We start from the raw sequence: 72089 nt of genomic DNA on the forward strand, positions 1-72089 counted from the left end.
CGCTTTTTTGCAGCCTAGGTGGGCAAAGGGGCCCATATTCCAAAGAGCACCTTTCGGATTTCACCGGTCATTTTTTACAGAATTTGATTTCAAACTCCTTACCACACATTTGGGCCCCTAGAATGCCAGGGTAGTATAACTACCCCACAAGTGACCCCATTTTGGAAAGAAGACACCCCAAGGTATTCTCTGATGGGCATAGTGAGTTCATGGAAGTTTTTATTTTTTGTCACAAGTTAGTGGAATATGAGACTTTGTAAGAAAAAAAAAAAAAAAAATCATCATTTTCCACTAACTTGTGACAAAAAATAAAAAATTCGAGGAACTCGCCATGCCCCTCACAGAATACCTTGGGGTGTCTTCTTTCCAAAAAGGGGTCACTTGTGGGGTAGTTATACTGCCCTGGCATTCTAGGGGCCCAAATGTGTGGTAAGTAGGTAAATGACCTGTGAAATCCGAAAGGTGCTCTTTGGAATGTGGGCCCCTTTGCCCACCTAGGCTGCAAAAAAGTGTCACACATGTGGTATCTTCGTATTCAGAAGAAGTTGGGGAATGTGTTTTGGGGTGTCATTTTACATATACCCATGCTGGGTGAGAGAAATATCTTGGCAAAAGACAACTTTTCCCATTTTTTTATACAAAGTTGGCATTTGACCAAGATATTTATCTCACCCAGCATGGGTATATGTAAAATGACACCCCAAAACACATTGCCCAACTTCTCCTGAATACGGAGATACCACATGTTTGACACTTTTTTGCAGCCTAGGTGGGCAAAGGGGCCCATATTCCTTTTAGGAGGGCATTTTTAGACATTTGGATACCAGACTTCTTCTCACGCTTTGGGGCCCCTAAAATGCCAGGGCAGTATAAATACCCCACATGTGACCCCATTTTGGAAAGAAGACACCCCAAGGTATTCAATGAGGGGCATGGCGAGTTCATAGAAAAAAAAAAATTTTGGCACAAGTTAGCGGAAATTGATTTTTTTTATTTTTTTCTCACAAAGTCTCCCTTTCCGCTAACTTGGGACAAAAATTTCAATCTTTCATGGACTCAATATGCCCCTCAGCGAATACCTTGGGGTGTCTTCTTTCCAAAATGGTGTTATTTGTGGGGTGTTTGTACTGCCCTGGCATTTGAGGGTCTCCACAATCATTACATGTATGCCCAGCATTAGGAGTTTCTGCTATTCTCCTTATATTGAGCATACGGGTAATGAGATTTTTTTTTTCCGTTCAGCCTCTGGGCTGAAAGAAAAAAATGAACGGCACAGATTTCTTCATTCGCATCGATCAATGTGGATGAAAAAATCTCTCCCAAAAAAAGAAAAAGGAGGGGAAAGGCGTCTGCCCGGACATAGGAGCTCCGCCCAACATCCATACCCACTTAGCTCGTATGCCCTGGCAAACCAGATTTCTCCATTCACATCAATCGATGTGGATAAATAAATCATTGCCGGGATTTTTTTTTTTATATATACAGTACAGACCAAAAGTTTGGACACACCTTCTCATTCAAAGGGTTTTCTTTATTTTCATGACTATGACAATTGTAGATTCACACTGAAGGCATCAAAACTATGAATTAACACATGTGGAATTATATACATAACAAACAAGTGTGAAACTACTGAAAATATGACATATTCTAGGTTCTTCAAAGTAGACACCTTTTGCTTTGATTACTGCTTTGCACACTCTTGGCATTCTCTTGATGAGCTTCAAGAGGTAGTCCCCTGAAATGGTTTTCACTTCACAGGTGTGCCCTGTCAGGTTTAATAAGTGGGATTTCTTGCCTTATAAATGGGGTTGGGACCGTCAGTGGCGTTGAGGAGAAGTCAGGTGGATACACAGCTGATAGTCCTACTGAATAGACTGTTAGAATTTGTATTATGACAAGAAAAAAGCAGCTAAGTAAAGAAAAACGAGTGGCCATCATTACTTTAAGAAATTAAGGTCAGTCAGTCAGCCGAAAAATTGTGAAAACTTTGAAAGTAAGGGCTATTTGACCATGAAGGAGAGTGATGGGGTGCTGCGCCAGATGACCTGCCCTCCACAGTCACCGGACCTGAACCCAATCGAGATGGTTTGGGGTGAGCTGGACCGCAGAGTGAAGGCAAAAGGGCCAACAAGTGCTAAGCATCTCTGGGAACTCCTTCAAGACTGTTGGAAGACCATTTCAGGGGACTACCTCTTGAAGCTCATCAAGAGAATGCCAAGAGTGTGCAAAGCAGTAATCAAAGCAAAAGGTGGCTACTTTGAAGAACCTAGAATATGACATATTTTCAGTTGTTTCACACTTGTTTGTTATGAATATAATTCCACATGTGTTAATTCATAGTTTTGATGCCTTCATAGTCATGAAAATAAAGAAAACTCTTTGAATCAGAAGGTGTGTCCAAACATTTGGTCTGTACTGTATATACAAAGTGTTTGCCAAAGTATATGAACACAGCCACCTCCTCAGCTCATATGCCTCGGCAAACGTATCTTTTACTGCAGAGGAGAAATCTTGTCTTGCAGCGCCGCATACACCGACTTGCGTGTAATCTGACAGCAGCGCAATGCTTCTGTCAGAATGCACATCAGTGCTGCAGCTAGTCGATCGGTTGGTCCACCTGGAAGGTAAAAAAAACAAAACAAAAAAGAAAAAACCAGGCCGCAACGCAATAAATTTATTAACTTTTGAACAGAACATATTAACTTTTTTAAACTTTTTTAACTGAACGTTAACTTTTTTACTTACCGGTAATTTTTTTTTGGTTTAGTTTTTTTTACCTTTATAGAACAAACCTCTCCTTCCCCATGGGACAATGTGCAAAGCGCAAATCGCCCAAAGATGTGGCGAAGTACGTTATGCACTTTATCCCAGGTGAAAGGAGAGGTTTGCAGCAGCTGTGAGTAAAAGGGCCCTAATAGCCCTGTGTGCCTGTCCTGTGAGATGCAATCCCTATGCTAGGTGTACCTGTGTGTGGTACTTCCGGAAACACTCTCCTAAGCATAGGGCAGGGTGGCCAGGACAGTCAGGACAGAAATAGCGGGTGTCACGCCTTATTCCACTCCTGCTACAGACACAACATTTTTTTCGGGGTGGCGGTTGGGTTGAGGTACCAGCAACGACACTGGGGAAATGTCGCTCGTGTAGACGGCTAACTACACTGGTGGATGGGGCCACGGAACCTTCTGGATACAGGAGGTTCTCGATGATCTCTTCCTGGAATTTGAGGAAGGATCGTGTTCTCCCAGCCTTACTGTAGAGAACAAACTATTATACAGAGCCAATTGAATTAAATATACAGACACCTTCTTATACCAGCGTCTGGTGCGTCGGGAAACTAAATAGGGAGCCAACATCTGGTCATTGAAGTCCACCCCTCCCATGAGCGCATTATTGTCGTGGACTGAGAGGGGCTTTTCAATGACACGGGTTGCCCTTTCAATTTGGATTGTCATGTCTGCGTGAATGGAGGAGAGCATGTAAACGTCACGCTTGTCTCTCCATTTCACCGCGAGCAGTTCTTCATTACACAAGGCAGCCCTCTCCCCCCTTGCAAGATGGGTGGTAACGAGCCGTTGGGGGAAGCCCACGCGACTAGTTCGCGCGGTGCCACAGGCGCAAATCCGTTCTAGAAACAAATGCCTAAAGAGGGCCACACTTGTGTAAAAATTGTCCACATAAAGATGGTACCCCTTGCCGAATAAGGGTGACACCAAGTCCCAGACTGTCTTCCCACTGCTCCCCAGGTAGTCAGGGCAATTGACCGGCTCCAGGGTCTGATCTTTTCCCTCATAGATCCGAAATTTGTGGGTATAGCCTGTGGCCCTTTCACAGAGCTTATACAATTTGACCCCATATCGGGCACGCTTGCTTGGGATGTATTGTTTGAAGCCAAGGCGCCCGGTAAAATGTATTAGGGACTCGTCTACGCAGATGTTTTGCTCAGGGGTATACAAATCTGCAAATGTCTGGTTGAAATGGTCTATGAGGGGCCGAATTTTGTGGAGCCGGTCAAAAGCTGGGTGGCCTCTGGGACGGGAGGTGGTGTTGTCGCTAAAATGCAGAAAACGCAGGATGGTCTCAAATCGTGTCCTGGACATATTAGCAGAGAACATGGACATGTGATGAATTGGGTTCGTGGACCAATATGACCGCAATTCATGCTTTTTAGTTAGACCCATGTTGAGGAGAAGGCCCAGAAAAATTTTAAGTTCGGAAACTTGGACTGGTTTCCACCGGAAAGGCTGGGCATAATAGCTTCCCGGGTTTGCGGTTATAAATTGTGTGGCATACCGGTTTGTCTCTGCCACGACTAAGTCCAAGAGCTCCGCAGTCAAGAACAGCTCAAAAAATCCCAGGGCCGAACCGATCTGAGCTGTCTCAACCCAAACTCCAGACTGAGCGGTGAAAGGGGGAACTACTGGTGCGGCTGAAGTTGGTGACTGCCAATCAGGGTTTGCCAGCACCTCAGGGACTCTAGGGGCTCTACGGGCCTGTCTGTGCGGTGGCTGCGACGGGGTAACTACTGCACGTGCCACCGTACCAGCTTCAACTGCCCTTCTGGTGCTCGCTACTTCACCATGTTGTACGGCAGTGCTGGTACTAGGTCCAGGAAGGGCTGCGCTGCTGGTGTATGCCTCACCACGTGATCCGGCAGCGACAGCCCCACTCTGCTGCTCTTGAAGCGGATCCTGCGCAACCTGTGGTCTAGCGACACGGGGCCGGGTACGCCTGGTTCTATCAGGGACCTCCACCTCCTCGTCCGAACTTTGGGTCAGAGAGCCACTGCTTTCTACAGGTTCATATTCTGACCCGCTAGATTCGTCAGATGAGGGTTCCCATTCCTCATCCGACTGGGTCAGAATCCTGTAGACCTCTTCAGAAGAATACCCCCTGTTTGACATTTTGGACTACTAAATTTAGGGGTATTCCCTGAGACTACCCAAGAAAAAAAGCAAGCCTGTCTTACAAAGGGGAGGCTAGCGAAGTACCGGAGGCCGCTGCGGTTGATAAAAAATATCAAAACTGATTTTTTTATCGCCCAGTGCGTGTAAAGTGAATGTGCAGTGATCAAAAAAAATAAATTTTTTGTCACTGCGGTGGGGCGGGCGTGGGTGAACGCACGTGTGGGCGACCGATCAGGCCTGATCGGGCAAACACTGCGTTTTGGGTGGAGGGCGAGCTAAGGTGACACTAATACAATTATAGATCTGACCGTGATCAGTTTTGATCACTTACAGATACTATAAAAGTACAAATGCTGATTAGCGATACGCTAATCAGCGAATAAAAGTGACTGCGGTGCGGTGGGCTGGGCGCTAACTGACGCTAAACTACCTAACCAAGGGGCCTAAACTAATCCTAAAACCTAACAGCCAATACTAGTGAAAAAAAAAGTGACAGTTTACACTGATTACTTTTTGTCTTTTACTAAGTGATTGACAGGGGGCGATCAAGGGGTTAATTTGGATGATGGGGGTGATGGAAGGTGATCTGGGGCTAAGGACAGTGTTTGGTGGGTACTCACAGTGAAGTCTGCTCCTCTGCTGGATCCAACCGATGAAAAGGACCAGCAGAGGAGCAGAGAAGCCATATAACAGATCATATTTACTAATATGATCTGTTATATGGCTTGTGATTCGATTTTTAAAAAATCAGCAACCTGCCAGCGACGATCATTGGCTGGCAGGTTGCTGATGCAATTCTCCTCGAACTTTTGCCGGCCCGCGATGCGCCTGCGCGGGCCGGCTGTGACCGAAATCTCGCGTCTCGCGAGAGGACGCGCCGGCGCGTCCAGGCGGAATGAATCAACCACCTCCAGGACGCGTCGCTGCGTTCGGCGTTCCGGAGGTGGTTAACTCTTGTGGAACACCTAAAGGGTTAACAAAGTTTGTAAACCCAGTTTTGAATACCTTGAGGGGTGTACTTTCTTAGATGGAGTCACTTTTTTGAAATTTCTATTCTAGGGGTGCAACAGGGGGCTTCAAATGGGACATGGTATAAACAAAACCAGTCCTGCAAAATCTGCCTTCCAAAACCCATATGGTGTTCCCCTCCTTCTATGTGCTCCCGTTTGGCCAAACAGTAGTTTACGACCACATATGGGGTGTTTTCGCAAACTACAGAATCAGGGCAACCCATTTTGAGTTTTGTTTGGCAGTTAACCCTTGTTTTACTATTGGAAAAAAATGTATTATATTGGAAAATTTTCCAAAAAATATTAATTTCTAAATTGTTTCTCAATCTGCCATTAACTCTTGTGGAAGACCTAAAGGGTTAATAAAGTTTGAAAAAACTGTTTTGAATACCTTGAGGGGTGTAGTTTCTAGAATGGGGTCATTTTTGGGAGGTTTCTATTATCTAAGCCTCACAATATGACTTCAAACCTGAACTGGTCCATAAAAAGTGGGATTTTGAAGATTTCTGAAAAATTTCAAAATTTGCTTCTAAACTTCTAAGCCTTGTAACATCCCCAAAAAATAAAATATCATTCCCAAAATGCTACAAACATGAAGTAGACATATGGGAAATGTAAAGTCATAACAATTTTGGGGTGTATTACTGTGTATTACAGAAGTAGAGAAACTGAAACTTTGAAATTTGCTAATTTTTCAAAATATTTGGTAAAAATTGTATTTTTTTATGAAAATTTTTTACTTTTTTGACCCAATTTTAGCAGTGTCATGAAGTACAATATGTGACGAAAAAACTGAACGGCCTGGGTAAGTCAAAGCGTTTTAAAGTTATGAGCACTTAAAGTGACACTGGTCAGATTTGCAAAAAATGGCCAAGTCCTTAACCCCTTAAGGACACATGACGTACCGGTACGGCATGTTTCCCGAGTCCTTAAGGACACATGACGTACCGGTACGTCATGTGTTGTTCCGATCACTGCCGCCCGGCCGGCTGTGATCGGAACAAGGTGCCTGCTCAAATCATTGAGCAGGCACCTCGGCTAAATGCGCGGGGGGGTCCCGTGACCCCCCCATGTCCGCGATCACAACAAACCGCAGGTCAATTCAGACCTGCGGTTTGTTGCGATTTCTGCAGTTTCTGATCCCCGCGGTCCCTGACCGCGGCGATCAGAAACTTTAGTGTGGCGAAAATATATATTTATCACCCCCCTGCACGTCTGAATGATTTTAGCCCGGTGGGAGGTGCAGGGGGGGGTTGCGGGCGGTGCGGGCGGCGGGCGGTGCGCGATCCCCCGCCCGCCTCCCATTGAATAATCGTTGGCGTCTAGTGGGTATACCAGGGTGCCAGCACATTGCTGACACCCTGGTATAAACTGCTGACATAGGTGATGCGATGTCAGCCGTTTAACCCTTTCCATACAGCGGTCCGTACGGACCGCTGTATGGAAAAGGTTAACAGCTCAGGGAGCTCCCTCCCTCTCCGATCGGGGGGCTGCTGTGCCTTTGCAGCCCCCCGATGGGAGAGGGAGAGAGCTCCCAGACAGCCCCCCGCCAGCCCCGTCCTCACCCTTCCCCGTCTGCGAAGTTGTGGCAGACAGGGAAGGTTCCCATGGCAACAGGACGCCTTCTCAGGCGTCCTGCTGTCCATGGTGCTGAACAGATCTGTGCTGAAGGCATAGATCTGTTCAGTGTAAGTAAAATACAGTGCAGTACCCTATATAGAATACTGTACTGTATTATACAGACATCAGACCCACTGGATCTTCAAGAACTAAGTGGGTCTGGGTAAAAAAAAAGTAAACAAAAGTGAAAAAATGTAAAAATCAAAAAACACATTTATCACTGATTAAAAATGAAAAAAATAAAATTCCCTACACATGTTTGGTATCGCCGCGTCCATAACAACCTGATCTATAAAACGGTCATGTTACTTTACCCGAACGGTGAACGCCATAAAAATAAAAAACTATGATGAAATTGAAATTTTGCCCACCTTACTTCCCAAAAAAAGGTAATAAAAGTGATCAAAAAAGTCGCATGTACGCCAAAATTGTAACAGTCAAACCGTCATCTCATCCCGCAAAGAATGAGACCCTACTTAAGATAATCGCCCAAAAACAGAAAAAACTATGGCTCTTAGACTATGGAAACACTAAAACATCTTTTTTTTTGTTTCAAAAATGAAATCATTGTGTAAAACTTGCATAAATTAAAAAAAGTATACATATCAGGTATCACCGCGTCCGTATCGACTGACTCTATAAAAATATCACATGACCTAACCCCTCAGATGACCACCGTAAAAAAATAGAAATAAAAACGGTGTAAAAAAAGCCATTTTTTGTCATCTTACATCACAAAAAGTGTAATAGCAAGTGATCAAAAAGTCATATGCACCCCAAAATAGTGCAAATCAAACCATCATCTCATCCCTCAAAAAATGAGACCCTACTTAATATAATCGCCCAAAAACTGAAAAAACTATGGCTCTTAGACTATGGAGACACAAAAACTTTTTTTTTGTTTTAAAAATGAAATCATTGGGTAAAACTTACATAAATTAAAAAAAATTGTATACATATTAGGTATCTCCGCGTCCGTGACAACCTGCTCTATGAAATTACCACATGATCTAACCTGTCAGATGAATGTTGTGAATAACAAAAAAAATAACGGTGCCAAAAAAGCTATTTCTTGTTACCTTGCCGCATAAAAAGTGTTATATAGAGCAACCAAAAATCATATGTACCCTAAACTAGTACCAACAAAACTGCCCCCCTATCCCGTAGTTTCTAAAATGGGGTCACTTTTCTGGAGTTTCTACTCTAGGGGTGCATCAGGGGGGCTTCAAATGGGTCATGATGTCAAAAAAACCAGTCCAGCAAAATCTGCCTTCCAAAAACCGTATGGCATTCCTTTCCTTCTGCACCCTGCCGTGTGCCCGTACAGCGGTTTACGACCACATATGGGGTGTTTCTGTAAACTACATAATCAGGGCCATAAATATTGAGTTTTGTTTGGCTGTTAACCCTTGCTTTGTAACTGGAAAAAAAATATTAAAATGGAAAATCTGCCAAAAAAGTGAAATTTTGATATTGTATCTCTATTTTCCATTAAATCTTGTGCAACACCTAAAGGGTTAACGACGTTTGTAAAATCAGTTTTGAATACCTTGAGGGGTGTAGTTTCTTAGATGGGGTCACTTTTATGGAGTTTCTACTCTAGGGGTGCATCAGGGGCTTCAAATGGGACATGGTGTCAAAAAAACAGTCCATAAAAATCAGCCTTCCAAAAACCAAACGGCGCACCTTTTACTCTATGCCCCGCTGTGTGGCCACATATTGGGTGTTTCTGTAAACGTCAGAGTCAGGGCAATAAAGATACAGTCTTGTTTGGCTGTTAACCCTTGCTTTGTTAGTGGAAAAAATGGGTTAAAATGAAAAATTTGACAAAAAAATGAAATTCTCAAATTTCCTCCGCATTTGCCAATAACTCTTGTTCAACACCTAAAGGGTTAACAACGTATGCAAAATCAGTTTTGAATACCTTGAGGGGTGTAGTTTCTTAGATGGGGTCATTTTTTGGTGGTTTCTATTATGTAAGCCTCCCAAAGTGACTTCAGACCTGAACTGGTCCCTAAAAAATGAGTTTTTGTAAATTTCTGAAAAATTTCAAGATTTGCTTCTAAACTTCTAAGCCTTGTAACATCCCCAAAAAATAAAATATCATTCCCAAAATAATTCAAACATGAAGTAGACATATGGGGAATGTAAAGTCATCACAATTTTTGGGGGTATTACTATGTATTACAGAAGTAGAGAAACTGAAACTTTGCAAATTTTTCCAAATTTTTGTTAAATTAAGTATTTTTTTGTGCAAAAAAATAATAATTTTTTGACTTCGTTTTACCAGTGTCATGAAGTACAATATGTGACGAAAAAACAATATCCGAATGGCCTGGATAAGTCAAAGCGTTTTAAAGTTATTAGCACTTAAAGTGACAATGGTCAGATTTGCAAAAAATGGCCTGGTCCTAAGGTGAAAAAAGGCTGTGTCCTTAAGGGGTTAAGTTGAAATAGGGCTGAGTCCTTAAGGGGTTAAAAGGACTTTTGGTTCTTTGAAGCGTTTTAAAATTGAATAAATTACACAAACTCCCTACACTATTTGTCCTCTCCTAAGTGCAGCTCTCCCTGACTCGCAATGAGCCAAACCCGCGTCATCGGGTGCTGATGCGTTCCGGCCAGCCAATCACTGTAATGCCAGCAGCCAACATGGCTACTGGCATTACAGTGATGGCAGTAATTACCTGCACATTTATTGGCTGCTTAACAGCCGCAAAACGCGTGGGAAGGAGACTCGAGCATGCCGCTTGAACACATATGGTACTTGAACAAATGGTACGATGCATGCTCACTTGCTTGCGTAGTGACAGCCGAATTGTTTCCATTTGGCAGAGGGATGACTTCTGTCTCTCCACCTTGTTGGACCCTCGCTACCGGTCTAGAATGGGGGCCTTTTTTTACACCCACCGAGAGGGTGAACAAACTGAACTACTACAGAGACATGCTATGTAGTCAGTTGGCCACTGCCTATCTGCACCATCGTCCACCCTCTCGCAGGTCTGACGGGGGGGGGGGCCCTCTGGACTCACGTTTCACTGCCATGGCTGCTGGGGAGGGGTGGGGTGGCAGGAGTCTAAAGTCGCTGATGAGCAGCTTTTTTCACTCACATAGTGAAGAAACTACTCACCAGCAGCAGCAGGTAGACCTGGAGCAAGACCTGAACCAACAGGTGGTGGCATACTTGGACATCAACCTGCCACCCCACATTGAAGGTCCGCTGGACTACTGGGTAGTCAAACTGGATTTGTGGCCTCAACTAGCAGAGTTTGCCCTGGAAAAGTTGTCCTGCCCGGCCAGTAGTGTGGCATCAGAGCGGGTGTTTAGTGTGGCGGGGGCCATAGTTACCCCAAGGAGAACTCACCTGTCACCAAAATGTGGAGAGGCTGACCTTTGTCAAGATGAATCAGGCGTGGATCAGCCAGGATTTCCAACCACCAATTTCTGATGCATCAGACTAGATCATCCATGGTGCCACACCAACACTTTAATAAAAGAGACTGGTTTCTTTTGACTACCTGCCTCATCTACTACTCTGTATGCTCCAACCCGCCTGATGCCACACATCTGATTTCAAGTGCTCTTTCTTGCACCTACCTTTGTCAGTGGCTACTGGTATTGCCACCCACCGCCCCACTCTGTTACCGGGTCACTTTGTGGTCCCCTGATGCAGCTGCTGCTGCCATCTCCAAACTATGTCAGCTTGCCACTCTGTGGTCCCCTGATGCTGCTGCTGCTGTTACTGCCATCTACACATTATGTCACCTTGCCACTCTGCAGTCTCCTTATGGTGCTGTCATCTCCACACTATGTCACCTTGCCACTCTGTGGTATCCTGCTGCTGTAGCCATATCCACACTATGTCACCTTGCCACGCTGTGGTCTCCTTATGCTGCTGCCATCTCCACACTTTGTCACCTTGCCACTCTGTTGTCTCCTCATGCTGCTGCCATCTCCACACTTTGTCACCTTGACACTCTGTTGTCTCCTCATGCTGCTGCCATCTCCACACTTTGTCACCTTGCCACTCTGTGGTATCCTGCTGCTGCTGCTATATCCACATTATGTCACCTTGCCACTCTGTGGTATCCTGCTGCTGTTGCCATATCCACACTATGTCACCTTGCCACGCTGTGGTCTCCTTATGCTGCTGCCATCTCCACATTATGTCACCTTGCCACGCTGTGGTCTCCTTATGCTCCTGCCATCTCCACATTATGTCACCTTGCCACTAGTGTTGGGCGCGAATATTCGTATCACAAATTTTAATCGTGAATATTGCCACTTCGAGAATTCTCAAAGATTTAGAACATAGTGCCATATATTCGTATTTGTGAATATTCTACATTTTATTTTCATGTGAACCCATGATCCCTTCCTGCTTCTTGCTTGTGGGCCAATGAAAAGCTGCAATGTCTTTGTCTGAGCTCAGCAACATCCCTAGCAACCAATAGGAAAGTTCCCTACCCCTTACTATATAAGAACCTCCCCAGCAGCCATTTTCTGCAGTTCTGAGAGAGACAGCAGTGTCATTGCTGTGCTCTGTGCTTTGCTGTGTCATTACATTAGATAGTTAGTTAGTTTGTTAGCGTATATATATAATACAGATAGTTAGTGGGAGATAGTCAGTGTAGGTTAAATCGTGATATAGTGTAGCTGATGTCCATACATATTGTACATGCTACAGACATAGTGCTCTGATGTCACAAGTTCACAACAATACTTAGTGCACCAATCAGTAATATGTAGTCAGACCTTCTAAAATGTGAAGTTGCACGTATTGCGCCAAAATATGCGCATCATTAATTGCCGATTTGCGCAATTGCGAATATATTAGAGCTCTCTATCTGCATATAAAGCTATTGTAATGTTCTGCTGTGCCAACCATTTTTTCCAGTCTCAGGAAACTTCTGGCAGCTAGAAAAATGTAGCAAAAGTGACCCATGCCTTTATTGCACACGCAATATGCGCATATTACATTGCCGATTTTCGCAATCAAGAAAATAATCACAAATTCGAGAATTCGCAAAATTATGACGAATATTCGCCCAAATATTTGCGAAATATCGCAAATGTGAATATTGCCCCAGCTGCTCATCACTACTTGCCACTCTGTGGTCTCCTCATGCTGCTGCCATCTCCACACTGTCACCTTGCCACTCTGTGCCTCCTGTTGCTGCCATCTCCACATTATGTCACCTTGCCACTCTGTTGTCTCCTCATGCTGCTGCCATCTCCACACTTTGTCACCTTGACACTCTGTTGTCTCCTCATGCTGCTGCCATCTCCACACTTTGTCACCTTGCCACTCTGTGGTATCCTGCTGCTGCTATATCCACATTATGTCACCTTGCCACTCTGTGGCCTCCTGATGCTGCCGCCACCTCAAAACTATGTCTCCTTGCCACTCTGTGGCCTCCTCATGCTGCTGCAATCTCCACACTATGTCACCTTGCCACTCTGTGCTCTCCGTATGCTACCGCAACCTTCAAACTATGTCACCTTGCCAATCTGTGGCCTCATCATACTGCTTACTTCTACAGGCTCTGTCATTGGGCCACTCTTTCAAAGTGTTTCTTTTCGGTAAAAATGATGGGTGACTGAATAACTTCATCTGCTGTACGGACCGAATGAGGTCGTGTGAGGTCGTGTGACATCTGAAAGTCTAAGGAAAATATATATTACTAGCTGATGACCTGGCATTGCTTGGGTATTTATTTATTGCAATTTTATATTAACCTCTTAAGGACACAGGTACGCCCTGATGTCCTGGTACTTAAGGACACAGGGCGTACCTGTATGTCCTGTGTATTTCCGATCATCGCCGCGCGGTGGGCGGTGATTGGAACAAGGTGCCTGCTTAAATCATTGAGCAGGCAACCTTGGGTCAATGCGTGGGGGGTCCCGTAACCCCCCCGTGTTGGCTATCGCCACAAACCGCAGGTCAATTTAGACCTGTGGTTTGCGGCTTTTACAGGTGGTTGCCACGGGCGGGCGCGCTGCCATCGGGTACCCGTGCGGCTGTAAGGGGGACCCGATGGCATGGAAGGCAGCGGGATGCCTTCCTTAGGCATCGGCGCTGCCTTCCCGGAGGCTTCGGTGGAATGCATAGTAAAGGGGAACAGACCCCAAAAGTTGGGACAAAATATAAAGTGCAAAAAAAGTTTAAAAAAGAAAGTTTTCCCCCCAAAAATGTAAAGTTTCAAGTAAAAAAAAAACTACATATTGGGTATCGCCGCATCCGTAATAACCTGCTCTATAAAAGTATAACATCACCTAACTCCTCAGGTGAACACCGAAAAAAATAAAAAATAAAAACTGTGTAAAAAAAGCAATTTTTTGTCACCTTACATCACAAAAAGTGTAATAGCAAGCGATCAAAAAGTCATATGCACCCCAAAATAGTGCCAATCAAACTGTCATCTCATCCCGCAAAAATAATACCCTACCCAAGATAATTGCCCAAAAATTGAAAAAACTATGGCTCTCAGACTATGGAAACACTAAAACATGATTTTTTTTTGTTTAAAAAATGAAATCATTGTGTAAAACTTACATAAATAAAAACAAATTATATATATTAGGTATCACCGCATCCGTAATAACATGCTCTATAAAAATATTACATGACCTAACCCCTCAGGTGGATAACGTAAAAAAAAAAAAAAACGGTGTAAAAAAAAGCTTTTTTTTGTCACCTTACATCACAAAAAGTGTAATAACAAGCGATCAAAAAGTCATACGCACCCCAAAACAGTGCCAATCAAACCGTAATCTCATCCCGCAAAAATCACAACCTACCCAAGATAATCACCCAAAAACTGAAAAAACTATCTCTCTCAGACTATGGGGACACTAAAACATGATTTTTTTTTTCAAAAATGAAATCATTGTTTAAAACTTACATAAATAAAAAAAATGGTATGCATATTAGGTATTGCCGCGTCCGTGACAACCTGCTCTATAAAAATACCACATGATCTAACCTGTCAGATAATTGTTGTAAATAACAGAAAAACGGTGCCAAAACAGCTATTTCTTGTTACCTTGCCTCACAAAAAGTGTAATATAGAGCAACCAAAAATCATATGTACCCTAAACTAGTACCAAAAAAACTGCCACCCTATCCCGTAGTTTCTAAAATGGGGTCACTTTTTTGGAGTTTCTCTAGGGGTGCATCAGGGGGGAAATGGTGTCAAAAAAACAGTCCAGCAAAATCTTCCTTCCAAAAACCGTATGGCATTCCTTTCCTTCTGCGCCCTGCCATGCGCCCGTACAGCAGTTTACGACCACATATGGGGTGTTTCTGTAAATTACAGAATCAGGGCCATAAATATTGAGTTTGTTTGGCTGTTAATCCTTGCTTTATAACTGGAAAGAAATTATTAAATTGGAAAATCTGCCAAAAAAGTGAAATTTTTAAATTGTATCTCTATTTTTCCATTGATTCTTGTGGAACACCTAAAGGGTTAACAAAGTTAGTAAAATCGGTTTTGAATACCTTAAGGGGTGTACAGTAGTTTCTAAAATGGGGTCACTTTTTTGGAGCTTCTGCTCTAGGGGTGCATCAGGGGGGCTTCAAATGGGACATGGGGTCAAAAGACCAGTCCAGCAAAATCTGCCTTCCAAAAACCGTATGGCATTCCTTTTCTTCTGTGCCCTGCCGTGTGCCCGTACAGCAGTTTACAACCACATATGGGGTGTTTCTGTAAACTACAGAATCAGGGCCATAAGTATTGAGTTTTGTTTGGCTGTTAACCCTTGCTTTATAACTGGAAAAAAATTATTAAAATGGAAAATCAGCCAAAAAAGTGAAATTTTGAAATTGTATTTCTATTTTCCATTAATTCTTGTGGAACACCTAAAGGGTTAACAAAGTTTGTAAAATCAGTTTTGAATACCTTGAGTGGTGTAGTTTCTATAATGGGGTCCTTTTTGGGTGGTTTCTATTATTTAAGCCTCACAAAGTGACTTCAGACCTGAACTGGTCCTTAAAAAGTGGTTTTTTGAAAATTTCAGAAAAATTTCAAGATTTGGTTCAAAACTTCTAAGCCTTGTAACATCCCCAAAAAATTAAATATTATTCCCAAAATGAACCAAATGACGAAAAAACTATCTCAGAATGGCCTGGATAAGTCAAATCGTTTTAGAGTTATCACCACATAAAGTGACACTGGTCAGATTTGCAAAAAATGGCCCGCTTCTTAAGGTGAAAATTAACCCGGTCCCTAAGGGGTTAAATAACAGTGACATTCACAATGGCCACCCCATTAACGGTGACCGCCCTTTTAACAGTGACTTTCACAGTGACCGCCTCTTTAGCAGTGACTTTCGCAGTGACCGCCCCTTTAACAGTGACTTTCACCGTGACCGCCCCTTTAACAGTAAAACTCTACTGCCAACTCTAGACTGTCATTGTGCCACTCTGTGGCCTTCTCATGATGCTGCTGCTGCCTCCGCCACCTCCAGACTCTGTTATTGTGCCACTCTTTCAAAGTGTTTTTTTTGTAATGTTGATGGGTGACTGCAAAACTTCTTTTGCTGTATGAACCGAATGACGTCGTTGTGAAATTTTTTCTTTCAAATTAGTTTTTTTCGGTAAAAATAATGGGTGACTGAAAAACTCCTTTTGGTGTACGGACCGAATGACGTCGTATGAGTTGTGGGACGTCTGAAAGTGTGAAGAAAATATATGTTATAAAAACAATAAATATACAAAAAGTACATGAAAACAATGATGTTACATTCGGATCGAAGCAAATTTTTCTATTGTTCTATGCTTGAATCTAGTTTTGTATCTATTGTAAGGGATCGTCTCTTTTCAGGGGGTCACACTCACAGATATCTTCGCAGACACGATTATAATGTCCAAACTCTTGCTTTATTTCAGACACTTTAGCAAAGCACAGGTTAAGAAGTCGCAGCTTCAACTTATCACGTGTGACATCCACACAAAATAACAAACCCTTGCCCGGCTAGGCTCTAACTAAACACATAAGCGTATCCCTGACTCACCTAGAGAGCCCTGTTCACACATGGAACACAAATGCGGCTTTCCTCAGCCATTCAGTCCAGCAACCTCCAGGCTGTGACACTTCAATACCTTTTGGGGGATTGTGGCCCAGTAGTCCTCCCGACTCTGGCCTCGTGATGCTTGTTTCACAGGCGTCACCGCGTCCCCCAAAGTTCAGGCTATCGCCTAGCCTCGTGGCCCCTCAGCCCACCCGGCTGAGACCACTCACACAGAGCCTCACCAGGACTCTGCTTCACAAAACACTTCAGAGTGAGACACACCCAAGATCCAGTAGCAGGATTAAAAATGATCCCTGGACATAAGCATGCCTCAAGTCCCGGACTGGAACCTGGGGAAACAACACCTCATTGTTCACATTGCCACACTATATAGCAAGCTTGGTTTTCTTACCTTATCTAGCCTCGGTTGTATGTGTATTCAGTAAGGTCACCTACACACTAAGTTAAACCCAGTTTTCCAAGTGATATCCAGAAAACGAGCACATCTCACTTTATCCCCTATGCCTGTCATCCCATGATGCACTGCCTTATTAATGGGCCTGTGCAAGATTATGAACAAAACCTATGGACAGATTATACGTGGCTGAAGATCAGATATAGACCAGACAATCAATATTCTCTGCATATCTTGCAATTTGCACAATACCAGATCTGACAGATTATCAGTTCGAGCTATCATACATAGAGTTGAGCGAACACCTGGATGTTCGGGTTCGAGAAGTTCGGCCGAACTTCCCGGAAATGTTCGGGTTCGGGATCCGAACACGACCCGAACTTCGTCCCGAACCCCATTGAAGTCAATGGGGACCTGAATTTTTTGGCACTAAAAAGGCTGTAAAACAGCCCAGGAAAGGGGTAGAGGGCTGCAAAAGGCAGCAAAATGTAATTAAATCCCCTGCAAACAAATGTGGATAGGGAAATGAATAAAAATAAAAATAAAATAAATAAAAATTAACCAATATCAATTGGAGAGAGGTCCCATAGCAGAGAATCTGGCTTCATGTCAGCAGAGAATCAGTCTTCATGTCATAGCAGAGAATCAGGCTTCACGTCACCCACCACTGTAACAGTCCATTGTCAGATATTTAGGCCCCGGCACCCAGACAGAGGAGAGAGGTCCCATAACATAGAATCTGGCTTCATGTCAGCAGAGAATCAGTCTTCATGTCATGTAAAATTAAGTAAGATGTCGCACTAAGAGCACTCAAACGACACCAGGTGCTCCTGTAAATTGAGGCCACTCACTCAATATAGAAAAGCATATACGTATATAGGTGAACAGGGCACTCAAGGATAGCTGCGACCGTGTATTTTAAGCAAAGATGAGCTTTATTGATAATATAAATATATTTGATGCATAAAACAATCAAGAATGCAGTAGAATAAATAGGTTAGTAACAAATAAATATAATGAATATTCGACAGAGCAAAGGCTATTATTCGATTAATCAACAAATATTCAATAGTCCAATATTGTAAATCTTGGATCCAATGATTGTGAACATCCAAAGACTTGTTTGCAATAAGTCTATTCGTTTTTTACTTTCATATTGAGACAACAGTCATATGCTTTGCAGTTATTCAAATAGTCGCGGCGGCGTCCCGCCAAAGCGACGTGAATGGCAGCAACTCACTGCTGAAAAGCTTGCAAGCGAATTAAGTCCATTACCTTTGTATCGACCAAGTGTTCGTCCGAAATGATCACAAGAGCCTTCAAGTGTACTTACTCCCAGGATCTGCCTTTAGATATTTGTAGCAGTATTCAATCAGGAGATTAAAGCCGGCTCTCTGTTCGGTTATGGTCAATTTAATGGTAAGGTAGGTTTTTCAGTACAAAGATGGGGTGTAGCACCAGACGCGTTTCGGGGTCCAACCCCTTCCTCAGTGGTATGCTTCACCCCATCCATAACTCCTCTTTTATACTGGATGTTACTTGTTTAACTTGGTCTCAATCCAATCTTCATTTCCTGTCTGTCGGTACTCAGGTGTTCCACATTGTATCACAATCACAAAAAGAGATGTCATATGTGGAAACTAAAAAATACTTTTGCTGACTTTTGCAATACATCATATTCCTGCAATTTCACCCAGTTATATACTTTGAATTTCTACATCCATTGATGCAAAAAACGCATCTGGACACCATGCGTTTTTGATGCGGTTTCCATGCGTTTTTCGCATTTTCACTTAAATAAAGGTACATATTGCCCATCAACAATATATATTAATTTTAAAACATTAAGAACAATATCAAATACCATTTCTGTCTGTGATACTCTGGTATTTCACATTATATCGCAATCACAAAAAGAAATGTCATATGTAGAAACTAAAAAATAAAATATCATATGTGGAAACTAAAAAATGCTTTTGCTGGCTTTTGCAATTCATCACATTTCTGCAATTTCACCCAGTTATATACTTTAAATTTCTGCATCTATTGATGCAAAAAACGCATATGGACACCATGCGTTTTTGATGCGGTTTCCATGCGTTTTTTTTTTTGCATTTTCACTTAAATAAAGGCACATATTGCCCATCCACAATATATATTAGTTTTAAAACATTAAGAACAATATCAAATACCACTAAAAGTCTCTATTGCAACTTTAAAAGGGAAATATAGACAGGATTATAATCTACCAAATGGCTCCTAAATAAATATGTTAAAATGCACAAATTCTATAAAACTGTCAATATAGACATAAAAGATATAAAAATGGTTCATGTTAATACGAGGGATACGCGCCCCCCATAATACATCCCTCGTATTAACATGAACCATTTTTATATCTTTTATGTCTATATTGACAGTTTTATAGAATTTGTGCATTTTAACATATTTATTTAGGAGTCATTTGGTAGATTATAATCCTGTCTATATTTCCCTTTTAAAGTTGCAATAGAGACTTTTAGTGGTATTTGATATTGTTCTTAATGTTTTAAAACTAATATATATTGTGGATGGGCAATATGTGCCTTTATTTAAGTGAAAATGCAAAAAAAAAACGCATGGAAACCGCATCAAAAACGCATGGTGTCCATATGCGTTTTTTGCATCAATAGATGCAGAAATTTAAAGTATATAACTGGGTGAAATTGCAGAAATGTGATGAATTGCAAAAGCCAGCAAAAGCATTTTTTAGTTTCCACATATGATATTTTATTTTTTAGTTTCTACATATGACATTTCTTTTTGTGATTGCGATATAATGTGAAATACCAGAGTATCACAGACAGAAATGGTATTTGATATTGTTCTTAATGTTTTAAAATTAATATATATTGTTGATGGGCAATATGTGCCTTTATTTAAGTGAAAATGCGAAAAACGCATGGAAACCGCATCAAAAACGCATGGTGTCCAGATGCGTTTTTTGCATCAATGGATGTAGAAATTCAAAGTATATAACTGGGTGAAATTGCAGGAATATGATGTATTGCAAAAGTCAGCAAAAGTATTTTTTAGTTTCCACATATGACATCTCTTTTTGTGATTGTGATACAATGTGGAACACCTGAGTACCGACAGACAGGAAATGAAGATTGGATTGAGACCAAGTTAAACAAGTAACATCCAGTATAAAAGAGGAGTTATGGATGGGGTGAAGCATACCACTGAGGAAGGGGTTGGACCCCGAAACGCGTCTGGTGCTACACCCCATCTTTGTACTGAAAAACCTACCTTACCATTAAATCGACCATAACCGAACAGAGAGCCGGCTTTAATCTCCTGATTGAATACTGCTACAAATATCTAAAGGCAGATCCTGGGAGTAAGTACACTTGAAGGCTCTTGTGATCATTTCGGACGAACACTTGGTCGATACAAAGGTAATGGACTTAATTCGCTTGCAAGCTTTTCAGCAGTGAGTTGCTGCCATTCACGTCGCTTTGGCGGGACGCCGCCACGACTATTTGAATAACTGCAAAGCATATGACTGTTGTCTCAATATGAAAGTAAAAAACGAATAGACTTATTGCAAACAAGTCTTTGGATGTTCACAATCATTGGATCCAAGATTTACAATATTGGACTATTGAATATTTGTTGATTAATCGAATAATAGCCTTTGCTCTGTCGAATATTCATTATATTTATTTGTTACTAACCTATTTATTCTACTGCATTCTTGATTGTTTTATGCATCAAATATATTTATATTATCAATAAAGCTCATCTTTGCTTAAAATACACGGTCGCAGCTATCCTTGAGTGCCCTGTTCACCTATATAGGTATAGTCTTCATGTCATAGCAGAGAATTAGGCTTCACGTCACCCAACACTGGAACAGTCCATTATCAGATATTTAGGCCCCGGCACCCAGGCAGAGGAGAGAGGTCCCATAACAGAGAATCTGGCTTCATGTCAGCAGAGAATCAGTCTTCATGTCATAGCAGAGAATCAGGCTTCATGTCACCCACCACTGGAACAGTCCATTGTCATATATTTAGGCCCCGGCACCCAGGCAGAGGAGAGAGGTCCCATAACAGAGATTCAGGCTTCATGTCAGCGACTCAGCAGAGAATCAGTCTTCATGTCATAGCAGAGAATCAGGCTTCATGTCACCCACCACTGGAACAGGCCACTGTCAGATATTTTTAGGCCCCGGCACCCAGACAGAGGAGAGGTTCATTCAACTTTGGGTTGCCCCGCAATATAATGGTAAAATGAAAATAAAAATAGGATTGCATGAGGAAGTGCCCTGAAATACAATAATATATGGTTAAGGGGAGGTAGTTAATGTCTAATCTGCACAAGGGATGGACAGGTCCTGTGGGATCCATGCCTGGTTCATTTTTATGAACGTCAGCTTGTCCACATTGGCTGTAGACAGGCGGCTGCGTTTGTCTGTAATGACGCCCCCTGCCGTGCTGAATACACGTTCAGACAAAATGCTGGCCGCCGGGCAGGCCAGCACCTCCAAGGCATAAAAGGCTAGCTCTGGCCACGTGGACAATTTGGAGACCCAGAAGTTGAATGGGGCCGAACCATCAGTCAGTACGTGGAGGGGTGTGCACAGGTACTGTTCCACCATGTTAGTGAAATGTTGCCTCCTGCTAACACGTTCCGTATCAGGTAGTGGTGCAGTTAGCTGTGGTGTGGTGACAAAACTTTTCCACATCTCTGCCATGCTAACCCTGCCCTCAGAGGAGCTGGCCGTGACACAGCTGCGTTGGCGACCTCTTGCTCCTACTCTGCCTTCGCCTTGGGCTTCCACTTGTTCCCCTGTGACATTTGGGAATGCTCTCAGTAGCGCGTCTACCAACGTGCGCTTGTACTCGCGCATCTTCCTATCACGCTCCAGTGCAGGAAGTTAGGTGGGCACATTGTCTTTGTACCGTGGATCCAGCAGGGTGGCAACCCAGTAGTCCGCACACGTTAAAATGTGGGCAACTCTGCTGTCGTTGCGCAGGCACTGCAGCATGTAGTCGCTCATGTGTGCCAGGCTGCCCAGAGGTAAGAAAGAGCTGTCCTCTGTGGGAGGCGTATCGTCATCGTCCTGCGTTTCCCCCCAGCCACGCACCAGTGATGGGCCCGAGCTGCGTTGGGTGCCACCCCACTGTGAACATGCTTCCTCCTCATCCTCCTCCACCTCCTCCTCCAGTAGTGGGCCCTGTCTGGCCACATTTGTACCTGGCCTCTGCTGTTGCAAAAATCCTCCCTCTGAGTCACCTCGAAGAGACTGGCATGAAAGTGCTTAAAATGACCCCTCTTCCTCCTCCTCCTCCTCCTCCTGGGCCACCTCTTCTTCCATCATCACCCTAAGTGTTTTCTCAAGGAGACATAGAAGTGGTATTGTAACGCTGATAACGGTGTCATCGCCACTGGCCATGTTGGTGGAGTACTCGAAACAGCGCAACAGGGCACACAGGTCTCGCATGGAGGCCCAGTCATTGGTGGTGAAGTGGTGCTGTTCCGCAGTGCGACTGACCCGTGCGTGCTGCAGCTGAAACTCCACTATGGCCTGCTGCTGCTCGCACAGTCTGTCCAGCATGTGCAAGGTGGAGTTCCACCTGGTGGGCACGTCGCATATGAGGCGGTGAGCTGGAAGGCCGAAGTTACGCTGTAGCGCAGACAGGCGAGCAGCGGCAGGATGTGAACGCCGGAAGCGCGAACAGACGGCCCGCACTTTATGCAGCAGCTCTGACATGTCGGGGTAGTTGTGAATGAACTTCTGCACCACCAAATTCAGCACATGCGCCAGGCAAGGGATGTGCGTCAAACCGGCTAGTCCCAGAGCTGCAACGAGATTTCGCCCATTATCGCACACCACCAGGCCGGGCTTGAGGCTCACCGGCAGCAACCACTCGTCGGTCTGTTGTTCTATACCCCGCCACAACTCCTGTGCGGTGTGGGGCCTGTCCCCCAAACATATGAGTTTCAGAATGGCCTGCTGACGTTTACCCCGGGCTGTGCTGAAGTTGGTGGTGAAGGTGTGTGGCTGACTGGATGAGCAGGTGGAAGAAGAGGAGGAGGAAGCTAAGTAGGAGGAGGAGGAGACGGGAGGCAAAGAATGTTGCCCTGCGATCCTTGGCGGCGGAAGGACGTGCGCCAAACCGCTCTCCGCCTGGGGCCCAGCCGCCACTACATTTATCCAGTGTGCAGTTAGGGAGATATAGCGTCCCTGGCCGTGCTTACTGGTCCACGTATCTGTGGTTAGGTGGACCTTGCCACAGATGGCGTTGCGCAGTGCACACTTGATTTTATCGGATACTTGGTTGTGCAGGGAAGGCACGGCTCTCTTGGAGAAGTAGTGGCGGCTGGGAACAACATACTGTGGGACAGCAAGCGACATGACCTGTTTGAAGCTGTCTGTGTCCACCAGCCTAAATGACAGCATTTTATAGGCCAGTAGTTTAGAAATGCTGGCATTCAGGGCCAGGGATCGAGGGTGGCTAGGTGGGAATTTACGCTTTGAGATCCACTGAGGAAGGGGTTGTCCCCGAAACGCGTATGGTCCCAGGAAGTGAGCGCTAATACCTAAGGAAATCCGACTAACACGACAGGCCTGTCTAAAGAAGCAAACCAAGCCCGATCTAAACCTCCGGCAAGTATACCCAGCTGACCAGCAGGGGGAGCTCCGTTACGTGATACGCCGTACCGACGCCAGCTTCGTCACCACGTGGGACAGTGCGTGAAGTGTGAGAAGCAGGGCAGCGGGGGACGCCGTGGAGCGGGAGGCCGGTAAGAGACGCCGAGAATCAGGCGGCGGGCGAGGAGGACATCTGAGAATCCGGTAAGCTAACTTATGTTTATCTCTGGATACAACTAGCGCACCTTACAGCCGGCTGGCAGATATACACAGCGCACCAGAGTCACGGATCCAGGGACTATTAAGGTCGATTTGACCTACAGTAATAGGACAACGGTATATATATTTTTGGACTGCTCAAACTGCATATTGTCATCAAGGAACGGCACGAGTGCATCATAATCTCTTCTTTGAAGATACTACAATTATATTATAACTAAGGACCCATTATCCCTGACAAGGAGATATATATATGGTGGACTATTTATCTATTACCTATTTCCTTCACATATATTGATTTTTAGGAATATATTTTACACTGATTGATGTGATTTTATTGTGTGTAATATTTTAACATTTTAAGGATTGCCCATTTTATTTTGCAGTGAAGATATCCAATTAAATTAATTTATCAATTGATAATCTATTCCACGATTCATGTGTGTTCCCTTCTGCAGAGAGTGCCCCTCTTAAATTTGTATATATAATTTACGCTTTCTCTCAAATGTTTGTGAGATGGAGAGCTGAACGCTGCCGTGTGACATGGTTGAGATGCTTGGTGACGCAGGTGGTGGTGTTGGTGGTACATCCCATGTTTGCTGGGCGGCAGGTGCCAACGTTCCTCCAGAGGCGGAGGAAGAGGCCGAGGCGGCAGCAGCAGAAGAGGTTGAGGCGGCAGCTGCAGCAGAGGTAGCAGGGGGAGCCTGAGTGACTTCCTTGTTTTTAAGGTGTTTACTCCACTGCAGTTCATGCTTTGCATGCAGGTGCCTGGTCATGCATGTTGTGCTAAGGTTCAGAACGTTAATGCCTCGCTTCAGGCTCTGATGGCACAGCGTGCAAACCACTCGGGTCTTGTCGTCAGCACATTGTTTGAAGAAGTGCCATGCCAGGGAACTCCTTGAAGCTGCCTTTGGGGTGCTCGGTCCCAGATGGCGGCGGGTAATCTGCTTTTGCCCACTGCTCCCTCTTCTGCTACGCTGTTGGCTCGGCCTCACCACTGCCTCTTCCTCCGAACTGTGAAAGTCAGTGGCACGACCTTCATTCCATGTGGGGTCTAGGACCTCATCGTCCCCTGCATCGTCTTCATCCCTGACCTCCTGTTCAGTCTGCACACTGCAGAAAGACGCAGCAGTTGGCACCTGTGTTTCGTCATCATCAGAGACGTGCTGAGGTGGTATTCCCATGTCCTCATCATCAGAAAACATAAGTGGTTGTGCGTTAGTGCATTCTATGTCTTCCACCGCTGGGGAAGGGCTAGGTGGATGCCCTTGGGAAACCCTGCCAGCAGAGTCTTCAAACAGCATAAGAGACTGTTACATAACTTGAGGCTCAGACAGTTTCCCTGGTATGCATGGGGGTGATGTGACAGACTGATGGGCTTGGTTTTCATGCGCCATCTGTGCGCTTTCTGCAGAAGACTGGGTCGGAGATAATGTGAACGTGCTGGATCCACTGTCGGCCACCCAATTGACTAATGCCTGTACCTGCTCAGGCTTTACCATCCTTAGAACGGCATTGGGCCCCACCAAATATCCCTGTAAATTCTAGCGGCTACTGGGACCTGAGGTAGTTGGTACACTAGGACGTGTGGCTGTGGCAGAACGGCCACATCCTCTCCCAGCACCAGAGGGTCCACTAACACCACCACGACCATGTCCGCGTCCGCGTCCCTTACTAGATGTTTTCCTCATTGTTACCGTTCACCACAATAAGAAAAGTATTATTAGGCCCAATGTATTGAATTCAAATTCAGGCCTTTTTTTACAGACACCTAACACTATCTGGCTATCTATTTAGGTACCGTATTACACTAATACAGGCACAGCAGTAATGACAGATTTAGCTGAATATAAATTCGAGGCCTATTATTTAGGCGCTGGGTGACAGGTATACGTTTACGGACAGAATTAGACTTGGATATGCACAGTAGAGTGTGTGTGAAGTTATTGAGAATGACCCTATCAGCACCTTGAATCTAATATACCCTTTTAGGGATAGATTTAAAGTAGGCCTGATACAGCAGAAACCACTAATTTAGGAAATTGCTAAGTTGGGAATTGTATTTCAACCCAGAACAAAAACTGTGCTTTGACGGACACAAAATAACTTGACCAGCTACAGCAATAACCACAGATTTAGCTGAATATAAATTTGAGGCCTATTATTTAGGCGCTGGGTGACAGGTATACGTTTACAGACAGAATTAGACTTGGAAATGCACAGTAGCGTGTGTGTGAAGTTATTGAGAATGACCCTATCAGCACCTTGAATCTAAAATACCCTTTTAATGAATAGATTTAAAGTAGCCCTGATACAGCAGAAACCACTAATTTAGGAAATTGCTAAGTTGGGAATTGTATTTCAACCCAGAACAAAAATATATCCTTTGCCAGACAGCAGACAGTATTACAATTGGCTGGCCACAGCTGAAACACCAGATTTAGGGTACTGCTATTTTGGCAATTGTATTTCACCCCTCAATAAAATAGCAAGCACAGCCAAGCCCCTGATGTAGGATATAGCCAAAAAATAACCACACTATTGATGGTTAAATGGACTTGGTGGCAGCTTGCCCCTGATGTAGGATATAGCCAAAAAATAACCACACTATTGATGGTTAAATGGACTTGGTGACAGCTTGCCCCCGATGTAGGATATAGCAAAAAAATAACCACACTATTGATGATTAAATGGACTTGGTGGCAGCTTGCCCCTGATGTAGGATATAGCAAAAAAATAACCACACTATTGATGGTTAAATGGACTTGGTGGCAGCTTGCCCCTGATGTAGGATATAGCAAAAAAATAACCACACTATTGATGGTTAAATGGACTTGGTGGCAGCTTGCCCCTGATGTAGGATATAGCCAAAAAATAACCACACTATTGATGGTTAAATGGACTTGGTGGCAGCTTGCCACTGATGTAGGATATAGCCAAAAAATAACCACACTATTGATGGTTAAATGGACTTGGTGACAGCTTGCCCCCGATGTAGGATATAGCAAAAAAAATAACCACACTATTGATGATTAAATGGACTTGGTGGCAGCTTGCCCCTGATGTAGGATATAGCAAAAAAATAACCACACTATTGATGGTTAAATGGACTTGGTGGCAGCTTGCCCCTGATGTAGGATATAGCCAAAAAATAACCACACTATTGATGGTTAAATGGACTTGGTGGCAGCTTGCCCCTGATGTAGGATATAGCCAAAAAATAACCACACTATTGATGTTTAAATGGACTTGGTGGCAGCTTGCCCCTGATGTAGGATATAGCAAAGAAATAACCACACTATTGATGGTTAAATGGACTTGGTGGCAGCTTGCCCCTGATGTAGGATATAGCAAAAAAATAACCACACTATTGATGGTTAAATGGACTTGGTGGCAGCTTGTGCTGGCGCACCACAAGCCGCAAAATGGCCGCCGATCACCCCAGAAATAAGTGACTGAAAAACGCTCTGGGGAGCCTAAAAACAGTGAGCAATTGAATAGCAGCAGTTCAATGATTCACAGCTGTAGATCGATCACTGACTTAAGTGTTTTGGAGGAGTTAATCACTGCCTAATCTCGCCCTAACGTCGCAGCTGCAACCTCTTCCTACACTAAGCACAGCAGAGTGACGTGCGGCGCTACGTGACTCCAGCTTAAATAGAGGCTGGGTCACATGCTGCACTGGCCAATCACAGCCATGCCAATAGTAGGCATGGCTGTGATGGCCTCGTGGGGCAAGTAGTATGACGCTTGTTGATTGGCTGCTTTGCAGCCTTTCAAAAAGCGCTAAGAAAACGACGAACACCGAACCCGAACTCGGACTTTTACGAAAATGTTCGGGTTCGGGTCCGTGTCACGGACACCCCAAAATTCGGTACGAACCCGAACTATACAGTTCGGGTTCGCTCATCCCTAATCATACACCTTAAAGGGATTTTCCTGCTCTAGGGAATTTCACGCCTAGTCTGCTGTTGAGAAAAAAACAAACTCACTTATTCCCTGTCACTCTCACTCTCTGGGTTCCTGTCTCCTCTTTGTGGTATTCTGGTCCCCATCCTGTGAACGAACGTCTGGATGGATGGATGGAGTCAAATGTGCTGCTGCAGCCAATGAGTGGCCTCAGAGGTGATGTGGTCCCCCAAGTCGCATATCATTGCTATAGCAGCGCATGAGACACCATACAACTAGTAGTTTACAGGATGGACCTGGGAAGACTGCAGATCCAAAAGAGCATGAACCATATAAAAGTGAGTTGTGCTTGCTTTATGTATATAATAAGAGATAGATATTTTTTTTTAATTATATTCTCTGTTAGTTCTCCAAGTTGGATATAATTTTGATTTTCTACAACTCTCAAATGTGTAGAGCAGCCTCCAAACCTCTGCACATACTGTAATTATTCAGTGCAAAAACATCTTTGCTATTTATGTTATCATTGATCAAAAAAGCGATCTTCAAGTTACAATTTTTTATTTGCTACTTCTGCAAAATTAGAGCCTGGAAGCTATGTCATTCCTGAAATTGTAATTTCATGAAAAGGCATGTCAAGCAAATGTAACTTGTAAATTGATCTCCTTACACTGATGTACACTGGACACAAGGTGTATATATATGAGGATTCTTCAGATCTTGAACACAGTGGTGTCCAGTCTCATCCACTCTTCTCATTTTTTCATTTTGGCCTCTTAATCTTCTTCCAAGCCATAATGAGCCAATACAAGCAATTCGGTGTTGGAGCCCAAAAGAAGGGCTTCAGCTCATTCTCTGTATCCAGAAGCAGTGGAGGTTTTGGAGCTGCTGGTGGATTTGGTGGAGCTTCCGAGGCTGGCGGTTCAGGCTTTGGTAGCAGAAGCCTATATAACGTAGGTGGTAGAAAGTCCATTTCCATCAGTACTGCCGGTGGCCAATCATTTGGAGCTGGAGCCGGGGGTTTTGGAGCAGGATCTGGAGTTGGTGGTGGCTTTGGCGGTGGAGCTGGAGGATTTGGTGCCTTTGGAGGCCCTGGATTTTCAGGAGGAGCCCAAGCTGGCATTCAGCAAGTTACAATCAACCAAAGTCTTCTTGCCCCACTAAATTTGGAGATTGACCCAAACATACAAAAAGTCAGAGTTCAAGAAAGAGAACAAATCAAAACATTGAACAACAAATTTGCTTCATTCATCGACAAGGTAATGTTCTGGTGTAAACATATGCCTATTTCAGTGAAATTTGTGTGCCAAGCTGCAACAAGTTAACAATATTTTAGAGACTGTTATGCATATCCATACTTGCGGTCCTTAGATATGAATATTAATCGATTTTACATGATTTTTTTTGACCTGTTATAAATCAAGTAATCATGATCATGAACTGTTTCTAAAAGGAAACCTCCATAGAAATTATGTACTTTGCAATTTTTACTTACAGAACACGTAAAATGTCTAAAGATCTCTGTAAAATGTGTAAGGTCTTTTTTATCTTATTCTTATATAGTTGAATATAGGCAATATGATTTCATTTTATATATTCTGACATCAGGTACGTTTCCTTGAGCAACAAAACAAGGTACTTGAGACAAAATGGACCCTTCTTCAAGAACAAGGTGGACAATTTAAAGGAGTAGGATCCCGAAAAGGAAATATTGAAGCTATTTTTGATGCATACATTACTAGCTTAAAAAGACAACTGGATGCTCTCCAAAATGATAAGTTCAGACTGGATGGAGAACTTAGAAATATGCAAGATTTGGTGGATGATTTCAAAAACAAGTAAGTACACTGATGAATACACTTTCAACATTGGTCGTATGCATCATCTTCTGGTTATCAGAACAATAATTTGTTTCATTGAAAGTAAAAATTTATTATACTAGTGCCTATCTATACTTTTGTATTGCAATGTGTTGGGGGTATCATTGGAGTCTGGCCCTCAAATATCTGTTCTAATGTGCACAAACAAGGATTGGGTGTAGCACTGAAAACTGAGTACACTTATTAATTTTTTGTACGGCATTCTAAAGAAAATAGGGTGTGGCAGTGATATGTGACAAACTCCAGCACATGTGCCTTTATTGTTAATGACAAAACATGAATACAAATTGTCCACTTGAAGATCTTTTTGTCTTAATTATTCAATCTTCTCATCTCTTTTTTTCTATGCAGATATGAAGATGAAATTAACAAGAGAACATCTGCAGAAAATGAGTTTGTTGTGCTCAAAAAAGTGAGTAAAGAAAAAAATAAAAGCAGAAGTAAGCAACATATTTAAAGTATAAGATAATAATAGTGATAGTGAATCCAATGGCAAGTGAATATACAAGATAGACACAAACTGATCATTCTTCTTTATTGGTTGCCATGGAGTCAAACTGATGATTGTCTGAGCACCATGGGTTGTGTTGGTATTGCAGTACTTGAATGAGGCTGAGCTGTAATGCCAGATACGGCCTATAGAAGAGTGTCACAGTATCTTAAGACAAAGACATCCTTTTAAAAAAAAAAATCCTGGATAACTTGTTTAATCTTAAACTTGTGTGTTCATGAAAACTGAAAGAGAGTAAAATATAATATTGCTTTTTTAAAACCCATTTTCAAAAGCAAAGTCTGAAATATTAAAATCTGAGACTTCATAAAATTTGGGGAAAATCTAATGAAGTCTCAGTGTATGTGTGTGTGTTTGTGTGTATGTCCGCTAAAGGAATCTGCACCGTCGCATTTACAATCACAAAATTTGACACACAGGTACATCAGGTGTCCGGGAAGGTTTTAGACCAGGTCTCAGCTCACTAGGACTTACCGTTCCTGAGATATTCCCAAAAAATGCATTAGCCAATAGAAGCTTGGTCACATGATCCTTATCAGCCAATAGAAGCTGGCAGGTCCTCCAGTCTCCACATACACAGTTTTACTCTCGGTTTCCATAACAACCCAGCCATTGTTCTTCACTGCTGTAGGAGAGCTTTAATGGAAATCTGTCACCAGGATAATTGCTATTGAAGTAAAGCTATGGACTAATAGCACTTAGTACCTTATTTCAAGATGTGCCTTTGTTCCAGCAATAGATTTTATCCTCTGAAAATCCAGTTTATTTGGTATGCAAATGATCCAGTAAGGTGCCCAGAGGGGCCTCACTCTTGCAGGAAGGAGCCCAGACGCGCCCTCTGCCATAATGTGTCCACCCTCAAAAGACTTAAAACTCCGCCCAGACCCCACTAAGCCACGCCCCTGATCTGGTTAGGCCACGCCCACTCCTGAGCCAATGGGGATTAAAAAAATTAAAATTAAGGTAAAAATCAACTTCTGTCAGCTGCAGGGGTGGGAGGGAGGGTAACTTTCTACCTGCAGCTTACACTCAGACAGCACAGTGCTGCTGTCTTAGAGTGAGCTGTTAAAAAGGACACGCCCCTGATCTAGTTAGACAATGCCCCCTCCCACTCCTCAGCTGACTGAGATTGAAAAAATTAAGTTAAAAATCAACTTCTAGGCCCCGCTAAGTCACGCCCAGATCTAGTTAGACCACACACCCTCCTACTCCTGAGCCGACGCGGATTGAAAAAATGAAGGTAAAAATCAACTTCTGTCAGCCTCAGGGGTGGGTGGGAGGGTGACTTTCTCCATGCAGCTTACACTCAAACAGCACAGTGATGCTGTCTTAGAGTGAGCTGTTTAAAAGGACACGCCCCTGATCTGGTTAGACAATGCCCCCTCCCACCCCTCAGCCGACTGAGATTGAAAAAATGAAGTAAAAAATCACCTTCTAGGTCACCCTAAACCACGCCCCGATCTGGTTATGCCACGCCCCCTCCACTCCTCTGCCGACAGGGATTGAAAAAATGAAGGTAAAAATCAACTTCTGTCAGCTGCAGAGGTGGGAGGGAGGGTGATTTTCTCCATGCAGCTTACACTCAGACAGCACAGTGATGCTGTCTTAGAGTGAGCTGTTTAAAAGGACACGCCCCTGATCTGGTTAGACAATGCCCCCTCCCACTCCTCAGCTGACTGAAATTAAAAATAAACTTCTAGGTTCCACTAAGCCACGCCCAGATCTGGTTAGGCCACACCCCCTCCTACTTCTGAGCTGACGGGGATTGAAAAAATGAAGGTAAAAATCAACTTGTCAGCTGCAGAGGTGGGAGGGAGGGTGATTTTCTCCCTGCAGCTCAAACTCAGACAGCACAGTGATGCTGTCTTAGAATGAGCTGTTCAAAAGGACACGCCCACAATCCGGTTAGGCCACGCCCCATCCCACCCTTCAGCCGACTGAGATTGAAAAAATGAAGTAAAAAATCACCTTCTAGGTCCCGCTAAACCACGCCCCAATCTGGTTATGCCACGCCCCCTCCACTCCTCTGCCGACAGGGATTGAAAAAATGAAGGTAAAAATCAACTTCTGTCAGCTGCAGAGGTGGGAGGGAGGATGACTTTCTCCCTGCAGCTCACACTTAGACAGTACAGTGCTGCTGTCTTAGAGTGAGCTGTTCAAAAGGACACACCCCCGATCCAGTAAAGGCCACTGTTAAGGGAGCGGGCCCCTGTGGAGGTCACTGTCAAGGGCGTGGTATGCTGTGAAAGTCACTGTTAAAGGAGAAGGCTTCTGTAAAGGTCAAAGTTAAAGGGGTGGGCTGCTGTGGAGGTCTAATCTAAGGGACGGGGCACTGCATAGGGGGTCAGTGTTAAGTGGTGGAGGGCTGTGGAGGTCACTGTTTTAGGGGAGAAGTGCTGTAGATGTCACTGGTATAATGAATAGTGATGATAACTTTTAACGACACACACAAACATTAAATTAAATAGATTAAACATACCCGAGCGAAGCCGGGTCCTTCAGCTAGTATACCATATATTTTACTCTATAAGACACACCTGACCATATGACATACCTATTTTTCATCAGACCTCAGATTATCCCCCAAACCTTCATCAGACCTCAAACTAGACATCCCTCAATCTTCATCAGATCCCCAATCCTCATCAGACCTCAGGTCAGACCACCAAATCAGACCTCCAATCTTCATCAGACCTCAGATCAGACTGCCAATTCTCATCAGACTTTAGATCAGACCCCCAAATCAGACCTCTAATATTTCTTACTTTCTCAGACCTCAGATCAAACATCTTCATGAGACCTACATCCAAGTATGCCCCCAATCTTCATCAAACCTCAAACCAGACCGCCCCAAATCTTCATCAGACCTCAGATCAGACCCCCAGATCTCCAATCTTCATCAGACCTTAGATCAGATCAACAATCCTAATCAGACCTCAGGGTCAGACCCCCAGTTTTCATCAGACTTCAGATCAGACCTTAAATCCTCATGAGACCTCAGCTCAAACCCCCAACTCAGACCCCCAATCATCATCTAACCCCCAATACTTATCAGATCTCATTTTTCCCCCCACTTTTGCAGTCTTATAGAACAAAAAATAGGGTAATTGTTAAAGGGGTTTTCCTATCTCAGACAATGGGGGCATATCGCTCGGATATGCCCCCATTGTCTGATAGGTGCAGGTCCCACCACTGGGACCCGCACCTACAATGAGAACGGAGCCGGGAAATGAACGGAGCCGCCCTCCATTAATTTCTTTGGAGCCGCCGAATGCGCGGTGCGCTCCCTTTCACTTCTATGAGAGCAGCACTTGGTGGTTGACGGACCCGGGAAATACGGGGTCCTCCAGCCACAGCGCTCCCCGCTTCGTTCTTGTTGTAGGTGCGGGTCCCAGCGGTAGCGATATGCCCCCATTGTCTGAGATGGGAATATCCCTTTACATATGACTCATTTTTAAAAGTGGTTTCATTCTTACCAAACTGAAGTCCTGGACGGACCAACAGGAAGTTATGACCTCAACCATTTGAAGTTATGACTTGTCCATAATGAGGTTCAAGACTTTGTGGTCTTGTGGACATTCTTCACTTCTACATCTGTGACTTTGATCTTTCTCTGGGATTATGCTTTTGGTTAAGGCCTTCCATATTAGCCTTATTTTTCCAATTATTTATTTAGGGTATTAATAATCTGAGAACAGTCTCTACACCCTTCCATTTTTTAGTTATGTTCTCTGATATGTTTTGTAGGATGTGGATGCTGCCTACATGAACAAGGTTGAGTTGGAAGCCAAGGTTGATGCCCTGACTGATGAAATCAACTTCCTCAGGAGCCTTTATGAACAGGTAAGTTATATTTTACTGTCTGTTTTCTTTAATATATAAAAGAAAGAGAGGGGAGAGGAGGCAGCGCCTCATGTGTAGAACCTTACAGTAATAGGTGTTAGAAAAATGCACTGATTATGCTTACCAAATGGGGTTGTGATGGGTCACAACGCCTCCGAATTATTTTACTGGATATTACCCGTCCAGCTTACGGGAAAAAAACTGGTCTGTATCCCTTGCCGTGACACCGGTTAGCGGGATAAGGATATATGCAGTAAAAGAAGAAAATTCAGACCATTCTTGGTGGCGCTGATGCAGAAGAAGCTCAATACTCCAATGTTACCAATAAAAGGTAATCTTTTATTCAAAAGTCTACGCGTTTCAGGGGCAACCAGCCCCCTTCCTCAGGACAATATAATTTTATTGTCCTGATGAAGGGGGCTGTTTGCCCCTGGAACGCGTAGACTTTTGAATAAAAGATTACCTTTTATTGGTAACATTGGAGTATTGAGCTTCTTCTGCATCAGCGCCACCAAGAATGGTTTGAATATTCTTCTTTTACTGCATATTTTCTTTTATATATGGTATGCAATGCTGATTCTTCAAAATTTATTTGCACTTATGTATGGAACGCTCAATTTCAAAAATGCTGCAAATAGATGGGGCTTCATCTGTTTTATCATATCTTACAGGAATTAGCACAACTCCAAGCTGAAATTTCAGACACCTCAGTCATCCTTTCCATGGACAATAACAGAGCATTAGATCTGGACAGCATAATCGCTGAGGTGAAGGCTCAGTATGAAGACATTGCCAAAAAGAGCAGAGCAGAAGCTGAAGCTCTGTATCAAGTCAAGGTCAGTGCACTCTTTGGAAAATATTAAGGGCAATGTTGGAGGCTGACCGTATAAAATTTTCAGCAAGTTTAGCGTTTTCCAACTTTAAAAATAAGATATTTTATCCTATCCTTTGTAACAGGTTAAAGAATTGCAAGCATCTGCTGGTGAACAAGGTGATGTCCTGCGCTCCACCAAGAATGAGATCTCTGAGCTAAACCGCAAACTTCAGAGGCTCCGAGCTGAAATTGAAAATGTGAAGAAACAGGTAAACTTGTACATAAGACTGATGTCTCTATCTTTTTATGAACATGTACAGATGCTCCTTTATGTTGGAATAGACTGCTCTCAGCAATTTAAGATCTAGAGAGGAGTTGGGAGTACACAATTTAAGGCATCCATTTGCAAGAAAAAGATTTATCAAGGGTCATGGTCATAGACATTCTAATAAATAGTTTTTCCTTCTTTAAAAAAAAAAAAGAATGCTAAACTTCAGACAGCCATTGCTGAAGCAGAAGACCGTGGTGAGGTTGTGCTGAAAGATGCCCATGCAAAACTGGCAGAATTGGAGGTTGCTCTACAGAATTCTAAACAAGATATGGCACGTCAGCTCCGTGAATACCAGGAACTAATGAATGTCAAGCTGGCTTTGGATGTTGAGATTGCCACCTACAGGAAGCTGCTGGAAGGAGAAGAGACTAGGTAAAAGTTACTGTAATATTATTTTATTAGGTAACTATCCCACATTAACTAAACGAGGTCCATGCATGTCCCACGAAGGCTCATTTTTAAGCCCAAATTTGAAGTTCATACATGATCGCAGCATCTGACATAAATAACCCAAAAATTTTTTTTCAAAATTAAAAATCATACTTAAATCATCCATTTGCTCATGACGGAGCGGCCGCTTAAAGATCTGGTGAGAAATCTTGTGTGGCCTATTATAAATTCATCATGACGGTCAGTGTGGTTACATCATACGCCACCACACACAGGTTTCCCACCCAAGATCTTCTAGCAAGATGGCCCGTCGTGAGCAAATGGATCAGGTAAGTATGATTTTTTTTGTTTTTTACAATATTTCAGGTTAAATCGAGTCGCTACCTCAAAGAACGAGGAAATTCGTCTTCGTAGCGAATCAAATTTATCCTGAAATTTGTATCGAAGTCCAGATTTGCTCAACACTATGTATAACCTTAACGCACAAGGGAAATGTTCCTGGAGATCAGATTTAAGGAAAATAAATGAAAATTAATTCATGAATAGTGCTATTTTAATGTTTATTTTTTTCTTAAATCTGTAGGTTGTCTACAGACAGCAATTTCAGCATCTGTAAGTATTGCTTATTAAAATGCATTGTTTTAATGAGGTTTTAGTTTTGTCATGAATGTCTATGCACTCTGAACCAGCATAAGGTTCAAATAATATACAGATCTAGAAAGCGCCAACATCAGTGGGTTACTGCAAGTGTAACTCGCTTAACCCCTAACATTGTTAAACTATGCCAGCGCAATAAGCTTGTGTGGTAATTCACCAGAAATGACTTTAAAGTGTTACTAACTTTAAAAAAAACTTTTGATATGTCATAGAGATGTATCAAACATTTTGATTGGTGGGGGTCTGAGCACTGAGACCCTCACCTATTTCTAGAACAGGTAGAGAGAAGCGTGTGCATAGTGTGAGCACGATGTGAGTGCTTCGCTTCCCTCGCTCTCAGCACCCAGACCCCCACCAATCAAAACTTTTCATATGTCTCTTTGATATATCAAAACGCTTTTAAAAAGCTAGTGATGCTTTATCACCCACTACGTCTGTTACTGAAGGTTTAGAAATACAGTCAGGCTTCAAGGGACTCTCATCCTAATTGTGGGTTTAATTATAGTCAAGGAATAGTCCCGAAAAGTCCCATTTAGCAAATTGGACAAGAACATATGTGTCTTAACCCAATGACTCAAAGGACACACATTGTTTCGATTTACTCAAGATTCTTCTCTAAGATGATCAAATCTAAAGGGTTTTGTTCAAATTATATTGCCTCCTAGTGTTCATATCATTTTTGAGAGCTGCATAACCTTTTGTAATTTGAGAAATCTTTGGCATTTAAAAAAAAAAATCATATATCTCTGTGTGTTTTCCTATTATGCATTCTATTAGATAACTTATACACTATTCTCCTGTTTTACAGCTGTTGTCAGTGGAAAGACAAGTCTGGCAGCCGGTGGTGGTAGTGGTGGTAGTGGTGGAGCAGGTGGAAGCTTTGGCTTTGGTGCTGGAGCTGGAGGATCTGCTGGAGGCTATTTTGGAGGAAGTGGATTCAGCTCTGGTAGCAGAGCAGGCTATGGCATCTCTTCTGGTGGTGGCGGCGGCAACAGCAGCGTGAGATTTGTATCCAGCCAGTCAAGCTACAGAAGTTAAACCAGAGAGGCAGTGCGATTGAATAATCCCAGAATGTACCTCCTGCTTAAATGATTCTCCTTTACCAGTTCTGCTTTTATGATTCCATAAGAGTTAGGCTTACGGTATATATAAATGTTTAGGCACATCTGTATAAGCAACTACGTAGCAAGGCTTTTCTTCACACGGGAAAAAAAAAATTGCCGGCATCCACACCCTTTTTCACACTACACCCAGCACCTGGGGCCCATACACTGCCAGGCCCCTAGCTACACTTTTGATATAAGGCCTGGCCATCCTGGGATTACACAGGAGGCTGTATTAAAGGGTTAGCTGATCCATCATACTCATAGCATAGCGGAAACACATACAGTAATTCTGACATAGCAAGAAGTAAAATTGAAGATACAGAGCATTACAAACAAAATATAAAAGTAGACGTGCAATCTTTTCTAGGCATGTCAAATCTAGACCTCTGAGAAACAATAAGTTGTGCACCTGGACCATTGAAATGTTTACAGCCACAGTGTATTCAATCACAAATAAAGTTCAATTCCTCCACGTGTAACCTTTATCATCATCATTCATTTCAAAGCATCATTAAAGGGGTATTCCCATCTCAGAAAGTGGGGATTGTCACTAGGTTATGCCCCCATTGTCTACACCAAGAATGTAGCCCTCAAAGTGGTGGAGGGCGCACTGTGTATGCACAGCCGCCCTCCATTCCTTTCTATGGGGCTGCGAAAATAACTAAGTGTGCATCTGCTCCCTATCACTTCCATGGGAAGAGTGCTTGGTGGTGGCCGGACCCGGAGAAACCCAGGATCCTCCAGCCCCCACCTTCCCGCTCCGTTCTCGATATAGTTGCTGGTCCCAGAGGTGGGTCCCGCACCTATCAGACAATGGGGACATATCCTAGCGATATGCCGCCATTGTCTCTGGTGAGAATACCCTTTAAATCTAGGACAGTGGACATGAGAAGAAAGGGGTTTAAGTACAAGTATAAGACAGGAACAAATACAACAAATTAGCGACAGTCTGGTACAGAAAGGTAGAGGATCTTGGCTGCGAGGACTTACAATCTACAAGGGAAAGTGGAAGGAGTAGTAGTAGTAGAAGTGTAGTAGCAGCAGGGTTATTTTAGGCGGTAAGCTTCTCAGAAGCAGTGGGCTTTCAGGTTGATGTGTTGAGGTAGAGCGCTCTAGGTATGGGAGATGTATAGGAGAAATCTTGGAAACAATTGAAGAACAGACAAGACGAGGGCAACTAAGAAGGTCTTGTGAAGATCAGAGATTATGTGTGTATTTATGTATTAGGATGGTAAAGGGGTTGTCCAATGGAATATACTTTACATTTTTCAAACCAGCACCTAGATCTGAATACTTTTGTAATTGCATGTAATAAAAATTTTTGTAAAGCCACTGAGTTATTCAATGAAATAAATTGCCCATCCAATAAAATCCATTTGCCCATGTTCTAAATACTCTGCCCAGTTCACTGAGGTTGACATACTTGCTTAGTTCTGTCCTTCTACTGCCACCTTGAAATAAATCTAGCAGATGAATTGGAGCAATGAATGGGGAGATCTCTGGATTTATGTGAAGTACAGGCTGGATATAGGTTTGTTTGAAAGGAATTGCTATGTACTACTATATGATGGCTGATTTTCATTTTTTACATTACTCATGGGAGGAGGAGGCTGGTTGGACAGCCTTGTATATTATTAGTAATATTTTAAACTAAGTACACTGGGCAATGGGGAGCCAGTGAATGGGTTAGCAGAGAGGAGACACAAGGAATAAATGGGCAGAAAAGTTGTGGGTAAATTGGAGTGTGCAAAAGTGCTAGATGGGAAGCCACGGAAAAGAATAATGCAGTTGTCAAGAAAGGTGATGATGGGGATGTGCAATGGGCCACTGTCAATTTAATACTCCTCTTGCAGGTTAATAATTCTTTAAGTCACTTTAGCTAGGAAAATATTCACATAAAACGTCTGCATCAGCAGAACACAAGGGGCAGATAGAATATTGGTGGCAATACTGTGATTGTTTAATTACTTGGATTGTCTCACCATGATAGCCCCATCTGAAAATTAATCCAGCTCAATAATCAGCTGATCACCATGGGTCTGGCTTCTGAAACCCCCAGTGATAGCTGTTTTTGATGGAGATCATTGTGGACAGTCATGCATTTCTCTTGCAGCACAAAATGGATGTATTGCGTGGACTGGGTGGGTCAGCAAGCGTGTGATCCTTGGCTCATAGACGCCCACCGCATGGGGAATTAAGTACTCAACAAAAATTGAAATAAATTGAAGTACATGTAACACATAGACAGGCCAGGCCCACCAGAGAATTAGCCCCTGATACTTAGGAGCTATTGTTCATGCTCTAACAAGGATATGCAAGGAGATTGCCTTGATGTTCCCCTTAAGAAGCAAGGTTTCTTTGTTAAAGGGGTTATGCTATGATTAATGTAAAAAATGTACATCACCCTTCATATAGAACATGACAATCTCTTTCTAACAAAGCTAGAACCAGTCCTGTACCTCACATGGATCCAGAGATTTCCACATTCATTGCTCCGCTAGATTTATATCAAGATGGCAGCTCAAGGGGAGTGTCTTTTCTGCTGCAGCTCAGGGGGCGTGTCCATGATCTCCCTATCACAGCTCAGGAGGCAGTTGAAGGATGAAACTAAGCATTTTATTGAATAACTCAGTGGCTATGCTAAATGTTTAATTACATGCAATTACAAAAGTATTCAGATCCAGGTGCTGGTTCAAAAACTGTAGAATATTTTTCAAGGGACAACCCCTTTAAACTTTGTGTAAAAAATGGAGAGAAATGCTTTTAAACTCTGCACAGTGGTTATTCCAAAGTACCGTCACTTTTTTGAGTCATCTATGTGGTAGTTGCCACCCTCAAACTTCAATGAAACCATCATAATGATGCTATGAGGCAATACTGTGATGTGGTTTTCCACAGAAGCAGTTCCAAGTCACTACAACCGCTTCCTGGAATACAAAAAAAAATACCTGGCTTTTGCTGTGGTTTAATTTGGCTTCCTACTGAATCAAGACTACTGACGCAGGTGAACTTCAGAATAGTATCTGTACAATGGCATAGTCAGGCTGAACTTCAGGAAAAATTTCACCCACTGAATCAAATCCACAGATCCATGCAGCAGAAAGGGGACGAGCAAACTTAAAAGAGCTTTTCTAAGTTTAAAAAAAAAACTTTGGTAATGATTGCAGGGGTAAAGAATTGACCCAAGGGTCATCGTAAAGTGTGTGGAGGGGAAACAAACAAATAAATGGATTGTGTGGAATCCTAACATTTAATTGTGTAAACCTTGTCTAATCTCCTATAGATCATAATAGTGTACCTGTCAACTGTCCCTAAGACTTCAACCTCCATTCTACCGCTGCTCTCCATTGTTTACAACCCAAACTCCCAGGTTGTGGTGTAGATGAGCAGCAGCCACAACACTTCTCATAGTGCTGTGAGCTGCAAGATTAGGCTGAAATGTAAATGCCTACTCAGGGGCGGATTCGTCATAGACCCTACGGGGAAATTCCTTGGTGGGCCAATGCCTAGGGGTCAGCTGAGCCTTTTACATGGCCACCAGCCGAGAACATAATGATCTGGTGCTCTTGGCATTAATTAATCTTAGGACCATCAGACACTTGATCTGGCCAATGTCCTCAGGATGGTGATAAAGTTGGCTAGGGCTGCAGTATTTTGTGCTGCACTGGGCTATTTGGTTATGTTGGGGTGGTATTTTGTGCCTACTTCTGTGGTCTCTGCCTACTTGTGTTTCTCCACCTTTTGTCAATTTGGAACCACCTACAACATGAAGCCACTTTTAGTTTTTTCAGCCACTTTAAGTCACATGACCTACTCTCCAGATCTCCAGAGTGCAAGTACATTAGTAAGTTGCAGGGCCTGGCAGGGGTTAGTATGGAGAAAGGGAAAAATGTTTATCCAGATAACCCCTTTAGGCTTTTCTGTCCTGGATGGAAAAACCTAGTACCATAATGGGGGCAACTTTGATCTTTCCTATGAGGCCCACAGTGGTATCACTGCTGGTTAAGCAAATACAGTATTTCGATAGAAGCACCTGCCTAGTGCATCATTTTATTAGCTTGTAGTATGTTCTGTCAAGCAGATGCCATTCTTGAATGTATCAGCAAGGCGTCAGGAACAAAAATGAATCATAACTTTATGAATTTCTTTTTGCCATCTAACATATAAAGAGCTAATCAGAAGCTTGTCAGTGAAAGGAAGGGCAGCAGTATAATCAACAATTACTGACAAATCTTGCTGACACAAAACAATTGGCCATAATTGCATATTATGTTTCTTGTTTCTTCTTGTCTACAACCATAACTAGGTTGTAGTCCCCTGCGTACAATAAAAGCATTTGCCAGTGAGTGCAACATACTGTATGCTGTATTCTGATTTTAGACATTTATGACATATCCTGTCTCATAGAAGAGGGTTCCACCTCTGGAAGGCACCTCTATCTCCCCCAACCCCTGTCCTCCCTGATAAGACTTCAGCTAGGCACCATATCACGGCATAAAAATAATGAGGAAGTGGCCTTGCATGTGCGCTGCTCTCTCAGTTCACTTCTAAGGGAGTCATATAAACAGCCAAGCTCACCAGGTGGGATGAAGGTCTAAGGTGGAGACATTTCTAGTATGTATTATGTTATTATTTAGCTTTTCTTTTTTTAGGCAAATGATAATAATGGACAGTGTGCGGTTGAAATTCAAACTTCACTGTGCTTGTTGGGCAGACATAAAAGCAGAGTACAACCTGCTTTATGGTAGTCAGTATTCTGTTCATTAATACACTATTTTCATAGTTAGTTATTTCAAGTAATAACATTACAAAAGGGTTATAATGTGATAGGCCACAACATTAACAACGAAAGCCACAACTAGAGATGGGCAAAGTTCTCTAAAATTCTATTCGAATTTTGACTAAAAAGTTTGCTTCGTGACAAATGAATTCATCACAAAGCACATTTCTTGTAAACAGTGGGTGCAATGACAGAAAACAGCGATTGCACCGCCCCGTCATTTGACCCCGCAGATGTCACGTTCATCTGTGATCGCGGCATCTGAGATCCATATTAAAGCATTTTACTGTTTGCAAATAAAAAAAAAATATATTAAATCATTGATCGCAAAGAGGCCGCCGCGGCCATCTTGCTTAAAGATCCAACAAGAAATATTGCGTGTGATGACATCATTACGTCGGCCAGCATGGTAACGTCATATGTCACCGTGCATGAGATTTCGAGTGAGATCTTCAAACAAGATGGCCGTGGCGGCCTCTTCATGCTCAACTGGATGATTTTTACCAGGAAAATCGATTTGTTATCATGAAGCACAAAGAAATTCGGCTTCACACAATGGATACAACCAGCCCCCAATGGACCTAATTGACTTATAATAGGGTCTTTCAGCATCCCTTGTGATTTTCATCATCATAAAAGGAAGAATAGTGTTGGGTACATACACCACTGTTCTCCCAATCAAATCTGCCAAGACTCCAGATTGAGGCGCTGAATGTAGGTAATATCATACGTTTTGTACCAAACTTTGTGGCTGTTCTGCTTTTTTCTGCTGTGGATAGGGTTCCCAACCCCGTATACACACACATTTCGGCGGCCATAGGCTCCATGTATGCGACAGCATCTTCCCCTGTTTACCTCCAGCGGCACAGTGCCTGACGAAGGCCAGATACGGACGAAAACGTTTGCACAAAAAAATCTCTTGCCGCATATCCATTAAAAAATAAAAAATAAATATCCTTGAAAGAAACCCATTGCTGTGATCTATGTTTTTGATGTAGGTAATGTCAGTAATGGCAGTGTGGAAAAGGATTTAGGAAAACTAGAGGAATGGTCAAAAATCTGGCAACTAAAATTTAATGTTGATAAGTGCAAGATAATGCACCTGGGATGTAAAAACCCAAGAGCAGAATATAAAATCAGTGATACAGTCCTAACCTCAGTTTCTGAGGAAAGGGATTTAGGGGTCATTATTTCAGAAGACTTAAAGGGTTTCTGTCACCCCACAAAACTCTTTTTTTTTTTTTTTGGATAGTTAGATTCCTCATAGCGCGATATAGGAGAATATAATAGTCTTACTTACTTTCATGCGGCCGATTCTTTATAAAACAAAGTTTTATAATATGCAAATCAGGGCTCTACCAGCAAGTAGGGCGTCTACTTGCTGGTAGCCGCAGCAGAAATCCGCCCCCTCGCCGTGTTGATTGACAGGGCCAGCCGTGATCTCCTCCTCCGGCCGGCCCTGTCAGTAATTCAAAAATCGCGCGCCTCTGGTCATTCGGCGCAGGCGCTCTGAGATGAGGAGGCTCGTCTCCTCAGCACTCCCTCAGTGCGCCTGCGCCGATGACATCACCGAAAGAGAAGACGAATGAGTTTAAGCATGCATGGGATAGGCATAAGGCCATCCTTCATATAAGATAGGGCCAGGGGCTATTCATAGTATTCAGTATATTGGGCAGACTAGATGGGCCAAATGGTTATTATCTGCTGACACATTCTATGTTTCTATGGACATAACAGAGGTGAGAATATGTCAAACCTGGACTTGTAATCTGTTTATTATGTCAGACAGGATGTTCTTCATAAGTACATGGTGAAATTAACTAATGAGGACCCTGAATGCAATTGATTTGTACTTTTTGGCATTGGGGTAGGGTTTCTACTTAATTTTTTTGCATTTTATTCATAGGCATAACTTCCAAGGAAGTAGATATAGCAGCTTCTATGGGCCCTAAGAGTGCCCATCTCCACTCAGACATAAGTATAGTTAGTGATGTATATGGACAATAGATTACTTTTTGCATTTTTTTTTGTGCTGTGACATCATTGATTTTATTTCTGTATATCACCATGCGTACTATAATACCACTGTAAGCCTTATTGATGTACTGTGATATCATTGTTCACATTAAGGCTGTGATGTACCTTCACTTTAGACATTATCTAACCACGCATTATTCCTAGGCATTAGGAAAACCAACATAATCATAAGCATCTACCTTCTACCGAAGGTGGTCTTGGTGGTGTGGGGTCCCATTTAATGTTTTGCTATTCAGCCCCATTGATTACACCCCTAATTGGAATGTTATCTGCAATTAGCACTAAATTGTGGATAACAATTAAGAGCACTTAATGGGGTTTTCAGAACACAGTATCATACTGTAGATACTGCATCTAAACATTATAAGGAGCTATTGAAATACTGCTTGATGTTATCTGGGAATTGAATCAGACTATTTAAGAACTGCATGGTACAAATTCATTATTAGGAGGGTACTATCTCTCCTTGGGGAGAGAGCGCCTTAATCACCATAAGGAGACTTATAGGCCATACATGATCCACTGGAATTCTGGGAAGGAAGGAATGCAAATGAGCTCTTAACAAGCTCTGCCTCTAATACCACCAGATGTAAGGCAGCCATCCTATAAGTCAACGTTCGGCCCTTTAAATAAGCCTTGAGACATGATCTGGATATTAAATAAGCCAGCACATCATCTGTAGACAGGGGCAGAATCGCCATATCCCTCACAGGGAAATTTCCCGGTGGGCCGATGCCCAGGGGGCTGCTTGGGCCCTCCTCGTGGCAAGCCAGTGGAAGTTTTTGGGGATGTATTTTGTGCTGCTGGCAGTATTTTGTGATGGACTGTGGTATTTGGCTCTGTTGGGGTGGTATAATGTGCCACAATATGGTATTGTTGGCCCTGCCTTCCATTAATTTGGACCCAACTACAAAATGGGGCCACTTTTAGTATTTTTTCCAGGGCCACTTTAAGTTCCCAGTACGCCCCTGTCTGCAGACAGCTGTTTAGGGGTGATTGTCCCTCATCAGTGCCGCGCAGAGAGTAATGGCTTAACTGGGTGAGAGGCCTAAGTCAGGATTTCGTGCCATAAGCGATAGCAAATATATATATAGATAGTATATATACATAGTGTAAAAAAATAAAATAATTCCGTAAGAATTAAATTATAACTTGCTGTGGATTTTCTTTTTGTGCTTGTTCTTGCCTGTGGCATACTCATCTTGGCCAAACCTATCATTTGCTAATTGCCGTATTACTTAATAATTTGAAACTATGTAGTGTACATTGTTATAATGTGAGGACATGACTAATGAGTGAAACAATCAATACCAAAGCTGAAAAGTGACAAGGATTTGTGTTTAAATTGTTCAGTGCAATATTAATACAAAGTGAAAACTCTATAGCAGCAGTTGTCCCTGTTTGATGCAACTAGTGCGCTCATCAAGGATATAATTATTAAATACCTTTTGAAATATCTCCACACATTGTTAAAAGGACCATAAAATCAGAAACCTTCCTTTAAATTAGGCGTTTCCCTGCCTCTTAGAAGGTGAAGAAATTTTTAATTGGTGTACTTCATCACGATGGTTGCAGATGCTTTGGTTACGGGAGGAACAGAAACATTCTAGACCATGCTTTATAGATCTCCCCTCCTTTATAGATGTCCTGATGAGGAGTTTCTGGGGTACAAGTTCCAGGGATCGGAGTCTGACCAGTATGAAATTTATGACGGTGGATAGGTGATAAATGTTACCATGTGGAATACCTTTTTAAAAATAATCCATGGCCGTTAAAGGGATTGTCCCATGAGGACATTTATGGTATATCCACAGGATATGCCATAATTGTCCGACAGGAATGAGTTCCAGAGATGTGACCCACAATGATCTTAAGAACAGGACCCCATTGCACTGCAGTGAATGTAGAGCTGTGCATACGCAACTTTCTCATTTAATGCAGGACTCCCATTCCTAAGATAGGACCATCCCAGAGGTGAGATCTTTATGAGAAATCCAAGAGATATGCTATAAACGTCCAGATGGGAATACCCCTGTAATCTTTGATCTGATATCAATTACTTACTATGAACAAATCTTTTTTTTTTAAAAGGGTTGTTCAGGCTTTTAATATTGATGACCTATCCTCAGGATACTTCATGAATATCAGATTGGCAGGGGTCAGGCAGGATATCCTGTCCTGAGGATAGGTCGTCAATATTAAAAGCTTTAAAATCCCCTTTAACTATTTAAATGTCCATAGTAGTATTTTTTCTTTGCCTGTGCAATTGATTAGGCCATTTTCAGTATTTGTATTCATCCTGAGCAGGCTCTGCAACATCAGCACATCTTACCCAGCTTCTTCTCTAGTTTACTTCTAGCCAGTACAGGCAGAAAAATAATACAATTTAGCCCAACCCTTGGTGTTAGCCTGGTCACTTTAGTTGATGATTTACAGTACACTATTTTACCTAAAAATGCCTTAGTATCTACCATGCTGCCGGGGTTTAAAAGCCTGTATTTTTATATACTATTGTTACAAGGCTTTTTCTTATTGTTACTCCATTTATATGCCCATAAAATGCTAGGAGAGATGCATCAGCATTCACTATTTAGAGACTAAAGAGTGCCGTAAAAAAACATTTGAAAGCACCTAAAGGCACTCACTTTAGATTTTATTAGCTCTCTCCTGCTCTGCTTTTCCCATAGGCTACAAATAACAGAAAAGTAACAGATAAGCCTGACTTGCTTTGCAAAATAGGGATCATGGACCCTCGTTCTCCTATGCATAGTGTTAGACTAGTGTAGTGTCCCACTACGTAAAGGTAGGCACTACTAAGGGTTATGTTGCTCCCGCATCCTGTGGGAGAATGGTATTTTGTATTGTATTGTAATGCCATGTTAATTCCTGTATACCAGGCCTGTTAGGGGTGTAGTTTCTCCTCCCAAGGTGTAGAGGGAGCTAGGGAACCCCCTAGTTTATATATTTAGGCCCAGACAGGAAAGAGTTAGTGCAGTTTAATCCAGGAGGCTAAGTAGCTCAGTCCAGCCTGCCTGAAGTTCCTGAGCCAGACAAGCTCAGAAGTGAATCCAGGAGAAGGGTTTGCCTCCTGAAGATATCTAGCACCTTGAAAAGTACAGAGCAGAGCCACTGTATTCCAGCCAAGTAGAAAGCTGAAAGGCAGAAGGATATTTACAGCAAGAGGATTTATAACAGAGGAAGTTTTCCCTACCCAAGGATAAAGCCAGCTATAGGGCATACGGGCCTTGGAGAAAGACAGACAGGATTATGAGGAAAGTACATCCTGATCTGTAAGTGTTAAACCCTCTGAGTGTCTTGCAAAGACTTTGCCTGCGATTTATATGAAGCCTGCCTGTTACCAACATTTTACATGTGGAACTAACTGAAACCTGTACATAGTTGGACTGTTCAGTAAAAAGAAGTTTTGGTTCACTTCTACTTTGTGTACCTCAGTTATTCCTACAACAAATCGGTGTGCCACCGTTACCGGCACTGGCGTCACAAACTTTAAGAGATCTTGCCACAGGCACACTAAACCTACAACACCCAGGGCACCTCACCTACCACCTGGCCTGGTCCCTATACACAGAGAGTGCCCCAGAGGATCCATGTGCCAGCCTCTCCATCACTGCTGTACGCCTGCCCAGGGTATATAAAAACTGTGAGTACCAAGAGCAACCCTCGGTTTGTTAACTACCCCTGTGACCTCATATTCGCTCACCCTGCAGGACTGCACTAGATTTTCACCCTCCTTTTTAATAAAACATCTTTCAAAACCTTTTTAGTAATGTATCTGGTAACAATTAATAACTAATAGTGATGATATGGCCCCATTTCTACTGACATACTTGCACATCTCTGCACAGTCCCCTTCTTCTACTAATAGCAACAATAATACATCTTAGAGGGGTTTCCTACTTCTGCTTATGATAGTAACAGTACAGATGTAGCAATTGATATCTTGACTCTAAACAAGGGCTGTGCAGTGTCTTGATATTGATGACCTATTCTCAGGTCACCAATATGAGGTTGGCCAGAGTCCGACACTTGGCACTCCTGACAATCAGCCGTTTTAATAGTCCACAGGACTTTTGTGAGTGCTGTGTGCTTTTCAGTGTTTACTTGTATGTTGTATATCATGTAGTGGCAGTGCAGTAGAATTAAAAGCCATAGACACCCTTTTGAGGCAATTTTTGTTTATGATTGCATTTTAAAATTTTGGGGCTAAAAATCATATTTTCTATTGGCATTTATTAAAAATATTGAGCCATTCTGTCAAAAAGGGTTAACTGTTTTTATAACTGTGTGACTGGTACTGTAACCCTTATCTCTAAACTACTAAGAGGTTATAAACACTTATTCACGATGCATTCTTATCAGTAAGACAAGAACTGAGCCATAATGAGTGTTTATAAGGGAAGAGAGCAAAAATAAGAAGTCTGTCTGCTCCTCAGATGACGGAAAAGACACAGGCTGCTACTAGAGCATGTCAGCTCTGTACACAAAAAAGGATTCCATATTTTTAATAAAGACCAATTGAAAAATATATTTTTAGCGTGAAATAAGTACAATGCAATAATTTAAAAAAATTGCCCCCAAAGGTGAACATAGCCTTTAAAGCTTCTTTTTCCACACACTTGAATGGGAGTGGAAGGTGTAATAATGTTGTGTCCAGCAGTCTGATCGAGCAGACTGCTAGTAAAAAATTACCTGTCTCACTGCATTTTGCCAAATGTAAAGTTTAGTGAAGGAGAGATAAGGATATGGGGCTGTTTTTCAGGAGATGTCTTCTGCTTAGTCCTTGTGAAGAGAAATCTTAAAGGGGTTATCCCATTATTGATGTAAAAATGAAAATCCAACATAATACAGTACATCACAATCTCATTCTAACAAAGGTAGAACCAGAGCTCAACAATTGCTCTGCAAGATTTACTTCATGCTGGCAGGTCATGGGGTGTGCCCTTTTTGCTGCAGCTCTCTCCCTATAACAGATCATGAGGTTTATCCTTTCTGTTGCAGCTCTCTCCCTATCATAGCTCAGGAGGCATGTCCTTTCTGCTGCAGTTTTCTCCCTGTAACTGTCACAGCTTCTAATATTAGATAGGGCTGGTGACAAGGATCGAACTAAGCATGTGTGACCACCTCAGAAAGGTGGACAGAAAAATAAGGAAAAGGACAAACAGCAAGTGGTACAATACAGATGCGTTCTATTAAATAACTCAGTGGCTATACTAAGTTTTTTATTACATACAATTACAAAAGTATTCCGATCCAGGTGCTTGAATGCTTCCAGCTTAGTAGCAAATGATTGGCTGTAAAGGCAGAAAATGTTTTATTTTTTTCTCCTGGATCTTTGGATCCCATTATAGTATCGTATCCTATGTCTACTGGAGGATCCTCTGCTTCTCTGATGGGCCAGTCTGACCCTGGTTCTATATGTACATGTAATGTGATTCTTAATGAAAATTAATTTTTCAGTCTTTGGATTACTTGGTCTAGCATATTTTTTTTTTTTTTTATTGCAAAATAGTAATAATAGTACATCCCATTAACATTTCTCACTAGAGATGAGCAAATTGATTTCTTCAAATACATCAGACCAAAAAGATTTTTAGAAAATTCACTCATTTCCTACCTCAAATAACAGCAAAAATAGTATATCTCAGTACGGTTTCCTACTTCTATTAGTGGTAATAAAGAACCAGGGGCGGACATACCGCCTGTGCAGCTGGTTCAGCTGGGAGGGGGCCCATCCCAGTGCCAGCAGAGGGGTTTATTTTTTTTATCTTATCATATTTTTCATTCCCTACCTCTGTCAAAATGGTAACCTGGGCACCTTGGTGTGGAGGTCGGGAGGGGGCGGTGAAGGGGGGGCCTGATTAGCACTTACTGCGAATCTGCTGCCCGTTTGTGTCTACACTCCATAGCTGAAGGACCTTCAATGACATTATAGTCATGTGATCTTTTCAGCAGTGGAGGTAGGACCTGTGATAAGGTCACTGTCATGTGACCAGTGCAGAAAGAGGCATCGCTCAGCAGTGGAGACCTGTGATGCCATGGAATGAATGTAAGTGTCAGAGAAATGCTGGGAGATGTGGTTCTCCCCATTATACCTCCTGCCTGCTTAGTGGGAGGGAAATATTTAACAAGTTATTTAACTGGGACTGTATGTTAGAGGGGCTGAAGGGAGGGGAGGGGTGTCAGTTACATAGGACTGTATGTTATAGAAAACTATAAGAAAGATATTTTTTTATATGCGACTGTATGTTATAGAAGATTGGAAGGAAATGACTGGTGTTATTTACATAGGACTGGATATTTTAGAAGACTGGAGGGTACGGAGTGATGTTATTTACAAACCGGATTCCCAAAAAGTTGGGACACTATACAAATCGTGAATAAAAACTGAATGCAATGATGTGGAGGTGCCAACTTCTAATATTTTATTCAGAATAGAACATAAATCACGGAACAAAAGTTTAAACTGAGAAAATGTACCATTTTAAGGGAAAAATATGTTGAATCAGAATTTCATGGTGTCAAAAAATCCCCAAAAAGTTGGGACAAGGCCATTTTCACCACTGTGTGGCATCTCCCCTTCTTCTTACAACACTCAACAGACGTCTGGGGACCGAGGAGACCAGTTTCTCAAGTTTAGAAATAGGAATGCTCTCCCATTCTTGTCTAATACAGGCCTCTAACTGTTCCATACGTCTTGGGCCTTCTTTGTTGCACCTTCCTCTTTATGATGCGCCAAATGTTCTCTATAGGTGAAAGATCTGGACTGCAGACTGGCCATTTCAGTACCCGGATCCTTCTCCTACGCAGCCTTGATGTTGTGATTGATGCAGAATGTGGTCTGGCATTATCTTGTTGAAAAATGCAGGGTCTTCCCTGAAAGAGATGACGTCTGGATGGGAGCATATGTTGTTCTAGAACCTGAATATATTTTTCTGCATTGATGGTGCCTTTCCAGACATGCAAGCTGCCCATGCCACACGCACTCATGCAACCCCATACCATCAGAGATGCAGGCTTCTGAACTGAGCATTGATAACAACTTGGGTTGTCCTTGTCCTCTTTGGTCCGGATGACATGGCGTCCCAGATTTCCAAAAAGAACTTCGAATCATGACTCGTCTGACCACAGAACAGTCTTCCATTTTGCCACACTCCATTTTAAATGATCCCTGGCCCAGTGAAAACGCCTGATCTTGTGGATCTTGCTTAGAAATGGCTTCTTCTTTGCACTGCAGAGTTTCAGCTGGCAACGGCGGATGGCACGGTGGATTGTGTTCACTGACAATGGTTTCTGGAAGTATTCCTGAGCCCATTCTGTGATTTCCTTTACAGCAGCATTCCTGTTTGTGGTGCAGTGTCGTTTAAGGGCCCGGAGATCACGGGCATCCAGTATGGTTTTACGGCCTTGATCCTTACGCACAGAGATTGTTCCAGATTCTCTGAATCTTCGGATGATGTTATGCACAGTTGATGATGATAGATGCAAAGTCTTTGCAATTTTTCGCTGGGTAACACCTTTCTGATATTGCTCCACTATCTTTCTGCGCAACATTGTGGGAATTGGTGATCCTCTACCCATCTTGGCTTCTGAGAGACACTGCCACTCTGAGAAGCTCTTTTTATACCCAATCATGTTGCCAATTGACCTAATTAGTGTTAATTGGTCTTCCAGCTCATCATTATGCTCAAATTTACTTTTTCCAGCCTCTTATTGCTACTTGTCCCAACTTTTTGGGGATTTGTTGACACCGCGAAAATTGGAATCAACGTATTTTTCCTTTAAAATGATACATTTACTCGGATTAAACGTTTGATCTGTCATCTACGTTCTATTACAAATAAAATATTGACATTTGCCATCTCCACATCATTGCATTCAGTTTTTATTCACAATTTGTTTAGTGTCCCAACTTTTTTGGAATCCGGTTTGTAATAGTACATCTCAGTAAGGTGTAATACTTCTACCAGCAGTAATAATAGTACATCTCAGTAAGGTGTAATACTTCTACCAGCAGTAATAATAGTACATCTCAGTAAGGTGTAATACTTCTACCAGCAGTAATAATAGTACATCTCAGTAAGGTGTAATACTTCTACCAGCAGTAATAATAGTACATCTCAGTAAGGTGTAATACTTCTACCAGCAGTAATAATAGTACATCTCAGTAAGGTGTAATACTTCTACCAGCAGTAATAATAGTACATCTCAGTAAGGTGTAATACTTCTACCAGCAGTAATAATAGTACATCTCAGTAAGGTGTAATACTTGTACTAATAGTTATAATGGTATTGTTACATTTGTGTTTATTTTATATTATAGTCTGTATCTTCCTCTACTAGACTGCACAGAACAGGGGATCTATTGTCTCCAGATGACACACTCAATGTCCTAGAGAGATTTATTAGCTCCACAGCAACATTCCTTACCTGTTTGTAAAAAAATACTTTGCTAACCGCAATTTAGGGAGGTGACGTTATTACATGTAGTCATTCCGTGTGTGCAATCTTTTGCATGCATGCACAGCCAAGCTGTGACTGACAAATGATGAACACATAGCCTCTCCCTGGGTGAGAAATGAGTTTTGAAAAAATCTCAGTAAAAATGTCCTCTGCAGACGACTTCTTTATTTCATATATTTAAAGGAGTTGTCCAGTTCATATTTTAATGTTTCAAATTGTTTCTAGATTAGGAAATGATTCGCTATTCTAATGAACACGGATTTAAAATTCTGCTAAAAATAACATTCTTATATGAGTGCTGTTACCCTGTAAATAAAAAACTGTACAGCTGTCAGATTATTCCATAGTAACGGTTCCTACTGTCTAACTGAATGGAGTACGAAGGGCATCAGACGTAACCAACCACATCCATGTCATATGATCTCTGCTATTCAGTTATCTAACATAATTATTAAGGAGCAGAACCAACTGCAGCCTCTCATCATGTCTGTCTATATACTGCAGCCTCTCATCATGTCTGTCTATATACTGCAGCCTCTCACCATGTCTGTCTATATACTGCAGACTCTCATCATGTCTGTCTATATACTGCAGCCTCTCATCATGTCTGTCTATATACTGCAGCCTCTCACCATGTCTGTCTATATACTGCAGACTCCCATCATGTCTGTCTATATACTGCAGCCTCTCACCATGTCTGTCTATATACTGCAGCCTCTCACCATGTCTGTCTATATACTGCAGCCTCTCACCATGTCTGTCTATATACTGCAGCCTCTCATCATGTCTGTCTATATACTGCAGCCTCTCATCATGTCTGTCTATATACTGCAGCCTCTCATCATGTCTGTCTATATACTGCAGCCTCTCACCATGTCTGTCTATATACTGCAGCCTCTCATCATGTCTGTCTATATACTGCAGCCTCTCACCATGTCTGTCTATATACTGCAGCCTCTCATCATGTCTGTCTATATACTGCAGCCTCTCACCATGTCTGTCTATATACTGCAGCCTCTCATCATGTCTGTCTATATACTGCAGCCTCTCACCATGTCTGTCTATATACTGCAGCCTTTCATCATGTCTGTCTATATACTGCAGCCTCTCACCATGTCTGTCTATATACTGCAGCCTCTCATCATGTCTGTCTATATACTGCAGCCTCTCACCATGTCTGTCTATATACTGCAGCCTCTCATCATGTCTGTCTATATACTGCAGCCTCTCACCATGTCTGTCTATATACTGCAGCCTCTCATCATGTCTGTCTATATACTGCAGCCTCTCATCATGTCTGTCTATATACTGCAGCCTCTCACCATGTCTGTCTATATACTGCAGCCTCTCATCATGTCTGTCTATATACTGCAGCCTCTCATCATGTCTGTCTATATACTGCAGCCTTTCATCATGTCTGTCTATATACTGCAGCCTCTCACCATGTCTGTCTATATACTGCAGCCTCTCATCATGTCTGTCTATATACTGCAGCCTCTTACCATGTCTGTCTATATACTGCAGTGTCTCATCATGTCTGTCTATATACTGCAGCCTCTCACCATGTCTGTCTATATACTGCAGCCTCTCATCATGTGTGTCTATATACTGCAGCCTCTCATCATGACTGTCTATATACTGCAGCCTCTCATCATGTCTGTCTATATACTGCAGCCTCTCATCATGTCTGTCTATATACTGCAGCCTCTCACCATGTCTGTCTATATACTGCAGCCTCTCATCATGTCTGTCTATATACTGCAGCCTCTCATCATGTCTGTCTGTATACTGCAGCCTCTCATCATGTCTGTCTATATACTGCAGCCTCTCATCATGTCTGTCTATATACTGCAGTCTCTCATCATGTCTGTCTATATACTGCAGGGTCTCACCATGTCTGTCTATATACTGCAGCCTCTCATCATGTCTGTCTATATACTGCAGCCTCTCATCATGTCTGTCTATATACTGCAGCCTCTCATCATGTCTGTCTATATACTGTAGCCTCTCATCATGTCTGTCTATATACTGCAGCCTCTCATCATGACTGTCTATATACTGCAGCCTCTCACCATGTCTGTCTATATACTGCAGCCTCTCATCATGACTGTCTATATACTGCAGCCTCTCATCATGACTGTCTATATACTGCAGCCTCTCATCATGACTGTCTATATACTGCAGTGTCTCATCATGTCTGTCTATATACTGCAGCGTCTCATCATGTCTGTCTATATACTGCAGCCTCTCACCATGTCTGTCTATATACTGTAGGGTCTCATCATGTCTGTCTATATACTGCAGCTTCTCATCATGTCTGTCTATATACTGCAGCCTCTCACCATGTCTGTCTATATACTGCAGCCTCTCACCATGTCTGTCTATATACTGCAGCCTCTCATCATGTCTGTCTATATACTGCAGCCTCTCATCATGTCTGTCTATATACTGCAGCCTCTCACCATGTCTGTCTATATACTGCAGCCTCTCATCATGTCTGTCTATATACTGCAGCCTCTCACCATGTCTGTCTATATACTGCAGCGTCTCATCATGTCTGTCTATATACTGCAGCCTCTCACCATGTCTGTCTATATACTGTAGGGTCTCATCATGTCTGTCTATATACTGCAGCCTCTCATCATGTCTGTCTATATACTGCAGCCTCCCATCATGTCTGTCTATATACTGCAGCCTCTCACCATGTCTGTCTATATACTGCAGCCTCTCATCATGTCTGTCTATATACTGCAGCCTCTCATCATGTCTGTCTATATACTGCAGCCTCTCATCATGTCTGTCTATATACTGCAGCCTCTCACCATGTCTGTCTATATACTGCAGCCTCTCATCATGTCTGTCTATATACTGCAACGTCTCCTCATGTCCAGGGGTGCACCTAGCTTTTCTGCTGCCTGAGGCAAAAACCTAAAAGGTGCCCCAACCTCTCGATGCCAATTTCCTAACCTAACCCCTTACCTCCAGCCCTACTGTTAAAGACATACTTGGAAAACATTACATATAAGAGCTTCAATACATACAGGGTAATATAGCGCCACATACTGTGCTCCCCAATACTATCCTGCAGAAACAGATAATCCCCCTTCTGCTATCCGCTTCTTGCCCCTATCTGGTGCTGCCTATGGTGCACCCCTGTGTCTGTCTATATACTGCAGCGTCTCATCATGTCTGTCTATATACTACAAGCTCTCATCATGTCTGTCTATATACTACAAGCTCTCATCATGTTCGTATACTGCAGCGTCTCATAATGTATATCAGTCTACATAAGGATACAACCATGCAGCCGGTTGTGTCATGGTTGCGACACTGCTGTGCCCTAATTAAATTGTGTACCGCACTGTTTAATTATTCTGAATTGTTCATGCAGACCGACTGTCTATCTATCTCCTATCTATCTATCTATCTATCTATCTATCTATCTATCTATCTATCTCATATCTATCTATCTATCTATCTATCTATCTATCTATCTATCTATCCATCTATCTATCCATCTATCTATAATCTATCTATCTATCTATCTATCTATCTACCTATTTATCTCATACCTGTATATGTTTCTATCTATAATCTATCTATAATCTATCTACAGGTCCTTTTCAAAAATTAGCATATTGTGATAAAGTTCATTATTTTCTGTAATGTACTGATAAACATTAGACTTTCATATATGTTAGATTCATTACACACAACTGAAGTAGTTCAAGCCTTTTCTTGTTTTAATATTGATGATTTTGGCATACAGCTCATGAAAACCCCAAATTCCTATCTCAAAAAATTAGCATATCATGAAAAGGTTCTCTAAACGAGCTATTAACCTAATCATCTGAATCAACTAATTAACTCTAAACACCTGCAAACGATTCCTGAGGCTTTTAAAAACTCCCAGCCTGGTTCATTACTCAAAACCGCAATCATGGGTAAGACTGCCGACCTGACTGCTGTCCAGAAGGCCATCATTGACACCCTCAAGCAAGAGGGTAAGACACAGAAAGAAATTTCTGAACGAATAGGCTGTTCCCAGAGTGCTGTATCAAGGCACCTCAGTGGGAAGTCTGTGGGAAGGAAAAAGTGTGGCAGAAAACGCTGCACAATGAGAAGAGGTGACCGGACCCTGAGGAAGATTGTGGAGAAGGACCGATTCCAGACCTTGGGGGACCTGCGGAAGCAGTGGACTGAGCCTGGATTAGAAACATCCAGAGCCACCGTGTACAGGCGTGTGCAGGAAATGGGCTACAGGTGCCGCATTCCCCAGCTCAAGCCACTTTTGAACCAGAAACAGCGGCAGAAGCGCCTGACCTGGGCTACAGAGAAGCAGCACTGGACTGTTGCTCAGTGGTCCAAAGTACTTTTTTCGGATGAAAGCAAATTTTGCATGTCATTCGGAAATCAAGGTGCCAGAGTCTGGAGGAAGACTGGGGAGAGGGAAATGCCAAAATGCCTGAAGTCCAGTGTCAAGTACCCACAGTCAGTGATGGTCTGGGGTGCCATGTCAGCTGCTGGTGTTGGTCCACTGTGTTTTATCAAGGGCAGGGTCAATGCAGCTAGCTATCAGGAGATTTTGGAGCACTTCATGCTTCCATCTGCTGAAAAGCTTTATGGAGATGAAGATTTCATTTTTCAGCATGATCTGGCACCTGCTCACAGTGCCAAAACCACTGGGAAATGGTTTACTGACCATGGTATTACTGTGCTCAATTGGCCTGCCAACTCTCCTGACCTGAACCCCATAGAGAATCTGTGGGATATTGGGAAGAGAAAGTTGAGAGACGTAAGACCCAACACTCTGGATGAGCATAAGGCCGCTATCGAAGCATCCTGGGCCTCCATAACACCTCAGCAGTGCCACAGGCTGATTGCCTCCATGCCACGCCGCATTGAAGCAGTAATTTCTGCAAAAGGATTCCCGACCAAGTATTGAGTGCATAACTGAACTTAATTATTTGAAGGTTGATTTTTTTTTTTGTATTAAAAACACTTTTCTTTTATTGGTCGGATGAAATATGCTAATTTTTTGAGATAGGAATTTGGGGTTTTCATGAGCTGTATGCCAAAATCATCAATATTAAAACAAGAAAAGGCTTGAACTACTTCAGTTGTGTGTAATGAATCTAAAATATATAAAAGTCTAATGTTTATCAGTACATTACAGAAAATAATGAACTTTATCACAATATGCTAATTTTTTTAAAGGATCTGTATAATCTATGTATCTATCTATAATCTATCTATCTATCTATCTATCTATCTATCTATCTATCTATCTATCTATCTATCTACCTATCTTTATATGGATACCAGGTCTTCAGGTGTATAAAGCAGGAGGCTAGTGCGTTAGGATTTACACAGGACGTTTTCTAGGTAGAATGCAGATTTATAATAGTAGCCTGTCTGGAATGGATGAAGGGATTCCAAGCTATTAAATAGTTTTAACAATACATATAATAGAAACGTGTGCGTTAATCAGATGAGCTCAGTGTTTAGATTGCTGCAGGGGATGCCAAACCCATTATTGAGGTAAGATGATACATACACTTCCCTGGACCTAGCCCACATACTGAGACAGATAAAAAGGGGTGTTTCACCACCGAGCAGTTCACTCTGCCTTCTTCTCTTCTCATCCTCAGCATCATAGATCCAAAAGGACCATGTCTCGCCAAACAACTTTTAAAAAAACCTTCAGCACTGCTTCTGAAGTTCCATCAAGGCCAAACCAAAGTGGCTTTAGCTCAGTCTCTGTCTCTCGTAGTGGTGGTGGTGGCCGGGTAAGCTCTGGTGGCTTTGGCAGCAGAAGTCTTTGTGGCTTAGGAGTAAACAAAAGAATTTCATTTGGCTCTCAGTCCCGCCATGGATATGGGTCTGGGTTTGGAGCTGGTAGTGGAGCAGGCTTTGGTATAAGTTATGGATATGGTGCTGGGCAAGGATATGGTGCTGGGCAAGGATATGGTGTTGGGCAAGGATTCGGTGCTGGGCAAGGATTTGGTGCTGGGCAAGGATTTGGAGGTGGACCAGGATTTCCAGTGTGCCCACCTGGAGGAATCCGAGAAGTCACAATAAATCAAGGCCTTTTAACTCCTCTCAATTTGCAAATTGACCCAAGTATTCAAAGAGTGCGCACAGAAGAAAAAGAACAGATGAAGACTCTCAACAACAAATTTGCATCCTTCATCGACAAGGTAGATAGTCTTCATGCTTCTTATATACCTTTGTAGACCTGAAAGATTTATGGCACAATTATTTTATATAATTGCTTTCTGTTGCTACAGGTACGTTTCCTAGAGCAACAGAACAAGGTTTTGGAGACTAAATGGAACCTCCTGCAAGAACAGGGAGTCAAAACAGTTAGAAGTAACATTGAGCCCATGTTTGAAGCCTACTGTAATCAACTCCGGAGACAGTTAGAATCTATAATAGCTGAGAAGTCTCGTTTGGAAGCAGAGTTAAGAAGCAATCAAGATGCTGTAGAGGATTCCAAGGCAAAGTAAGTGAAGATGGCACTTACTTGTTAGAGCATATTTAATTTTTAAATCTGAAAAATCTAGAATTGTTCTTGAGAATTACAGCCATTACACTCCAAGATTGTGCAATGTTTATTATAAGAAGGTCTTGACTAGTTATTATATTACAACATGCTTTTTATAAAACTTGATCTATTCTAACTGACATGACATAGCATATTTCTCATTGTGGAAAATGGCTATGAATACACTGTGCTTCTGGTTGATTAGCATAAACATATAATTACTTCTCTTTGCTTAGATATGAAGATGAAATTAACAAGAGAACAGCAGCAGAGAACGAATTTGTGGTGCTTAAAAAGGTGATTATAATCTCAAGATCTCTGACCAATCCCTTAAGTACAGTAATGAGTGGAGCTGCAGTTTTCTTTGTAGGATGCTGACTGATTGTCTGACTGTTGTTTACCTAGGATGTGGATGCTGCCTACATGAACAAAGTAGAGCTGGAAACTAGGGTGATTTCTCTGAATGATGAGATCAACTTCTTGAGGGCCCTGTATGAAGCGGTAATTATAATTTCACGGTTCAGCTATATTTCATAGTATTTAGTCAACTCTATGTATACACAGAACATGAGGCAATAATTAGGAGGTTAAAAAGATATTTGACAAAATATTGAATAGCCCAATAGTAAATCAGGTAAATCATAATACAAATATATTGAGCAAGCAGTGGGACCATACAGATATTTTTCCTACTGTGTTTCTTCAAAGTTCTTTTTATCTCCATCACAATAACAAAAAGTAGTACATTTTCCACCTTGATTTCAGGAAATTGCCCAGATGCAGGCACAAATCTCAGACACATCCGTGGTTTTATCTATGGACAATAACAGATCTTTGGACCTTGATACCATCATCACAGAGGTCAAGGCTCAGTATGAAGACATTGCCAACAGAAGCCGACAGGAAGCCGAGTCTTGGTACCAAACTAAGGTGAGTACATCTTAATACCAGCGATGGATCTATAGCTTATAGTAATGTAGTATTTGATATCTTTCATCTTTGTAAATTTGAAATGTTTAAGTTTTTTTATTTTTATAAATTGATATTAATGTCCTATCCTCAGGATAGGCTAGCAATAACTTAGTAGCGCCCACACCCCTGTCGATCTGCAGTTATTCAGTAGCTCTGGCACCAGAAGTTGAAGAACTACAGCGCCATACATTCTGTATAATGGGTGGAGTTGGTTACTGCGACTCGGCTTATATTCACTTCAGTGGGAGCAGTGCTGCAGTAACCAGCTACATCCATGGAAGTGCGGGGGTCGGACCCCCCAATGATGAGTTATTGATAGACTATCCTGTGGGTAGGCCAAAACTATAAAAAGACTGGAAAACCCCTTAAGGTATAACTCCAGTGAAAATCTATTTTTTAAGGTCTTATTGACTTATTGGCTAATAAACTCATTCCCGTTCATTTTTTTCTGCAGTATGAAGAGCTCCAAATGTCTGCTGGAAGACATGGTGATGATCTGAGAAGCACAAAAACTGAAATTGCAGAGCTAAACCGTATGATTAACAGACTGCGTTCTGAGATTGACAACGTGAAGAAACAAGTAAGAGAGATAGCTTGAGGGATTAAAAATAAGCACTAAGAATGAATTCTGTATTGTAACATAATGATTATTATAGTGTCACGTTGTCTCCGATTTTTAACTTCTGCCAGGAAGTTTGGATTAAGGAATTTAACAGCGTGCCTATAAAATTGGCATTTTTTTGCCCCAGAATCCTAGAACTGATTTATCTCAAACCTTAAAAGGATGAAAGGAGCACAGTGATTTTGGCAGAAGCCATCTATCTTTTATTAGAAAATATTGCTTTTATATAAATTCTGACCCAAAATATTAATAGATTTGCTTTATTAAAAAAAACAGTGTGCCAAGCTGCAGACTGCTATTGCTGATGCAGAGCAGAGAGGAGAGCTTGCAGTGACAGATGCCAAGAAGAAGCTTGCCGAGCTGGAGGCTGCTCTACAGAAGGCCAAGCAGGACATGGCTCTCCAACTGCGTGAATACCAGGAGCTGATGAATGCCAAACTGTCTCTAGATATGGAGATTGCCACTTACAGGAAACTGCTGGAAGGAGAGGAGTGCAGGTAGCTGCAATGAAAATCATGGTCATATATTTATATAATGTAGTATACTATCAACTTTCACTCTAATAGGTGTTATTTCTCAGGCCCATTCATTTGAAATAGCAATGAATGGACCATTAAAATACTATTTTCAATAGATTTTTTTTTTTCAAATTAAAATATTTATCTATATGGGTGACAAATCCATTATTTCAACTGTAGCTGCACTAGCAGTAGTTGAAGACCAAAGATCTATTGGAATGAGAACGTTTCCTTTAAACCTTTCACTGATACCCAAAATGCAAACCATTCTAGTTCATGCAAATCCTGAACCTAAAGAAATGAATATTACTGTGTTGAATTCTTGGGTGCTAAAGTTGTAGCCAAAATCAGAATTTTGGAGATAGGAAAAAGATTTAGATAGACAAAGCAGGCCAGAAACCCATGTACAGTGGTTTGAATCGAAATGTTCAAAATGTTCTATTATATCTTTATTTAGAGTGCACCCAAGATTTATTATGGAAACTATGCTAAATTGATAGCTGGTGACTGAACAAACACATTTCCAAAGAAAATTTCAATTTTTTTTATTTTACAGGTTGACTGGAGAAGGTGTAGGACCTGTAAATATCTGTAAGTCTATTTATTCAATTCACATGCAGAAACACATATATTTGTTTTCTATACAGAATAATCATGCCTAACTATACAATTTATGTTTTGACAGCTGTTGTAAGTTCATCCTATGGAGGTAGCAGTGGAGTTGGTCAAGGCTATGGCATTGGAGGTGGAGTTGGTCAAGGCTATGGCATTGGAGGTGGAATTGGTCAAGGCTATGGCATTGGAGGTGGAGTTGGTCAAGGCTATGGCATCGGAGGTGGATTTGGCTCAGGCAGTGGAAGCGGATATGGTGGAGGTATCGGTGGAGGAAGTTTCACTTCCAGCAGTGGAAAAATGGGAAATTTTGGCTCCGGAGGTGGCAGCGGCTCAAGTGTAAAAATTGTTTCAAAAACCTCCACAAGTTCCCGGAGGTATTAATACTGCCTCCCAATTACTAAATTGTCCTATGGCCATAAAAATTTTTGAATCCATTGTACATTATTAGAGTGTTTTAACCAGTAGGGTTTAAATATCTTGGCTCAGTTTTTGTCCCAAGTATGACTTTATGATCCTCACTTGGTCTATTTTAGTTCTGTACAGCATCAAAACCCAAAATTTAGGCTACTGTTCATCCACAACCTTTATGAGCCATACTGTACTTCATTTGGAAACAAAATCAGCAGAAAAAAATGGCCATTCATGTTCACTTCTCAGTTACTTTTTGTCCTTCTATAAACCAAAAAGCACAAGTTATCTATCGCTTAACTTTGTTTAATACTTCTACAATGTCTTATGTTATGTACTCTGCAATAAACTGCAATTATTCCTACAACTTTGTTGTGCATTTCATCATTTCTACTTTACGTTTTTAAAAGATAATCTTTGTTGTTACCTGTAGACTGTAATAATTATCTCCCAAAATGCTGCAGGGCAGGGGCGTAGCTATAGGGGAAGCAGGGGAAGCAGCTGCTTTGGGGTCTGAACTCAGAAGGGCCCAACCCAGGAGGAGAACTAAAAGATTTTATTGTCAGGGCCCCCTCAACAGTAATATACAATGACCTTATATACAGTGACACTATATGCAGTGATATGATATATACTATATACTGCAGTCTCTCATTATGTCTATCTATATACTGCAGCCTCCCATCATGTCTGTCTATATACTGCAGCCTCTCATCATGTCTGTCTATATACTGCAGCCTCTCATCATGTCTGTCTATATACTGCAGCCTCTCATCATGTCTGTCTATATACTGCAGCCTCTCATCATGTCTGTCTATATACTGCAGCCTCTCATCATGTCTGTCTGTATACTGCAGTGTCTCATCATGTCTGTCTATATACTGCAGCCTCTCATCATGTCTGTCTATATACTGCAGCCTCCCATCATGTCTGTCTATATACTGCAGCCTCTCATCATGTCTGTCTATATACTGCAGCCTCCCATCATGTCTGTCTATATACTGCAGCCTCTCATCATGTCTGTCTATATACTGCAGCCTCTAATCACGTCTGTCTATATACTGCAGCCTCTCATCATGTCTGTCTATATACTGCAGCATCTCATCATGTCTGTCTATATACTGCAGCCTCTCATCATGTCTGTCTATATACTGCAGCCTCTCATCATGTCTGTCTATATACTGCAGCCTCTCATCATGTCTGTCTATATACTGCAGCCTCTCATCATGTCTATCTATATACTGCAGCCTCTCATCATGTCTGTCTATATATTACAGTGTCTCATCATGTCTGTCTATATACTGCAGCCTCTCATCATGTCTGTCTATATACTGCAGCCTCTCATCATGTCTGTCTATATACTGCAGCCTCTCATCATGTCTGTCTATATACTGCAGCCTCTCATCATGTCTGTCTATATACTGCAGCCTCTTATTAGGTCTGTCTATATACTGCAGCCTCTCACCATGTCTGTCTATATACTGCAGCATCTCATCATGTCTGTCTATATACTGCAGCCTCTTATTAGGTCTGTCTATATACTGCAGCCTCTCACCATGTCTGTCTATATACTGCAGCCTCTTATTAGGTCTGTCTATATACTGCAGTGTTTTATCATGTCTATCAATATACTAAAGCGTCTCAACAAGTCCATCAATATACTGCAGGGTTTCTTCATGTCTTTCTATATACTGCAGCCTCTCATCATGTCTGTCTATATACTGCAGTGTCTCACTATGTCTGTCTATATACTGCAGCCTCTCATTATGTCTGTCTATATACTGCAGCCTCTCACCATGCCTGTCTATATACTGCATCCTCCCATCATGTCTGTCTATATACTGCAGCCTCTCATCATGTCTGTCTATATACTGCATCCTCTCACCATGTCTGTCTATATACTGCAGCCTCTCATCATGTCTGTCTATATACTGCAGCCTCTCACCATGTCTGTCTATATACTGCAGCCTCTTAATATTTCTGTCTATATACTGCAGTGTCCTATATATCATTTCTGTCTATATACTGAAGCATCTCATCATGTCTCTCTATATGCTGGAGGCTCACATCATGTCTGTCTATATGCTCCAGGGTCTTATCATGTCTTAGGGGCGTAGCTAAAGGGTAAGCTGCTGCTTTGGGGCCAGACTTTAGAAGAGGCCCAAATAGGGGGGCCACTGGCTTCACACCAGAAAGTTGGACCTCATCGGCCACGCCCCCAAACTGATAAACCACATTCCCACCTCCGTGAAGCCACGCCCCTATCGCTGGCTGGGAAAAAAAACGGGGGGAGGAGAGGGAAGAAGTTTCTGAATGGAAGGTGAGCTACTGCAAGAGTGGACATCCCTGTGTCCGTCCATGCCCTGCACCAGACGGAGCACAGGGAGCCAGAAAACCGGTTTGTCTGGCCACCCTAGGCCCAACCAGAAGGAAAACTAAAAGATTTTATTATTAGGGCCCCCTTAACAGTATTATACAATATTATATACAGGAACAGTATATATTGTGACTAGTGTTGAGCGTGAATATTCGCAAAGCGAATATTTTTAGCGAATATCGGCACTTAGCGATTTCACTAATATTTAGAATATAGCGATATATATTCGTAATTACAAATTTTAGTTTTTTTTTTTTTTTTTTTACACAGTACACATTACAATGATGTGTACTGTGTAAAAAAAAATTGATCGTCCCTCCCTGCTTCTAGATTGTGGTCCAAAGTCCGAAGGCTCCAATATTACTTACAGTGACGAGTTAGTGAGTGGAGCGCGATTATTCGTAACGCGATTATTCTTGCGATGCGAATATCGCCACTTCGAGAGCACACTGATCCCTCCCTTCTTTTAGCTTGTGGGCCAATGAGAAGGATGCAAATATAGTTGTCAGAGGTTAGCAACATCCCTAGCAACCAATTCGAAAATTGACCACCCCTTACTATATAAGATCCTTTCCCTGCAGCCATTTTGTCCAGTTTCATGTGGTGTTGATAGTGTTAGATAGGGTAGGTTAGTGTAGCAGATAGGTTCTAGTTTAGGGTATAGTAATAGATAGATGAAAGATATAATCTGTTTAGTAATGCCTCATGCACACGGCCATTGTGCGGCCTTTCCAAGCAATTGAGGTCCCCAATGCACGGGCAACATGCAGCGGGCTGGACCAATTCAACTTGAATGGATCTATGTTAAGTCCGCACAGCAAAAAAAAATGACGTCATTTTTTTTTGCGGTGCTGAACAACGGAAAGAAACACCACGGAAGCACTCCGTAGTGCTTCCGGTGTTCCATTCCATGACTTTGTTCCGCATCTCTGGAATTGCGGACCCATTCAAGTGAATGGGTCCGCATTCGTGATGCGGGGTACATATGGTTGGCGGCCGTTGATTGCAATACAGCCACGGCCACCCAACGGTCGTGTGCATGAGGCTTTAGTGTGAGATAGTATAGGTTAGTGAATAGTGCAGCTGATAGATTCTAGTGCTGGGTGTAGTGTAGGGTATAGTTACCTGAATGATATTGTAAGGAATTATTCTTATCTTCCCCTGATGTGTACCCCAGGTACAAGACCTCGGTATTCAGCTTGATTTGATCCTTATCTGACGCCAGAGAAAGCCATAATGAGATATGACACAGTGCTGTGTAATTTCAAAATGACTCTGAACTTTATTCTCCTTCTGACACATATATATAGTCCTAAATGACGTGATGTTTAAGTTAAACAGTAACACATGTTTTTAGCCAGATAATTATCTTATCTTCTACCAGAGTCCAAGGCTATCTATATATACGAGAAAAACCTCTTAGTCATATGGACTTTGACCCATTACGTGTCCATGCTTATGTAATTAATGTATGGAACATGATGTAATATAAACTTATATAAAAATAGGTTTTGAACTGAAATAGAATCCTTCAATCCTCTCTTTAAAACCTATTTACATATCTATATAATGTGGGTTTTTCATTTTGTTCCTTTCTAGTTTTTTCCTCAGTTTGCTTGTAAGCCTTTAGATATTCCATATACCCTTCAGGATTATAATCCTGAGGCTTTGTTTACCTCCTCTACCTCTACCGGAGTATAGAGGAATGTTGAGTGTACCCCTCTTTCGGCCACATTTTTACATATGGTAAGAAGGGAGGGCACACACTGTAGACAACAGCAGAGACACACTATTGCAGCGACCACGGCGAGTGCCACTCCTAAAACATATCTTATTTGACCAAAGTCAGGTATCCAGCCAAAAAGCCAGTCCCACCAACCTTGGTCAACATCTTGTTTTTTATATGTTTTATCATCTCTTCTAGTTGGCCTATTTTATCTTTTATTCCACGGGAGTGATCTAATAAATTGGAACAACACATCCCTGGAACGCTGAGCATCCTATACCATGTTGAAACAATAAATAGTCAATAGTTGCCCTATTCTACAAGATAGCCTTTTTATATGATTGTATATCCAGCAGCATATCTTGCAGAACTGCACTAGTGACATCTATCTGTTTTACCATACAACAGGCAAGTTTTGATATTGTCCTGTGTTTATACATGGCCAACCCTGGTACCCCTATCAAAGATACCCCTTAACTCATATATTCTGATCTAGAGAGGAGATTCACATTATAATCACAATTTTCTGGTAACTGTAGAGAAGTGTCTCTCGTGTGTGTGTCTGCATTGCTGGGAATAGTGGTATCATTGCTATTGTCAACCTAGCTATTGTACAGGGTCCCTCTGTAATATTGGCCGGTATATATATGTGACTAGTATTCCCACAGGCCAATACCCATCCTGCTGGTAGAGGTACATGTTTGTCTAGGGATGGTACTGTTTTTGTAATATTACATTGCATATATATATTATTTTTTTTTTTCTGATACTATCTTTTTACAACTTTCTGGATTTCTATCATATTACTTTGCAGAGTCTCATATGTAGGACAGTTATAACAAGCATGATAAGGATTTACATATCCATATTTAACATCATGATCCTGCAAATCTGTGTCATTCGATTGGGAACGTAGGAGCCCTGTCCATACATCTACTGGGGTGGGGACTGCATTTAACAAGGCACTACATCTCAGCCATCTCGAGGAATTTCCTGACTGCGTCATCTCGTTGGGCGTCAAGGCCGTCTGCCTCCGTTAGTACCCCTTCTGTATCTTCTTCGAGGTCAAGGCTGTCTGCCTCCGTTAGTACCTCTGGGCCTCGTTGGAGGTCAGGGCTGTCTGCCCCCGTTAGTACCTCCTGTCCTTCTTCAAGGCCAAGGCTGTCTGCCTCCGTTCCTGCCTCCTCTCTTTCTCTCACAAGCTTCACTCGGGTGGCGTCGATCCAAATTGGAGATTGTTCAGTCAGCACAGCTGTTCTGGTTACTGCAACGACGGTAGTAGGTGGGCCGTATACGAAATCACCTTGAGCTCTTCCTTTCTTCAGTGTTTCGACCACCATATCATCCCCCACCCTATATGGGTGGGTGGGTTCCTGTGGAAAAGAGGGAGACTTACAAGCAACTTTGTCCTCAGTTTTGTTAAGTACCTGTATCAATTTGGTGACATAGTCTTCCCTAATCTGGTCTATGTCGCCTTCCTGTACCACTAGGGGGTGACTTGCCCAAGGAGTTGGAAAGGGCCTACCCATAAGGATTTCAATTCTGTTATGTCCTACTCCGTAGAAATGTGCTATTAAGATGGAAGCACTGTACTGGGGGAATGCATAACTTCCCCTCTTTGCAGACTAATTCTAATCCTGTTTTAGGATTTTTCTGCAATACTGGATAACACCAGTCTTGCTGTTCCTGTTCACTGGCGTACCACTGAAGATCAGTAAGTATTTGCGACATCTCAGGGGTTGGAGGTGCCAGACATGGCATCTCCCAATGGTTACACAAACCTGTGAGGTTGCATTTGGCCACTCGTTTCGCCACCTTATCTGCCAGCGCATTGCCCTGTGAGACATGATCCTTACCATCTGCTGCCGTGAATCCTCTCCTCTGCCAGATCATACCATGGTCCCACACTACCCCATGTGCGTACCTACTCTCAGTATAAATGGTGACAGGTCTATCAGTATGTAGAATACATGCTCTAGTGAGTGCAATGAGCTTAGCTGCCTGCTGTGTTGAGTGCGGATGTCCTTGAGTAGGCATACAACATCATGAGTGGTGTGCAAAAATGGTGTAATGTCACATTGTGAAAGGAGTTGCCAACTCTACCATCATAGCACAGGCTGCAAGAGAACACAGACATGCCGGCATCCCTTGAACAGGGGTGGGCATTACCTTTGAGAAAAATACACAAGGACGCAACTTGCCTCCGTTTTCTTGTGTCAGTACACTCGCCATGGTTTTACAATTTTGGTGTGCAAACATGTGGAAGGGCATATTATAATCAGGGAGGCCCAGCCCTGGACTCGACATGAGCGAACATTTCAGATAATCAAATGCATTGTACATTTCAGAAGACCATTTAATCAAATCTGGATTTTCTTCCAGAGTGGCTTGCCTTAAAACATTGTCAATAGTGGGAGCAATCAGGAATCCATTGTCTACCGTTTATCATACCAAGGAAAGATAACATTTCTTTCCTGGTGTGCGGGGCGACCAAACCCGCAATAGACTGGACTCTTTCTGCGCTGATTCTCCGTTCACCTTTTGTGAGGACAAAGCCCAAGTATTCAACCTGCATTTTACACCATTGCATTTTCTTAAGTGTCACTTTGTGACCACATCCTGACAACCATTATAACAGTGATAAACCATCCTGAATGCTGGCCTCCGCTGACATGCTACACAGTAACAAATCACCGACATATTGCAGCAGCACAGAACCTTAGGGGGATGTACCATGGCTTTAACATCGCTTGGAGGACTATGCTGTACACTACAGGTGAATCAGCATATCCCTGGGGTCTGCACCAGGTCAGTTGGCGTCTGTCAAAGGAAAAAGCAAAAAGTAGTCTGGTTATCTTATCAACTGGGATAGAAAAGAATGCATTTTTCAGATCTATCACACTGAACCAGACAGCGTCTGCTGGAATGGCAGATAATAATTGAATGACATCAGGTACAACAGGGGCTATAGGCACAATGATGTTGTTGATGGCCCTTAAATCCTGTACAAAGCGGGTAGCACCATCTGCCTTTGTCACTGGATTCACGGGCGTGCTGTAGGGTGAAATCACCTCTTCCAGGATTCCCTTTTGTAGGAATTCTACTATCACAGGCCTAAGTCCGTCAAGTTTCTCTTTTTACAGCGGGTATTGTTTCTGGAACACTGAGATGACACCTGGTTTCACAGTAGCTTTGTAATGTGTGCAATCTATGAATCCTGTGTCATATTCATTTGAAGACCATAATGCAGGGTTAATGTTATTAAGTTCTGGGTGGTCCTGTATGTTTGCAAGAATCAGTGGCACTGGTGTAGAGACTGGAATGAGATCTGAGTGTACTCTTATGCCCTGAGTCTTTGCTGATACCTGCAAGTCAAGCCTAATGAACAAATCTCTGACTGGGCAATCTGGTATAATGCTGAATACATGATCTGTGTCCATGATCTCGAGTGGTAGTGAGTCCATTTTGAAAGGTTTTGTCAAAACCCCATTAATTCACATATAAGGCTCACACTTCCTTCCTCCCACTCTGAGTAATTTAAGTCCACCCCTTTTAGTCGGACGCTTTGGTCCATCCTCTGTCTGCCATTAGTATCCTAGCTGTCCAGAAGAACAGAGCTCAGATGTTAAAGAGAACCTTTCACCCAAAGAAAGTATGTAAACTCACCATAAAGATGTGTAGAGCGGCGCCCAGGGATCCCCCTGCACTTACTGTTATCCCCGGGCGCCGCTCCGTTCTCCGGTTATAGCCTCCGGTATGTTTGCAGTTAGGCTCCACCCAGTTGAGCCTGCCGCGGTCTCCTTCTCCTATGCTGTACCGCTGGCCAATCGCAGCGCTCATCTCATAGCCAGGCTATGAGCTGAGCACTGCGATTGGCCAGCGGTACAGCATCGGAGAAGGAGACCGCAGCAGGCTCAACTGGGTGGAGCCTAACTGCAAACATACCGGAGGCTATAACCGGAGAACGGAGCGGCGCCCGGGGATAACAGAAAGTGCAGGGGGATCCCTGGGCGCCGCTCTACACATCTTTATGGTGAGTTTACATACTTTCTTCGGGTGAAAGGTCCTCTTTAAGCACAACACTTAACATGTAACATGTAACTTCAAACATTGAAACAAACAGATCTGACAATACAGACATGAACACACAAAGGGGCCATAAAAACTTTCATTGACTTCAATAAAAAAAAATGTACAGCTTGATCAATGCTGTTGGCACCAATAAAAACCAAAAACTTCCAAAAAATAAATAAAAATAAAATTCTCAATGCGCATATTATATAAAAACAAATACCGTATTCCATACACATTCACATACATTTTCATGTACTTAAAACAGCTCATAATCAGTCTTCACACATATTCGCCTCAGTTACAACTCAAAGCCACACCCATTCACATTCCACTGAATCATTCATGTCTTCCAACCCACATTGTTTCATCCCGAAAATGGCAGCACAGACAAACACAGCTTTCCAGGAAACAGATATCCACACCACATACAGTTTGTTGCTGCATTTTCCAATCTCTTCTGGTTTTCCCTCTGTGATTAATCAACTCTTATAAGAAGACAATATACATGTTATAAATATAGTCATTTTGTTAAAAGCTGGATTCCCTGGGGAAGAAAATGACCGAACAATTCTTCATTTTGTATAATATATTACACATTACTTACTCTGCATGATCTCCTGGTCGCTTTCCCTTATCTCAGGAATGTGTTTGTGTGAAGGCGGGGGAAGTGGATTTCTATAGCTCACACTAGAACTAGATACATACAATTCTTATCCATTAACTGATGCTGTCTGAAGTCCACGTGGAGACGTTCTTTTTTATGGTAAGCATTAGTCCATCAGATTGTTACCCTGCCTCCTATTTCCAGCAATCCACAAATCTCCAGAAATCAATAACGCTTTCTGAGGGTTTTTGCTTACATGTTACGGCTACTGGGAGTGAAGACTTTTGTTTAAATACCTCTATCATGTGTTTTCCTATCTCCTTTCATATAATCGATATCTCATGAAGGGCTAGGTTCAAAATACGGTCAGGCGGCAGTGTCGCCTAAGCATAGACCCTTGACCATGTCCATGTGATATATGCTATTGTCTCCTTCCCTGGGAAACGGGTCTATCGCTTCCATTGCCTCTGTCCACTCTGCCAATTTATCTACCCATGGGTTAACAAGGTAATACTGTGTAGGACTGACTCGGGCAACATATTGTTTACATGTTTCTCCTGGTTCTGGTTTAGGGTATTCTATCTTAGATTTTTTTTGACTACCCATTATTAAAACTTATTTTCTTACAAAAATAATTCAAAACACAGAATGTTAGTCTTGGGACGACAGCTGTACACTTACGACCCAGCCTGTCACTTCCCCTTATATAACTATTAGACAAAACAATTTATCATGCAAAACTTCTAAAATTATCAAACAACTTATCATGCAAAAACTTCTACAATTATCTTATTAAGAATCAAATCAAGCTGTTAGACCTTCTGTTTCCTAAACAGATCTTTTACGGGACTCCCTGAGCCCAATGAAGTGCACTTTCCTGGTTACTGGATTCCCGGAATCCTTTCTGTTCCCGGAACAGATTTTTTACGGGGCTCCCGGAGCCCTCTGAAGTGCACTTGTCTTATTACCGGATTCCCTGAATCCTAAGGCAAAAACTCCCTGAGTTTATGCTTACTGTATCCCTGACACAGTACTTCGAAGTCTATCTAAGGGTCCCTTATGTA

The 72089-nt window shown here is 42.3% G+C and overlaps 2 protein-coding genes across 3 annotated transcripts; both read left to right on the top strand.

Moving 5' to 3' along the window:
* The first annotated feature begins 28529 nt into the window (after positions 1–28529).
* On the top strand, positions 28530–37196 carry LOC120996201 (keratin, type II cytoskeletal 5-like). The gene is made up of 9 exons (XM_040425982.1): positions 28530–28991; positions 29341–29570; positions 29964–30024; positions 33871–33966; positions 34638–34802; positions 34924–35049; positions 35263–35483; positions 36085–36113; positions 36967–37196. The coding sequence occupies exons 1-9, from the start codon at positions 28530–28532 to the stop codon at positions 37194–37196; spliced, it is 1620 nt and encodes a 539-aa protein (XP_040281916.1).
* Positions 37197–58162: 20966 nt separating this feature from the next.
* On the top strand, positions 58163–62506 carry LOC120996193 (keratin, type II cytoskeletal 5-like). Of its 2 annotated transcripts, XM_040425961.1 has the most exons (10): positions 58163–58762; positions 58853–59067; positions 59346–59406; positions 59515–59610; positions 59875–60039; positions 60536–60661; positions 60980–61200; positions 61778–61812; positions 61907–61936; positions 61967–62506. In XM_040425961.1, exons 1-10 carry the CDS (start codon positions 58235–58237, stop codon positions 62215–62217), a joined length of 1728 nt encoding a protein of 575 aa, XP_040281895.1. In that variant the 5' UTR covers positions 58163–58234; the 3' UTR covers positions 62218–62506. The 2 variants fall into 2 exon arrangements, with proteins under 2 accessions (XP_040281895.1, XP_040281894.1); XM_040425960.1 differs by having other exon boundaries at positions 61907–62506.
* Positions 62507–72089: the final 9583 nt, after the last annotated feature.

Source organism: Bufo bufo, chromosome 3 (assembly GCF_905171765.1).
Source record: "Bufo bufo chromosome 3, aBufBuf1.1, whole genome shotgun sequence".
Classification (NCBI taxonomy): domain Eukaryota; kingdom Metazoa; phylum Chordata; class Amphibia; order Anura; family Bufonidae; genus Bufo; species Bufo bufo.

Coding starts and splice junctions, on each gene's coding strand:
- LOC120996201 (XM_040425982.1), top strand. CDS start 28,530: ATGAGCCAATACAAGCAATTCGGTGTTGGAGCCCAAAAGAAGGGCTTC. Junction 28,992..29,340: donor TTGCTTCATTCATCGACAAG/GTAATGTTCTGG, acceptor TTCTGACATCAG/GTACGTTTCCTTGAGCAACA. Junction 34,803..34,923: donor AAGCTCTGTATCAAGTCAAG/GTCAGTGCACTC, acceptor CCTTTGTAACAG/GTTAAAGAATTGCAAGCATC.
- LOC120996193 (XM_040425960.1), top strand. CDS start 58,235: ATGTCTCGCCAAACAACTTTTAAAAAAACCTTCAGCACTGCTTCTGAA. Junction 59,611..59,874: donor TGAGGGCCCTGTATGAAGCG/GTAATTATAATT, acceptor CCTTGATTTCAG/GAAATTGCCCAGATGCAGGC. Junction 60,662..60,979: donor TTGACAACGTGAAGAAACAA/GTAAGAGAGATA, acceptor TAAAAAAAACAG/TGTGCCAAGCTGCAGACTGC.